General features: G+C 33.5%; 1 protein-coding gene and 1 pseudogene across 2 annotated transcripts; both read left to right on the forward strand.

Moving 5' to 3' along the window:
* Window positions 1-5,266: 5,266 nt before the first annotated feature.
* Window positions 5,267-6,810, forward strand: LOC147390564 (oil body-associated protein 2C-like; annotated as a pseudogene). The gene is made up of 4 exons (XR_015170249.1): window positions 5,267-5,560; window positions 5,669-5,787; window positions 5,864-5,978; window positions 6,365-6,810. The product of XR_015170249.1 is annotated as an oil body-associated protein 2C-like (transcript).
* Window positions 6,811-30,862: 24,052 nt separating this feature from the next.
* Window positions 30,863-45,407, forward strand: LOC147390565 (uncharacterized). The gene is made up of 4 exons (XM_086459731.1): window positions 30,863-31,037; window positions 31,119-31,758; window positions 42,174-44,885; window positions 44,993-45,407. The coding sequence occupies exons 1-4, from the start codon at window positions 31,006-31,008 to the stop codon at window positions 45,005-45,007; spliced, it is 3,399 nt and encodes a 1,132-aa protein (XP_086315857.1). The 5' UTR covers window positions 30,863-31,005; the 3' UTR covers window positions 45,008-45,407.
* Window positions 45,408-58,531: the final 13,124 nt, after the last annotated feature.

Genomic DNA, 58,531 nt, shown 5'->3' on the forward strand with positions numbered 1-58,531 from the left:
TGAAAATTCACAAAAAGAAATGAGTATTTGTATAATTTGTACAGTTATGGTTTAAATTTTCTCGTTCATTTTTACAAATCTAGTACAAATCATCTTACTTGCTTAGCAAAAAAAAAAAAAGAGGGAGATAGATAGAGTGGGGAGTGGGGATAAACAAATGGAAATGAAGGGTGAAACTCGGAGATGGCAATTAGGGTTAAGATTAGTAGGGTTTTTTCCTTTGTTATTTTATTTCATAGAGTATTCTTTTAGGATTTCTTAGAAAAGCCTAGAAGAAAATTATAGCATGCATGGAGAGAGAGAGAGAGAGAGAGTGAGTGAAACTTGGAGAGGGCGATTAGGTCGAGATTAGTGGGGTTTTCCCTCTGCTATCTCATTTCCTAGCTAGAGTTTTCTATAAGGGTTTCTTAGAAAATCAGAGAGAGAGAGAGGTGACGAGAGAGAGTCGGAGACGGGTAAAAAGATGGAGGAGCATGTTATCATTATCATCAGCCACCATCGACATGGTTGTTGACTATCGTAGTTGTGGTGTTATAGCTGTCAAAACCCTTAAATAAGGTGCTTCTTATGCTTTTTAGGAGGGGTAGGGGGAGATGAAGATACATGTTGTTTGGTGTGATAATAAAAAATTGGTGTGGCCATACAATTGTTATCATCAAAAATAGAAAAGTGTTGGTGCAGCCACATAATTAGCATTGTCATAAGTAAGCAAGATCGACCAATACCATTAGCAAGATTAATACAATCCTTACCAACTTAGCTAAGTTGGGACCTGCAAAAGAGATCCATTCTGATTCAATAATTTTGGATCAAAGATTTGGTCCCGATAATGACCCAATTTTATAATTTATCAAATTAGTTTTTGACCAACTATGTCTCGCTTTGTCATAGGAATTGGATCTTAATCTAATAGTTTTCTTATTAAATCAGTTACAATAAAGTGTATTAATCCATGACAGCCATGTCATCCATTGACAACCTTACTAATGTATTAATTGGAAACCAATTTACTGATTTCAAGTTGCCATATTTGGAACTACGAACCAAATCAAAACTATTTCCATGGCAAGATAAACGATGTGATAAATTAAAGTGGGGCTGTGATATTATATTACTTTATTATATTATGAATACACAATATATTTGATTTTACTTTTTATTTTTTATATTAAAAGTAACTGCTATTTCAAGCATCTTAGAGCACCCGACTAATGCCCGGAGCATGTGCAGTCCCCTCCCCCCATGCACCCACCAAGTTATTTTTGGGATAAATTCCCAAGAGTACTGGATCCTAAGGGGATTTGAACTCAAGGCCTCCACTTCTTGAGATGTGGTCTTATTTTTATTTACCATTGATGACTTCTAATGATATCATAGTTTCTTGATTTATTGTTGGTGGAAATGTATAGGAAGTATATTTTGGGGGAAATAATTTGGACACGTTGATAATTGTAAAATGAAGTTTTTAGAATTTTTGTTCATAATATCCTATATATGTAGATTTGAAGGATGTTCTGGTCATTTTAATAAAAAAAAGAGGGGTAAGAATGTGAACAAGGTTCCAAACCCCAATAGTAAGAAATTCTTCTGAGGGGCTTCTAGTTTTTGCCAACTTTTAGCTTCTCGATTCTGCAGAAATTTGAAACCTCAAATTAATAGATAAAGTAGGGGTGCAACTTGGTTTGGCTCAAGTCGAGAACCAAACAAAATTGATAATTTTGGGTTGGGTTGGTTTGGTTCGATTTGAAATAAGTTGCGATTCAGTTTTGAGTTAATAAAATAGATAATCGATCATTTATTTTTTTGTTTTTTTTCCATGAAAGATTAATGATTTATTATATAAATTTTTATGTAAAAATACATTTTTTTTCTAAGAAAATTTATAGAATGGTAGTGCTAATGACACCCACCGTATACACTCTCTGCGCTCACTTAAGTTTAAAATAAAAAGGAAATTACACTAATACCCTCACAAATTACTTTGCACACCCACCATCTTCTCTATTTTTCGATCTACCGAATGAAACTCTCAATCATCTCATGATTTTTCTATCCATTCTCTTCTTCTTCACCATCTACCTCTATCTTTCATTCATCTTTTTAATATTCATCTCCCTTTGAGTTTTGTAAGAGATTGAATCAAATGGGTATTATGTTTTAGGATTTTTTTTTTTTTTGTTGCATTTAATCATCAAAGAAGATGGTAAAACCATAATTAAAATATTCAAAACGACGATTTTGAATTGAAGAAATTAGAGTTTCGAACAGATTTTGTAAGATAGGTTTAAACCGAACATTTTTTTTAACAAATTCGGTAGTTACGTATGGACCGAACATAACTTCCTATCGATCAAACATTACAAAATCGATTCGGCGGGCGCTTATCGAAACATTTGTAGATTTTTTTGATAGATATTATTCAGTGGGTTTAGACTAGACTTGTTTTATAAGATTCGGTAAGTATCCCACCAGATGTAACTTTCTATCGAACATTAGAAAAGTCTTATTTGGTAGGCATCCACCGAATTAATTGTGTAATGTTCAATAGGTACCTACCAAATTTGTTAATACAAATTCGATTTGAACCTATTGAACAAAATTTTCAAATTCTTCGATTCAAAATCATATTTTAAGGTTTTAATAATGATTTTTCTATCTTCCTCGTTGATTAAATGTTAAAAAAAAAAAAAAAAAAACAGAAGTTAACTTAAAAAAAAACAAAAACAAAAACCTAATCTTCATTGACTCAATCTCTCACAAAACTCAAAAGGAGATGAATACGAAGAAGATCGTGAAAGAGAAAATCGAAACAAACCTAGGTGTATTTGGAAGCGGGAGTTAATTTGAGTTGGAGTTGGAATCGATGGAGTTAGTTATAACTTTTCAAATAAACTCTAATGTTTGGTTTATCTAGGAATTCAGCCTAGGAGTTATAAAAAAAACTTCAACCCTTGTATTTTACTAAGATTGGCTATGACCTAGCCAAGTCAAATTGATTTTATGTATCTTTTTACAAATAATTAAATATTAATTGGAGTTGGAGTTGGAATTGATGGAGTTAATTATAACTTTTCAAATAAACTCTAATGTTTGGTTTATCTAGAAATTTAGCCTAGGAGTTATAAAAAAAACCTTCAACCCTTGTGTTTTACTAAGATTGGCTATGACCTAGCCAAGTCAATTTGATTTTATGTATGTTTTTACAAATAATTAAATATTAAGATTAATTTAAATATGTATTATATTAAATAAATGTGATTAACTATTTTTTATCACTTTATTTCATTATAAATTATAATTATTTAAATATAAAATTCATTTAATAAGTAATGAAAGTAAGTTAAATGATTAATATACAGGATGACTGAGCAAGTCAATTCGACTTTTGGGATAAAACAATATGTTAAGATTTAGAGTAAATCTAGCCTTACTAACATATCAAGATTTCCAATCTTACTAAAGATTGTTTAGATCGTTTTATAGAATCCAAAAACATGATCTGATGCCACATGGATGTAGAAGACGAAATTCTATAAATTTTGAAGAAAAAAACTTATAAAAAATTATATTCTACCATTAAATTTTAATTTTAAATTTAGGAGTTCAATAGCCGTCCTTTTTCAAAGCAATATATATCATTCGATTCTAAGCAAATATAGGGATAAATCCAAATATGATCCAGATATGACTCGGATTAAGGGACATCAACCCATATCCGACCCATATTTTTCTTTGGATCTACTACAAAAGTCCAAACCCTCTAAATTCGGATCACTCAAATTTCAAATAAAATTCTACCCATTTTATGACCTATGCTAATCATCTTATTTTATTATATATATATATATATATATATATATATATTTAAATAGGAATCTAGATTAGGAATAATGTAAATTGAGTTGAATGATTTATATTAGAGCAATCAATGGGCCGAGTTTTTGCCTGACCCAGCCCGGCCCGCTATGAACAGGGTTTGAGTTTAATTATTAACTCCATTTAGCTATCGGGTTGAGTTAGTCTAAGCTCGTTTAATAATATGGTCGGATTTGGGTTTTGATTGTAAGCCCAATGGGTAACCCGACTATACTATATTAAATACAATGTATAATAGTCTTATTATAAATTAATAATGATCCCTTACCTTTGAAGTGTCTTTAAAAATGGGTTTGGCCCTGCCCGACCTGTAAATGGGATGAATATTACTGGAAGTGGATCGTAGGACGGTCAATGGATCAGATCGTACCCGCAACCTAATTCGTTCCGATCCAATAACTTCGGGTTTTGATCGATGTTTTGAATTCCAACAAGGATCCTAACTGATATCTTATTGGATTGGATCTGAATCAACCATGTCTCAATCCGATAAGAACCTGATCGATAATATGTTAGAAAGTATATAAATTATGTTATATATTTATTAAGATGTGAGTAGTTGATTTAAATAATGTATATAAAATCGAATTTGGTATCAATCCAATCCTTATTGGATCGAACCAAATCAACCTTGATCCGATCCAAATATGATCCATTGATAGCTCTAGTGGACTGGGCTTGGAGTAAGATTTTATTTTTTAAGTTGGGCCTGGGCCGATATTTATATGTGTTGGATTAGGGCCTGCTTTTTTTAAAAAAAGCCTGATCCATTTAAAACCCAACCCAACCCAATCCATTAACTCGAATTTTTGGGATTAAAGATGACTTATGCAAGTCAACTCAATTTTTGGGATTAAAGATTTTTGTCTAGAGTTGTAAATTTCACCCACATAGTTAAGAAATAATAACTCCTTTAAAAATTGGGAGTTGAGGCCCTTCTTAGAGTTGTAATTCCATAGAATTATTAGATCAAACAATCAATTAGAATTCTAAGATGGGGAGTTGTAACTCCAACTCTCGTTTCCAAACATACCCTTATTTCAGTTCTAAATTCGTGTTGATTTAATTCTATTAGTATTTCGATACGGTTTTACTCCTTATTTGGAGGAACCGACTCATGTTGATTCGATTCGAACTTGGCCCCAAACCCAATCAAACTGAACAAGTCGCAACCCTAGCAAAACGAGCTAAATATTTTTTGCTTAACCCGCCGCCACTTGTCCCAAAGCTTCACAACGTGGCGACCCATTTTAGCCAGCTTAAGAGCCATGTATCTTCAAGAGAGATCGTTTGGCAGCGCCACGTGCAAAGGATGGACACGTGGGACACTTGCCTTGTTTTATATAAGTGCTCCTCCACTTCTCTTTCAGACCAGATTCTAGAGAAGAGAAACGCTACAGTGGTGATGGCTTCTAGAGATGCGCGTCCTGGTGAGATGGGTGGTGGTGATCAACCGACATCAGGAAAGTCAATAACGGTGGGATAACAGATACTGGAGAAAGGGCGAAGTTGCTGCAATCGTTGAAACCAGTGAAGAAGATTCAGCAACACGTGTGCACCTTCGTTTTCTACAGCCAAGACATGACACAGCAAATCGAAACCCACCACTACATCACTCGGATAAATAAGGATTTCCAACAGTGTGCTGTGTACGATTCTGATGATTCCAACGCTCGCGTCATCGGTAAAATCAATTTTCTTACTTCTTAGCCCCACCAATTGGTCGCGCTTAGTGGTGCCACGTGTCGAGTAGTTTAATAATACTACTGTTGTTGGACAGAATCATTTTAAGGTAATTTTGTATTTTTCTAATGTGGGTTTTTATTAGGTGTGGAGTATATTGTATCGGATCGGATCTTTGAAACGTTGCCACCTGAAGAACAGAAGCTGTGGCATTCTCATACATACACTGTGGGGCACACTCTCTTTTTTAAATTTTTAGGGAAATTATATTTGTAACAAATATGATGGACTTTGAATGGTACAGATCAAAGCAGGTCTGTGGGTACATCCACGGGTTCCAGAGATGCTGCAGAAGGCAGAACTTCAAAATCTGACTAAAACGTAAGGCAAATTTTGGTGCACGTGGCAAGCGGATAGAGGTAAGGAATAAGGATGTGCCAAGTCACAATGTATCATTAGAAAATATTTTCTAGAGATTACCATTTTCATTTTATTGAACAATAAATATATCCTAGAGATACAGCTTTGGAATTTCAAGCTAGGTGTATTTTACCATCTAATTGTGTTTGAGAGTTGAGACGAGAAGATAGTCCCTAGGGATTTCCACATGGAAACAGATGCTAGGAAACTATTTACAAATCCCTAGGAAACATGCACCCAATTAATGGGTACTATTACAATGCCCTAGAAATTAAATGGTTATCTACATAAAGTTTAGTGTGTTATTAAGAAAAAAAAATTGGTGTGTTAGTATAAGAAGTTCTCCACCACTTCTTATTGGGGGTTACTTATGATATGATGGTAGGTGACGCACTTCCTTTGGGAGCTCCGTCCCTAATGATGTCAACTCAAGCAGTGGAAATGGGAATGGTGAAGCCAGAGCTGATACGAAAACGTGATGAAAAGTACGGGATATCAAATGATGATCTGATGATATCGAGGGTGGAACTTGAGGAGCCAGAATCTTTAAATCCACATGCGAACTACTGGAAAGAAACTGGCAAGGGATTTGTCGTTTATGTCGAAGAAACTGAGATGAAACTCAGAGCACCCTTTCCATGAAGTAGAAGATAAGACTACTAAAGACTCTCAAGATGCATGTTTTGTGTTTAAGAGTAAAAGCTGTACGTTATCTTGAATAGGTACGTACACGTTGTTGTTATTTTGTGTAGGGAGCTTTTTTTTCTGCATTTATGTATTTATTTTTACAATGTATATAAGCATGAGTACATTACTCTTCTTATCAATCAATTCCAAGGGAGTGGAAAAACAAAACAAGAGAACAAATAGATTGTTTCCTCGAGATACTAACAAAAAGCATCTATGGTATGTACGCATCTCAACGTCAGAAATGTGAGAATCGAAGTGAATCTCTGTCACCCCAGCATCACTCATACTAACTATTAAGGGGTGATGAACACAAATTTTTGATGGATTTTGTTGGCCCACACGTTTAAAAGTGGAATAAGTAAGACTTTGAAAATTGGACTATAAGGGTATTTTGGTAAAAAGAAAAATTATTAAGGGCATTTTCGCTGCAAAATACAAATTTCAAAGTGTATTCGTTGCACTTTAACGTGTGCCCTAAGGGCCCACATTAAAAAGACGCCTAATTTAATTACATATTCACTTACTAATTTAATAAGATTTCAAATTTTTGCCAAGGATTGTCAGACCCACATAATCATGGGGCCAATAGTCATGTAAACATTTCAACACCCTGCACCCCTATGCATGCCAAGGGTTGTTGGGCCCTCAATAGTTATGGCACTTTTCAAGACCTTTAATAGGGGTGGAGAGGTGCCAATGGTTCGATTCCTCTGGTTCTAAGATCAAAAAACATCATATTTGTTTTCAGTTTTGGTTTTCCCATAGAATCGAACCAAACCAAAGCGACGGATTTACTTGGAACTGAATCAAACCAACCTGAATAGGTTCGATTCTATACATGGGTTGCCAATATATTATAAATATATTTGGAAGCAACCTATATTCCAAGGGTTTAGGCCCTTCTTTGGAATAGTCTAAAATAATTAATAATAAATTAATACATATTTATTTATTTTTATAAGGGTTTAGTTAGTTTCTATACAAGCCTTGAATTGATTGAACCCTAACTTGTTCTAAATCAAACCATGCTATCAGTTTGGTTTGATTCTTTGTTTGAAACGGACGAAGTTACACCCCGATATATTTCCGAAGCCTGTGATACTTGGGCAAATCTGTTTTTGTTGAATCTACTAGTATGAAAATGAGATTTTGGTGAAAATGCGATTTTTACCCCTCCATATATTGCATGCATTGTTTTGTGGGGTATTACATTGTATGCATTGTTTTGTGGGGTATTACATGTATTTGGGTGAGATATGGTACTCTAAAAGGCCAGTTGTCTCGTCTTTGCTAGTCGGGCCTATGGGTCTGGAGCACGTTATAAAAAAAAATGAGATTTTGATTTGTAAGATTGCTCATTTTTGTGGAAAAATGATTTTTCTCTCTTGAAGGAAAATGTATTCCCACCCACCACCTGCATCTGGAAAATGATTTTCTCATCTATTGATATTATTTTCACACAATTAAATCCCTTCCTTCAAAACCAAAACCCCAATTATCTTTTTGACACTTTACTATTTCCTATTCATAAGAGCAATGAAGTGCAGAACTTATTTTTTAAAATAATTCATTTTTCCGTTATCAATTCGTTTTGTTGATTTTATTTTCTATAAAAAAGATGTTTTTCGTGAAAATTTTCTGGACCAACTCAATTATACCTGAATGAGAGGCGTATTAGCGTCCAAGAGTTCACTATAAAATGATTTGCCGCCAATCTTCATTCAATTTCTCGATCACTATGTTGGGTGCAGACACACACAGAGAGAGAGAGAGAGAGTTGCAATTTGAAATTTCAATATCTCTGGCGGATTTTTAACAATCTTTGAACCGTACGGTACTCTAATTGCAACATTTTCTAACGTTATTTCTAAAATTCTCACTGGTTTGAATTGTAATTCGAGTTGTTCTTGATCGAAAATTGACAAAGAAAAGCTCGATTTGTACCGAATACAGTGATTTTTGAACATTCGAATGGTTTTTCTTTGAAGTTTTGATGAAATTCAAAGGTTCTGCGAAGGATTACTATCATATGTCCGAGGTAAGATCCTAATTTCATGCATTCTGCTTTGGTTATAGTTTCTTGTGTGCTTCGTATCTGAAATTTGAGCTTTTCTAGTTGTGTTTTGTTCAAATAGAGACAGAGATTTACGATTTTAATCTCAGTAATCCTGCAATTTCCAGTAGATCATGCCTTCTGAAGGTTGTATTATTCAGATTCCTAATCTCAATTTTTTTTGGGTGGTTTTCTGCACTGTACGAGCTGAAAATTCTGGTTTTTAGTGTAGATTTGACATCAGAAGATCCATTTTGAGGTCTTTGACTGTTTTCTCTGTCCTTGATCTTTTACATTTATTAGTTAATTTGACTCCGATTTTATGTTCATTTTTTATTTGCTTGATATCTCGAATCTTGATTACTATTATGTTGATACTCAAATCTTATTAATCTAACCTAAAATTCTTGGATCACCACGATTTTTCACCAAAAATCAAACTTTTTTCAAGTATTTTTCACAAAATGATCCAACTGGCACGGAATTTTTTCGTATTTGAGATTAAGCATTTTGAAATTTGAAGATCTTTTCTCTATCCAAGCCGTTTTCTTTATCTGGCAAAGTAAGACTTATCTTACAAACTTAAGATTTTAAACCTTACTAAGGATCCTTGAGCTCACTTTGTGGCATCCAAACACCTGATCCAATTCTACAGGGTTGTCGAGGGCAAAATTCTATAAACTTAGAAAAAAAAAATTTATTTTTCACTATTAAATTTTAATTTTAAATTTGGGAGTTGGGTGGGAGTTCGATAGGGTGCCCATTCTCAAAACCTTAGATTAAATCCCATTATATATATATATGGGTTGGGATCCTTTTACCCCTAAAAATGACTCTTGAAAAAAACACATGATCCTAACCCTTTAAACACAAAATCCAATAGTTGAATTTTTCATTATGATACTCAAACAAATCATTTTAGATAATTATTTGTTTCGATTATGCTTGAATGTTTCATTATGATACCAATTTCTTAAGTAGTGAGCATTGAATAAAATGTTTATTTTCATGATTTTGATAGTTTAATCTTTAGATAAGTTCAAGTCAAACTATGCTCTGCTAGAGATTCAATGTTTTACCTTTGATTTTGTCTTATTAAATATTTTCATAGAATTTGGAACTGATAGTTGAATTAACAGATTTCATCTTTAGATCTAGTAACATTAGTTTTGTTAATTGGATCGAGATAAAAAGTAAACAAATAAATTGATAAGGTAACTTGTTTAGGTGGATTTGACTGATCTAAAATTTTACATTGTGATTCTCATTCCTGTTTATTTTAGAGTAGTTTTAATTTAATTTCCTTTAATACTTTGAACCTGATTGATTGTTTAAGTCAAAAGAAAAATTGCTAGATCAATGTTGTCTCTGTGCATCGACCCTTGCACGCCAAAGTTTTTATAGATTTTTGTTCTCTTATTTTTATTGATAATTTGCACCGAACATAAGCTCTTAGCATGAATAAAAATAGCAGGTAATAAGGGCCTGTGTGGATACACCTCTCCGTGCAAGAGCAAAAGCTCAATCACTCCCCGCAAGAGCAAAAAACCTCTCCGCGGAAGAGCAGGTCTTTGAAGCTTCTCCACAAAGAGCAAAAAACCTCTCCCCGCAAGAGCAAAAACCTCTCCACGCCAAAGCAAAAATCTATCCAAACGTTTGCTAGCTCCCCGCAAGAGCAGAAGTCGTCAAGAAGCTCTATCCAAACGCAGTGTAAGCTTCCTCAATAGCTTTGCTCAGAGTTATAAACTCCAATTTCATAGTAGATAAGGCAGGAATGTTTGTTTTAATCATTTTTACGATATTGTTACTCCTCCAAGAGTGAAATCATATCTAAAAGTTTGATTTTCGAAAAAATTTAAATCAAATAAATTATATCAAAAGCAAAAAAAATTTAAATGATATATTTTATAATCATGCCATATGTTGATGTGGGGCTATTAAGACCAAAAGAAATATAGCTACCTCTATGGGAAGATTAAACTAAACTACGTCTAAGATCAAATATGTATATAATTTAGTCTCCAAAGAAATACACACGAGATCTTAGTGAGTTCCTCTCCCCAAAATGAATAGAAAATTATTTGTCATCTTTCTCGACCTAATTGAGTACCATAGAGAGAAAAGTAAAAAATGTGACATCCAGGAATGTAGAAAGCTCTTTGGGTTTAAACCTCTGAACTGTAAATTCTAATTCATCTTCTCTTTCTATTTTGATAAAATGGACACTTTTAGAAATACATTAATATAACATTTCTTTTTTCTGAATTTGGTAAAACTCTTTTATCAGACACCATTAGTCAGAGATTTGTGTTGAAATGGGACAGAAAAATAATGAACTAACTCTTTTATAAGATGGGGGATAGCTAGTTTAATATTTTGTCCCACTCAAGTCCATGTCAACCATCTAAAATGTCCATTATTTTTCTTTACAAGTTTGACATCACTTGTTGGTAAATCATACAAATTGACACAAATACATACTCGGACTCAAAACTCCCCAGGACTTGTGGCAACTGACACATAGTAGAACACATCTTTCACATAAACACACACTCTCTCTCTCTCTCTCTCACACACACACACACACACATTTATTTTATATTCATTTGACATTAAACTTTATGAAGCATTTCAGGCCGTTTTTCAGGAACTATTTTAAGTTTGTATAAAGATTTGTAAGGTCTACATTCTTTTTAATGCCACTTATTAAAAACCCCTCAGATTGGTCTATATGGACTTTCTTTGTAGGAATGTCATTCTTGATATTGGCCTTTGAATCTCTAACAGATAAATTGGTAGTTATTAGTATATCAATTGATGCAGTAATCTATGTAGAATTTTATTTTCTTCCCCAAATTTTGTAAGAGGAGTGGGTTTCCTACTTCTATTCAGAATTACAATTTTCTATAATTGATTTTCTACTTCTATGTATGTAGAGGGAGGATAAAAAAAAGGAGAGGTAGAATGAATTTAATTTCAAAAGTCTTACACGAAACCTATACAAATACTAGATTTCATTAAAAAAAATTCCTAACAAAAAAAGTTCCAGAAAGAAACCCTAGTTTTCAAAAATCCTTCATAGATGGAACTGTCAGAAAAAAATTCACCTCTCTCTCTCTCTCTCTCTCTCTCACACACACACACACACACACACACACACACACACACACGAGCATTTGGAGGACAAAGACATGGGTTCTTTCTATTTCTCTCCCCTTAAATAAAGCATTTGGAGGAGAAGAATGGGTTTGGTGGTTTTCTAGGAGAAGAAGAAAAATGGAATTCCATAGTAAAAAAAAATGAACATTGGCCTTCTACGCCTGGTAAATCCTTAATTTGAAAATATGATGCTAATGTGTCCCTACACAAGGAGTGGTAATAGTACCATATAAAGCAATTGCTAATCTCAACATATTTTTACCTTTTTCGGCAAAAAAAAAAAGTCCTTTTTTTGTGATGATGAATGTCTTGAACTTTATTGGAATATGACATCAAAACCAACAGTGATGGACTGAAACCCATCACTATTTGGTTTGAGTTTGACACATTGCAAAACGACATTGAGGTCATGTGTTCAAGTCCAGCTTACCCATCAAAAAATAAAAATAAAAACTAACACCATTATAGGATTCTTAATTATCATATAACTCTAATTAAGCTAATTATGTTAGGCAGGCTAGCCCAACTCAGGGATCTATCTCTTAGTTCAGCCTAATCATGTCAATCGATCACGTAAAGCTTCTTCATGATCAAGCAAGCTCCTCAAGCTTGGTTTGGGGGTTTCAGCATCATCCCCTCTCTTCGGGGTTTTCCATACAATAGAGTAGATACTTCTTTGTTTTCTTTCTTTCTTCCTTACTAGACATTGTTTCTCTTGGTATGTGTCAATTATATTGTTTTGAAAGGAACTTCGTGCATCTTTGTCGTTGACTGATTTCATTGGCTCGCAGACCACGAGTTTGTACGAAGGAAATTGGTTCACTTCTACTTCCTCATAGCTGCAGTTGTTGCCACAACTAATTTTGTTTTTGCATCATGCAAAGATGAGGAATTGCAATTCTATTCACTCATCGTTGTGGCCCTACAAATACAATCTACTGGAGCCTTGTATTGGAGCTGAAGCATAACATAAAACTTGTTCTTATATCATTGTAATGTTTGTGGTTAGGAGAGTAGCCTATAAAATACGTGTGAGGATCAAAAATTGAGTTTGGTCATTATAGTGTAAGAAAACAGTGGGTAATAGGCACAATCCAACATGCAAAGAAAAAATAATTTAGAGTACAACGAAATAATTATTTCCATAGTGAAATGTTAGCGTGGACATAAAGTTTGTGAGGAATAATGTTGCCTTAATCCAACAAGTTGAGGGCATATATGAGTGAGCCATGAAAGTGACGCCTGTCTCATCAATAATATGTCAATGGTTCTTTTCAGCCGTCCCACCTGTCCAGGAGTATGGGGACATGTAGACAAATACATAGTGTCATGGGCCGAAATGCTGAACTAATCAATTCTCTCTCACCATCAATTTGTAACGGTTTGGTTTTGTAACCAAGTAAATATTTTGCATCTACTTTGAACTTCATTAAAAAAATAAAAAAATCAAGCAACTCATCTCAAGTGGCGAAATTTTCCAAAACATGATCACCATTTGGCGAAATTTTGATTCTGGCACACTGTTCATTTTAATTCCCAAAATGTGAACAGGGTCACAGGTTTTTCATCAAGTGACAATCTTGCAGGTCAAAGTGACAATCTCGCATGTTTCAAGTGACTATCTTGCACATTCGCTACTTTTAGCAATACTGACACTATATAAACCAGTAAGATTGTCATTAAATTTGAATATATATATATATATATATGGGTCAGGTTCAAACGACAATCATTTCTACACACATATAGACAACGTGTTTTGTCTTATATGGGAAAAAATATTTGGAATGGGCTGATTTTTTGTGAGGATGATCTCTGTGGTGAGGAGATCATCCTTGCCAAAAATCAGCTCATTATGAAACTTCTAGACCGTCCAATTTTTGTTGAAAAATTATAGACCGTCCAATTTTTGTAAATCAATTTTGATGGGATTACAAGTTTTGGAATGGGATGATTTTTTGCCAGGATGATCCCCTCATCACATAGATCATCCTCACAAAAAATCAGCCCATTCCAAACATTTTTGCCCATATAAGACAAACACGTTATCTATATGTGTGTCGCAATGTGTGTTGCAGGAACCCGACCCTATATATATATATATATATATCAGTGAGATTGTCTCTTTAAACCTGCGAGATCGCCACTTGAAAAATCTGCGATCTTATCATTCATGTTTTGGGAAATAAAATGAACAGTCATGCAGAAATGGAATTTTGCCATATACAGCTCAGGAAATAGTAATTTATCCTTACAAGTATGTAATGGAAACAACCAACAACCAACGTTATTTATAATAATAAAAAAAGAGTATTTTATACAAAGGGGCAAAAAATTTTCAAAAATTACTTAATCAGCCACAATTTTAAAATATTTACATACCTAGATAAATTTGTCGAACTCGTAAAAATTGTTGTATTGAATTATCTTTATATACCCGGTTGATTTTTCAAAAATTGTATAATGTTTAATGTTGGATGCAATGGCCAAGGCATCCCTACAGAAAGGGAGAAGTCTTGAGTTCAAGCCCCCTTATTGGCCATCTACATGAATTTATCCCTACTTACTTGACATGTATGGTTTGTGGGTATTGCATGTACTCGAGGGATTTGGGCGAGATATGGTGTTTTAAGAGGCTAGTTGCTTTTCCCTTACTAGTAGGGCCAACGGATCTTAAGTTTGAACGAAACCGTCCAAAATAATAAGTCGAACAACAGTTACAGGCTTATTGATTTTGGTGTTGAATTACATCATCGTCATTGTTGTCTTTTGAAAGCTTTCTATAGAAAGCTTCTTAAACTTAAGGGACAATGACCATAAAGACCTATTTTTTGAAAATATGTACCAAGAAGTCTCTTCTAAAAAAATATTGGTCTGAAAAAGATTTTTGAAGCAAAAATATTGTAATTAGGTTTAAAGGAACATGTTTATTTGAGAATATTTGAGGTACTCTTATGTTTTAAAATTAGTGATATGCCCCTTGACAATGATTATCTCTTATAGATCAATGAAAAAAGGATCTAAAATGAAAAAAAAAAATCCTTATTTTCTTTTATCTTCTCGAACTTAGTAATATTTAATTCACATAGATGATGATGACTATAACAATGATGATGATGATGATGATGAAGATGGAGAGGAGTATGGTCATCATCTTCATCAAATAAGTTGATTTGGTCTACATACATTGGATTTATTAAAATTTAAAAATAATTTTAAATTGTTAAAATGTAATTTTAAAATTCGACTTAAATGTTCACCGAGAATTGATTCAACTCAAAAATTAGCAAGTTGAGTCAAATACGATTATATTGAATTTATGAATAACTTTTAATAAATAAGATTTTTTATTTTTTATTTTTCACATAAATATTAATAATCAAATAAATTGATCAAGTTTTTTATTTAACTCGGTATATTTTTGGATGAAATCACTTTGAAAAATTGTTAAAAGGGTATTTCAGGCACTTTCCTTGAAAAAATCTTCAAAAAATCCTTAGAGTAATATTTTATTAAGTAGGGACTTAAATGGTTGGTATTATTTACTAGGAGACTATTTGATAAATATTCTCAATAAAGAGTCCTTCACAGTCATTATCCCTAAATTTATCTAGGTATGTATATATTAAAATCGTATCCAATTATGTAATTTCACCATAAGTTTATCAGCTTTTGTACTTTCAATGAATCAGTTAGTCTTTAAAGCTACTAAGGCTGGAAGTGATTAATAATTCTCGCTCCCACATCGAAGAATTTTAACGCTGTTAGAGTTGGGTCCCGTTCGCCACCCTTAGTTTTACCACACACTTTAACAAACGCGTTTTGTCTTACATGGGTTAGAAGTTTCGGAATGAGCTGATTTTTGGTGAGGATGATCTCTATGGTGAGGAGATCATCCTCACCAAAAATCAGCTCATTCCAAAACTTCTAACCCCATCAAAATTGATTTACAAAAAATGGACGGTCCACGATTTTTCAACGTGTAAACATGGGGCTAAACATTTCGGAATGGGCTGATTTTTGGGGAGGATGATCTTCTAATCATAGAGATCATCCTCACCAAAAATCAGCTCATTCCAAAACTTCTAACCCATGTAGGACAAAAAACGTTTGTTAAAGTGTGTGGTAAAACTTAGGGTGCTGAACATTTCCCGTTAGAGTTATTCTACAATATGTGAAGCAAACAAATCATCAGGATTTACATATTTTGAGTTTCATCTTCTCCATTTTTCTGTCTATTCTGATTGGATTCTATCTCTTTTCTCTCAGTCATAATTTCTGTATCCTAGCTATCGAATTTTCTTTCAATCCTGGAGCTATTGCTGGTTCTCCAATTATTTTTCTGACAAGTCACAGTCTTTGATATAAGACATGGCCACCAGCAGTTGTCAAAAGGAGCACCAGAGACTGCCCAAAAGTTGACCATCAAATCAGTCCTAAAGCACATTCCAGTAAGAAAGCATGATGCATATAGAAAAGAAACATTTTTCTTACTAACTTAGTAAGATTTTAAGCCTTACTAAGGGCTGTTTTGCCAAAATGGTTTACCACATCAGCAATCCAACACCGCAGCCCTTTAAGTTTCTTCGAAAAACTCAGGTCCAATATTTTTTTATTTCAAAAGAAAAAACAAAAAACTTTTAAGCTTGATCCACTGTTTTGAAAATAGATGGCTACCAAACTTCCACATAACTCCCAAACTTAAAATTGAAATTCAATGGTGAAAAATAACAATTTTTTTTTTTTTTTTTTTTACTTTTTTTTTTTGCAAAGTTCATAAATCTTTTTTCCTTTACAATCTTGAGGCATCGGATCATGTTTTTGGATGCCACAAGGTGAGTCCAAGGACCCTTAGTGAGGGTGAAATCCTTACCAACTTAGTAAGACTAGCCGGATTCTATAGAAAAAGAGTCCAAGATCTCAGGATTTGTTACTAATCTGGAGGAAACTCAAGGTTTAGTTTGGATGGTGGATGAGCCTCAGTAAGTCCTTTTTTCCTTGCTAACTTTGTAAGATTTCAAACCTTACTAAATGTCGTTGGGCCCACATGGATTGGCAATCCAACAACAAAGACTTCTAGATTTTAGGGAAAAACTCATACTAAAAAAGAAAAAAAAAATTGTTTTGAGCTTCATTCAAGATGTTGAAAATGGACAGAACTCCCAAATTTAAAATTAAAATTCAATAGTGAAAAATAATTAGTTTTTTATTTTTTTTCAAAGTTCTTAAATTTTGACCTCTACATCACCATGGCATCGAATCTTGTATTTGGATGCCACAATATGATCTCACAACCCTTAATAAGATTTGAAATTTTACCAAATTAGCCAAGTTGTTCAAACAAGGAATAATATGTAAGAATATCCCTACTCACTCTCTCTCTCTCTCTCTCTCTCTCTCTCTCTCTATGGGGGGATCTTGGGACATATGTAGAAACAATGCTTTTTTCAAAATATGGGTTAGAAGTTTCGGATTGAACGGGTCTCTATGATGAGAAGATCATCCTCATAAAAAATTAGCCTAATCTGAAACTTTTAAATCCATCAAAAGTGATTTAAATATTATTAGTTAAAATCGACGGTCCAAATTTACATCACTTTTGATGAGGTTAGAAGTTTTAGATTGGGCTGATTTTTTTTAAGATTGTCTTCTCATCATAGAGATCATCCTCACAAACAATCAACTCAATCCAAAACTTCTAATCCATACTTTGAAAAATGATTGTTATTACATTGTTTTTACTTATGCCCCATGATCCACCCCCATACATATATATGATCATGGAACATATGTAAAAAACAATGATTTTTCAAAATATGGGTTTGAAATTTCGGATTGAACTAATTTTTTTGTGAGGATCCTCACAAAAAATCAACTCAATCTGAAACTTCTTAGTGCATCAAAAGTGGTTTACAAATTATTGATAAAAAATCAATGGTCCACATTCTAAATCATTTTTGATGGGGTTAGAAATTTTAGATTGGATTGATTTTTTTAGGATGATCTTCTCATCATATAGAATGTGGAGGGGTAAAATCCTCTCTCATCTGGATCGTTCATCCACACCATCAACACGCATCCCAAGATAGATATATGACATCATTTGAAGATGATTCTATCTTATTAAGGAAGAATCCCAATTTAAGAGGATTCTTCTCTTTTTTTATATAATAATTAATTTAGATAAGGGGTAATATGATCAATTATAACTTAATATGGGTTAAAACTCTTTTTAGAATCTTTTTTATTTAAAGTCCTTGAGACATTGTAAAAAAGGGAAGAAGAAGGTAGAGAAAGACAAAAGAAGGGTGAGGAGGCCATGTAACCATGAGATTTATAGTGAAACGACTCTCCGAATCGGTGGAAGTAGGCATGTTTGCCGAATCACATAAAAATTTTTTATCTTCTCTATCTTTCAATGTTATTTTGATTATTTTGTGGATTGAATGATGAAATTGTGATCGAAGTCGATTTATCACAAAATCAACCTCTACAATTGACGCCGTTTGTGGGAAATAGAATAAGGGACACGACGTACACTTAGTGAGGACAATGGTGGTCGTCTGAGTCTAACTCGCTTTTGTTGCACCATAGGTGACTTGGTTTCTAGTAATGAACTCGGAAACTTTTCTTTTTTTCTCTGAATCCTTTTCAAGGTTTAGGATTTTAGAATTCGTGCAATCTTCTCTGAAACCCATTTTAAGATTTTTTTTATTAAAATAAAATAACCAATCCAATGAGACTTGAGTTTCCCTGGAAAAAGGTGGAGTCTGTTGATGTACAACAAAACTCTTTGGCCATATTAAAAATTTCGTCAAAGAATGTGCTTATCATGATAAAATTTTATACGCTCTTTGTAGTGTTTAGTACAATCATAAGAATCATTTCTGATATCTTATACTTCATCGAGTTGTAATTTGTGATGTTCAAAGACTTTATCGAAATCACTTGATCAAGCTAAGGCACTTGATCGCCCAATATGCTCAATGCTCAAGTTCTAGAAGGAGATGACAAGCCTTGCTAAGAGCTAATCAGTAGGGGAACATTCTTATTGGTGTTTAGAAAGCGGTTCGATAAGCCTATAATGAGTCATTTAATCTCAAAGACTAATCTTTCTGTGAAGGATTGACTGTTTTATCCAGAATGATTTTGATTTCTATGTTAGAAATTTCTATCCGTCCACATGTTTGTGGATGGTATGGTGTTGCAATTTTATGAATTATGAAGTATTTCCTCATCAATGATGTAAAGATTTTATTACAAAAATACGAGCCACCATCACTTATGATAGCTTGTGGAGTACCGAATCTTGATAAGATGGTCTCCTTGAAAAAGTTGATCACCACCTTGTAATCGTTTGTTTTACATGCAACAGCTTTTACCTATTTGGATATGTAATCAAAGGCAACGAGGATATACTAGAAACCTTGGGAGATAGGAAAAGATCCCATGAAATCTATGTCCCAAACGTCAAAAATATCGATGATCAGGATAGGATACTAAGGCATTTCATTTATCTTGAAAATTATCCTAACTTCTAACATTGACTACACAATTTACTAAACTCGTGGGCATCATGAAAAATGGATGACTAGAAGATACTGCACTGCAAGTTTTTTGTAACGGTTTTCTTATCACTAAAGTGTTATTTGCAAGTATAATTATGACAAAACTCTACGATATTGGCTTGCTCATTGGTTGGAACACAACGTCTAATAATCTAATTATGATTGTACTTAAATAAATATGGTTCATCCTAAAAATACCATTTGGCTTTCAAAACGAGACGAAATTTTTCTTTCCTAATCATTGAGATTGACAATTGACCTATAACTAGGTAGTTGACAATGTCAACATACCACGGATTGTTAAAATTGGAGATTTGGTTTCATGAATTTTACTAATGTGCGCCAGAGTAGTTGTGAGCTCTTGTTCTCTTTGAATGCCATTGATGCTCAAAATGGGAGCTCTTCGATTTCTCTTAAGTTCCAGACGATTCAGTTGGGATGGTGGTTAAAAGGGAATTGCAGTTGTTCTGATAATACGAATTGTACTGAAATCAAGTCCCCAATTGACGAAAATTATTGTTTTAAGAATGCAAATTGAACTTTGAGGTATAATTCACGGGTGGTGTAAGGGGCTAGTGTAAAAATTATAGGGTACTGCTATGAAAAGCCTGTGTCAACAAGTTGTTATAGGAAAGGAAGATGATCTACCGTATTTTAATTAAAAAGATTCGGGTTGAGACAGGAACATTACGATATTCCAAACAAAGAGATGTATCACAAATACGGTGATACAACCAAGTATTTATGTTAAATTTAAAGTTCTTAAATTTTATTAATTGTCAAACAAATAATAATGTCGAATGATTATATGGTTTAGGGGCTTAGTTCGAGCTCATAATAAGGGTCCCATATGATCCAATTTGTTACTTGAGGTGATGACTCGATTTAAAAGTAGTATAGGGGCTAATCTCGTGTCCAACTTGATTGAGTTTAGGGACTTTGTTGAGGTAAAATGTGTTCAGCCCATAATTCTAATCTACTAAGATAAAATGTATACACGGGAGCTCGATGCAAGCCCAATCAATAAAATAGAATGGTTAATTCGTACTTAGGGGGCTCGGTCCAACTATAATTAAGGACTTGGACTAGGGATTACATAAAACATATATTTGTAAAAATTGTATCATAAATTATTTTTCTTAAAGTTTTTAATAAGTTTTTCAGGTCGATTCAGCAAATTACAATAAGGCGAGAATGTCAATTCTTCTTGGGCCCGAGCATCACTCTATGAGGTGAGTGAAGTGAAAACCTAATAAAGCAAGAAGGTCGATTCCTCTTGGATCTGAGTATCATTTTATAAGGTGAGTGATGTAAAAACCCAATAAGACCGATTCTTTTTAGACCTGAACATCACTCTATGAGGTGATTTATGCGAAAATCTAATAAGATTGATTCATTTTGGACTCGAGCATCACTCTATAAGGTGAGTGATGCGAAAATCCAATAAGGTCAGTTCCTCTTAAACCCGAGCATAATTCTATGAGGTAAGTAATGCAAAAATAAAAAAAGGCGAGGTCGATTCCCTTTGGACCTAAGCGTCACTTTATGAGGTGAGTGATGCAAAAAATCGAATAAAACAAGAAGGTCAGTTCTATGTGAATCGAACTTTGTTTTGAAGGGAATGAAACAAATTTTTACAAGGCAAGGGTGACTATGGTTATTCAATTATTATCAAAGTCCTGGATCATTTTGGGATCTAAGCTCGATCTAGGACATCAGTTAGTTATTCTATTGTTTATCTAAGTTTTTGATCGTTTTGAGATCCATCGTAGATTTTGTTTATTAACAATAGATAAACAATCAAAAACTTATTAGGGTCACGTCAAACATTCTAGTACAAAGTTTTTGATTTTAAACCTCTTATTAGGGTCTAAACAAACATTCTAGTACAAAGTTGTGCCTGAATGTACTAGAATGTTTGTTTGGACCCTAATAAGAGATTTAAAATTTGTGATCATATTGAGTCTCGTCATTAGTAACTTAAATATTTGGTGATTAGAGCATTTCCAACCGACTCTTTAAAGTTTTTTGGCTCATTATTTTAAAGAGTGAAAGGTGAAAAAAACTGGCTCCAAGAAACTTTTTAGAGGTAAATATTAAAATAAAGAGTGGGGTTCCACTCTTTGCATGTAGAGAGCCTCCAAGATTAGTTATTTTAATGTTAAAAAATGAAAAACACTTTTCTTACTTAGTTAGATTTCAAATCTTATTTAAAGGTTATTGAGCCCACAATCAAAACAACGTCTTTCTTGATTTCATGGAAAAACTCATATCCAAAATTTGTTTTTTAATTTTTTTTAATTTTTTATTTTAGCTTGATCCAAGGTGTTGAAAACGGACGGCTACCGAATTCTCAAAACTTAAATTAAAATATAATGGTGAAAAGCAATGTGTTTTTTTATATTTATTTTTTTTCAAAATTCTTAGAATTTCATTCTTTACAATCCTATGACATCGGATCATGTTTTTAGATGTCAATATGTGAGTTCACGGCCTTTAGTAGGATTTAGAAAATGTAAAATAATATAAAATATTAAGAATAAAGAAAGATTTGTCGAGTCTCTTGGGGTAGTCAACAAATTTTAGGCTAGCTAAAATAATATTTGTCACTTTTTGACAAAAAAAATGCTCTTTACGTTAGAGCATTGTTGGAGATACTCTTTAAGGCTTGATTTATTTAGAAAAGTCCATCGGATTGAGCAGACCGATGGTTCACACAACCTGTTTGCATATTTGTTTTATTCCAATTTATATCTAAACATTCATCCATGATATTTAGAAAAGCCACAAGAATGTGACCGATGAATAGATGACACTTCCATTAGATGGGTTCCACAAACAATGTTTAGTTATACCAAATATTTATGGACAGTGATATGCAAGATGTCAGATATATAAATGATCAAGTTTCCATTCATTTCGGCCTGCTAATTTCTGTCCTTTCCAATAGATGAAAGACATCCACATCGCTTGCTAGCAGTATATATATGATGTGAACTCTTTACCAGTTCGATGTATTATTGCTTGATGAGAATTCAATAATTACCTGAACGATGACAATAAATAAATGTTCATAAACAATGGCACATACAAATCCAGCCCATCAGATCTTTTGGTTGTTAGAACCCTATGATCGTGTGTAATAATATGGCGAGCCCACTTCGATCCTCAAATACATACCTATTGATTGAGATAAACATGATATTTATAGTACATATGCAGTAGCACGTACCAGTCAATAATTTGGGAATATTGCATATGTTTTGCATTTATAAAATTCAATTATTTCAAGATGAGTGTATATACCTTGGTGATGGAATGTGCAGCGACATCAAACCCCATCAAATCGAGACAAAAATGACTTTATACCAAGACTCTCATTGATTTAATTCCCTAAAACCATATGGCCCTGCTCTAGTAAATAACAAATCTAAAACTAAACCCTGAAAGACTAAATATCAACCATTCAAATCATTTGAAACTACACACACACACACACAGATATATATATATATATAGGGTGGCGTTCAAGGGCCAACTTTTTAGCAAACTTTTTGGCAAAACATTTTTCAAAACATGGGTTAGAGGTTTTGGAATGGGCTGATTTTTGGTGAGGATGATCTCTTCACCGTAGAGATCATCCTCACCAAAAATCAGCCAATTCCAAAACTTCTAACCCATGTTTACAAGTTGAAAAATCGTGGACCGTCCATTTTTTATAAACTGTTTTTGATGGGGTTAGAAGTTTGGGAATGGGCTGATTTTTGGTGATGATGATCTCCTCACCGTAGAGATCATTCTCACCAAAAATCAGCCTATTCCAAAATCTCTAACCCATGTTTTGAAAAATGTTTTCCCAAAAAGTTTGCTAAAAAGTTGGCCCTTGAACGCCCCCCATATATATATATATATAAGGGTCAGGATCAAAGGACATGAAAAAACATATGTAAAAACAATGTTCCATTAATAAATTTTCAAAATATAGGTTAGAAGTTTCGGATTGAGCTGATTTTTTGTGAGGATGACCTCTATGATAGGAAGATCATCTGGAAAAAAAAATCAGTCCAATCTAAAACTCCTAACCCCATTAAAAGTGATTTAGAATGTGGACCGTCGATTTTTTGCCAAATTTTTTCAATAATTTGTAAATCACTTTTGATGGATTTAGAAATTTCAGATTGAGTTGATTTTTTGTGAGGATGATCTTCTCATCATAGTGACCAACCTCGCAAAAAATCAGCTCAATCCAAAACCTCTAACCCATGTTTTGAAAAACCATTGTTTTTACATATGTTTTTTCATATGGCCTGGAACCGCCCCCTATATATATGTTCATGATTAGCAATGTAGTGTAAATAGTTCAGAACAGCAAAAACTCAACACGAAACTTTCAATGCTTGTCTCTTTCAATCTCAGTGTCAACGTCAGATTCTTCTCTCTAGTTCATTAAAAAAAAAAAAAAAAATCTTAAATGCATCTTTTATTCTAATTGTTCAAAATACTATACCCTAAACAAATCATGTGCTTGGCATTCATATTGACCGAATCCTCATTGGATACTTAGAATAATGGATGTTGGGTTATCTTTTTAGTATTGATGACTCTAAAATCAAAAGAAGATTAAATCCTAAAAATTTCATAGAGAAACCTATGGTGTGGGTTCAAGTAACTTGCAAACAATTTTGGTATAACTTATACCAAAACTATGATGATCTAATATCAGCAGTCATTGAAACTGAACTTGAACAGACATTTTTGTTTTTAATCTACTAGTCTGCACGCAATTTGTGTTGATTTGCATCATGGAAACCTAACCCTTATTAACATTGTTTTTCAGTCAAATCAAACCAAATTTATTCCCTATCTGCAACAAACAATGGTAAATAACAGAATTTATATCCTCGCACCTATTAATTTGTTCATTTTGGTTGTGTGTGATAAATAAAAATTGGTGTGCCAATAGAAATTATCGGTTAATATAAATTCCCTTGCTTGCTTGGCAATTTTTTTTTTTTTACTTTAGTTGCCGATATTTTAGAAAAGGGGGAAATTACTAACCATCTATGTATTACGCAAAAATGACTGAATTGTCTGATGTATGCATAGACAATTTGATGATTTTATCTTGAAAATTTCTATTGCCATGCCAACTTTTACTAAGAGCACCCCAATACGTGTTAATTCTTTGCTAATATCATATGAATTGGGGTGCTCTTAGTTATATCTGAAGTGGCAATAGAATCTCTCTTTATTTTTTTTATCCTTTGAGTTGAATGTAGATTCATAGGAAGGGTAAATAAGTAAATAGAAAAATTGAACGATGTTACTATAGTTCATGATATATACTTAAAAATTTGTTTTATTTGTTATTTCGGGCATATCTCTTTATCGTAGTCCTACTCCTAACCCTATAATTTTTTTTTATCAAGGAACATATTGCACGAAAGGTACTAGAGATACTGTCCTAAAAAAAGGGTGCTGGAGATATATGGTAGATGTAACGAACTTTATGCTTTGAATCAAAATAAAGTTCCTTTTTTTTCCATCGAATCTTCATCTCCAAAGGTACCCAAGGAATGATGATGATAAAAACACATGCCTTGACTAAAGATAAGCTCAAGATATACTTGAATTGTGAAATTGGAATAATTTTGGTAGCCAAATATTTGGAATAAAATCATAGTTTTAAATTTCGGCAAACGTGACTTGACTCAAGTCAAATGTTTGTGAGTTGAGTCAAGCCAACAGCTCATAGCGACAGCTTCATACCTTTTATTTTCAAACCTACCCTAATTTTGGTCCAATCAAATCTATAGTACTAACATCATGTCACAAGTGCATTTTAGTAACCATTTGGAATTCTTGTTAATGTTAAACAATTTGGAAAAAATAAAAAATTATGAATCTTCAAACAATGTGTTTAATTTACATACATCTTGCTCTCCAATTCGAGTTAAAGGTATTGCTTCCTTCCATTGATTTTGTAAAATAATCAATTTTAGCAAGGTGAGTGAAATTCCTAATCATAGGAACCTATATACCTAGATTGGTTCATTGGATTACTCATTTTTTGGGTTGGATTAAGCTAAATATAAATGGCGCAAGCATCAACAGTTCAAGGATGGATGCATTATTAGAGATGAGAAGGGACAAATGTTAGTTGCAACTAGCATCTTCTTCATAATCAATTCCAACAATGTTATTAACCAACCAACTACTCCAAAAGACCAATCTGATGGAGAAGGAGAGAAGAATGAATATAAGAGGGCCACGAGGCTTGACTAGGGTATGACACACCCGAGAGTGAAGGAAAATATACACTCAACACTCCCCCTCACCCATAAGGGTGGAAAGATTCGAACTCGCAACCTGTACAAACTTAGTGTTCTAATACCATGTTAAATTTGGGGATCCAACTCAAAACCAATTGATTTTGAAGGGGCGTGTTGAGTGTATATTTTCCTCGGGTGTATCATACTCCAGCTAAGCCTCATGACCCTCTTATATTCATTATTCTCTCCTTCTCCATCAGATCAATCTTTTGGAGTAGTTGGTTGGTTAACAAATATTGTAGTTGAATTTATAGCCCTTGAATTAGGTCTTAAACTTGAAGTTAGGGGAAGAGAAATGGGATTATTGAATCCGATTCTCCTTTAATTGTTGTGAGAGCTTTGAATGGAGGTGCTCATCCTTGGGTACATGGTAGATGAGATTCTAAATAGATGCTTTACAATGTTAAATAGTATCTATTGGAGCATCATTCAAATCTATTGGAAAGGTATGAAATGATTTAGAGTAGCGACTCATCCCATGAGGTTTTAGATGTCCTTCCCAATAGGTGAAGGCATGTACAAGATTGATTTGTTTTGATCAGGACTTGCCTCCATTCCTCCTTTTTCCAAATAATCCTTAGAACTTTCTTGTTACATTGAATGTGCATTTTTATGGGTTGATCTTCATCCAATACTCCCTTAACCTCTAAAATGATACTTTTAAATATCCAAGATTATCCTTCTCAATTCTGACATTTTACAAATATATCATTGATATGGACTTCCATTGACTTTCCTCATATGTTGTTGAACATTTTCATCACAAGATGTCGTTAGGTGATTCCTACACCTTTTATGGTGCTATATATTGCGCCAAATCGCACTTCCTCTTATCCTTGGGCTCAATGTTGACTCTATCAACTTCATCATTATATCGTCACATTTAAGGCCGATGTTATGCATTGTTTCATGAGAAATTTCCCAAAATGCGATAAACTTCTGACGAAATTTTGATTTCGGCTCACTATTCATTTTTATTCCCAAAATGTGAACAACAAGATCACAGGTTTGCTACTTTTAGTGAGTTTGTCACTTTAAACTTGTGAGATCTTCACTTGAAAACTTGTGATCCCGTTGTTCACGTTTTGGGAATTAAAATAAACAGTTATCCGAAATCGAGATTCCATCATATTGAACTTATGAAATGGTAATTAGACTATGTGTTCCATAAGTTTTCTTTATTCTTCGTATTGTTCCACCATTTCTTCTCTTATTTCCTCTAGTTGCACCTAGAGTAATAGAATCACTTGGTGTGAGTAGGTCAGCCGAGGACCTTTTCCTTCTTAGAATATACCTAACATCATCGCCATCTAGCTAACTAGTAATAAGCTTGATCTCACCATTGTTGGCTGTGTTATCTTCCCTTGACTCTTACTAATTTGATTTGATTCACGTACGTAGTAGATAAAAGTTGAGAGTAAAAGTAAAAGAAGAGGTAAGAAAGTAAGAAAAAGAGAAAGATAGATACAATCTTGGAGACAATGCTAAGAGTTTTGGGTGCAGATCTTCTATCAACTTAAATCTTTTTTTATGATGAATTTCAATCACTAGTATAAAAAGACTTTAAACAACAGTTTTTAAATGAACTCTATGGATGTGATATCTATTCTTCTAATGAAAAAGAAGGTGTAAAAGGGGATTCTAGACATCGGATTTTTCTATTCTTCTAATGAAAATGTGTAAAAGGGGATACTAGATATCGAAAACTCAATGTCTAAAATTTATACATAAATCAGTGTCTAAAGTTCTGCACATTTTGACATAATCCCTCCGCTCGTGAATATTACACTTTAGAGTCTTTTTTGTAATAGAGTGAATTGTCAAAAACTTTATTGATTATACAATCGCAGTCTGAACATTGCATACTTTATGCCTTCATCATTAAAGTTTATATAATTTTTTTGAAAGTCGTTGATCTACATATATCCTTCTTATTTATAAAAAAAAAAAAAAAAAAAAATTCAAAATATAAATCTTTATAGGCTTCGTGGAAGCTCTTTGCATCTATCAAGTCCATAACATTGCTAAATTGTGGAGTTTTTGATTTACTTAATTTGTCAAATCGTAAATTATTTGATTATATAATAATTGCTTATTACATGGAACGAGCCCCACTACCATTCCACCATTAAGGTATCAAGTATATATCAGGTATCAGGCATCGACATTCGACTTGACAAGACAATCTCTGAAATCATTTCAACTTCGAAACAATGGATTGAGATTTTCTCGAGATAATCAATTACTGAATTCTCGTACTCGAGAACGTTTTCACCTCCATGTATCGGGACTTTTCTAGTCTCTTCAGATAACGTACATGTATCGGGACTTTTCTGGTCTTTTCAGATAACGTACATGTATCGGGACTTTTCTAGTCTTTTCAGATAACGTACTTGGTTTTTGGAAAGCCCAAATTGATTCGAGGTGATTTTATAGGTCGACTCAGATTTTCTATAAGAAAAAGAATTTATAAAAATTTTACAAAAAAAAATAATTTATAAGCTATTTGTCAAACGTCGTTTGAGGCTAGTGGGTATCTCGAATCTTCCCGACCCAACTTGTCTTAAATATTCGATAAGGAGAATCAAAGCAAGATAATCTTCCCCAGACACGTGTGGTGGGCTGTCAGGAGAACGAAAAAAGAAGTTAAAAAACAATTAGTATTTAAGCTGGAAACTGCCCAAAATAGAACGGGCAGATTCAATGAGAAAGATACGTAGAACCAGGATGGTCACGGAGATTCCTGGTCCGTTAGTTCTGAAAAGGTCAAAACCATCCAACAGTTAAAACTTTACGAAGTATGTCATCCTCAGGATGACATCATTGTTTCCTTGCATTTAATACAATTCTGCGTTTTACATTGCAGTGGTACTGGACGTGGGCCCATCTCCACTGTCTTGGAGGGAAAATTTCGATGCTTACTACTCTAAATAGAATTTTATATAATACTGCAACACGTGTCCTGCAAAAAATAAGAAATTTCATAAATTCGCTACTACAAAATGCAAGAGTAGATTTACCTACAAAATGCAAATAATTAATGGAGAAATATGATTTTATTCAAATTTTGATTTAGTAATATGAAATTTTGAATAAAATCAAAATTTCTCCATTAATTCATTAAAAAAGGAATGACTTTTGATCAAGTGGTTAAACTTAATCTTCGATTTTGTAAATTTCCAACTTCGTAAGGGAATATTACTAAAATTCTTTAAAATATTCTAGGAGGACGGGTTTTAAAATATCGACCAAGATTGACACTCATCGACAGGTCATTTGCAAACTGGATATTCAATGTGCTTCGTCATTTGTGATGACTCATCCAAGATTTGCGATGCTTAATTCGTCTGATATTTTAAAAATATTGTATAAGTTAAAATCCTACGAAGGATGTCATCCTGCGGTTGACATCATAGTTTCCTTGAAATTTATAGAATTATGCATTTTTTTGTTACAATGGTGCTAGATGTGGGCCCCACTCCACTGTCATGGACAATATATATTATGGTTGTTTACATGAAGTGGAAATTTGTAAGATTGTGACATGTGTCCTTACATAAAAAATAAGAAATTTTAGTAATATCTCACTACAAAATGCAAGATTGGGTTTACCCACATGATTGAAGCCAATGTCTCTTTTTATTGATGAATTAAAGGAAAAAATTTGATTTAGTAATTTATAATTTAAATTTGAAGGATATTTTGAATAAAATCAAAATTTCTCAATTAATTACTTTAGAAAAAGTGACATTGATTTTTCACTCAAGTGCATGGGTAAACCTAATCTTGTATTTTGAAGAACAATAAATCTATTATTGCCAATTCTGTTGGGCAATTTTAGTAAAGTTTCCTAAAATAATATTTTAAGAAGAAAAGTTTGAAATATCGATTAACGTTAAGAATCTTACAATTCATCTGCAAGCTGGACATTCAACATGAATCATCATTCATAGTGACTCATCCGAGATCTCAAATGATTCATTTGATATTTTGAAATTTTACATTGAATGTCATCCTCTAGACAACATTATAGTTTTATTGAAATTAATAAATTTTTGCATTTTTTTTTATAGTGGTATCGGATGTGGGCCCCATTCTCCTCTGTCATGGTCAGAAAAACTTCGATGCTTGTTGGCATGATGCATATCTTGTTATAGTATAACACGTGTCTTTAGATAGAAAATATTCCACGAGAAAAATTATAAATATTGTCCAAGAATGAGACTCCACCGAGTCAAATATGAGTTGAAAATTCTATGTGAATTTTATTCTCAAAGACTCGTCCGAGGTTATCTAAGATAATTCATCTAACATTTTGAATGATTTTAAACTAGTGAATAAAATTCAATCTAGTCAATCGGGATTTTGTATTTTCTAATAAAATATCTAATTTTTTTAATAATTTAAAATTTTATTATATAAATAAAATTATGATCTTCTAATCTACCTCATTTTATGAGATATTATATATATATGGGAGCGGTTCAGCAGCCTTAAAGTTTGCCAAACATTTTTCAAACACATGGGTTAGAAGTTTTTGAATGAGCTGATTTTTTGTGAGGATGATCTCTATGATGAGGAGATCATCCTCTCCAAAAATCAGTCTATTCTAAAACTTATAACTCTATCAAAAGTGATTTACAAAAATTGGATGGTCCACGATTCTTTAATTTGTAAATTAGGGTTAGAAGTTTCAAAATGAGCTGATTTTTGGAGAGGATGATCTCCTCATCATAGAGATCATCCTCACAAAAAATCAGCTCATTCCAAAACTTCTAACCCATGTTTTGAAAAAAAATTTTAACACAATATTTGGCAAACTTTAGGGCTGTTGAATCGCTCCATATATATATATATATATATATATTTCGAGGTAAATGAATTATCTTGAGAAATGTAATGGCTAAGTTTTTGTATGTAGGTGGGACCCGCATTTTGCATCAAAAATTTGATGATCATATTATAACGTAGTTTTTTTAATTTTTATTTTTTAACCTTCTACGCCCGCCATTAATTTTATTTTATTTTCTTGGACGCTTTTTGGATGTCTTTATCTTTTCTTTCGCTACGCTCCTCATACGTCGCTCTCTGTCATCAAATAAATGAGAGGGAGAGCTCAGTGGGAAAGATGCAAGAACCACCAAAAGCAAAGGAGCGGGAAATGGAAAAAGCAACCTAAAAGTGAGATCTAAAATTTCTCTCTCTCACTCTCTCTGAAGAAACAATGGCGATTGCTTTCGAGGGTTTCTCCATACGGTATGTTTCGATCTCTCTACTTTTATTTCTTGAATCTATTCGAGTTTTTGTTGATTTAAACTCTTTGATTCGGTGTTACAGAGAGTACGCTTTGAAGATGAGAAGCGTAGACGTGGAGAAAAGTTGGCCATTCGATGGAGATCGGAAAGAGGATATAGAAAGATTACTTCCGCCATTAACAAGAAAGAAGGACAGATGGTGGTCTAAGGAGTTAGAAATTATAAAATCAAAGATTGAAGAGGAAATAAAACCTGATTCTGGAAATGAAAGTGGTTTTGAGAAACCAAAAGCGGATTTGGGAGTGGAGAAAGCGGTTTTTGGAATCGAAGAGGAGAGATTGGTGATGGTTTGTCCGGTTTGTAAGAATTTTACAGCGACGACTGTTAATGCTGTTAACGCTCACATCGATAATTGTCTTGCTCAAGCTTCGAGGGAAGAACGAAGGCAGATGAGAATATCGAAGGTGAAATCGAAAGCTCCGAAGAAGAGATCGATTGCGGAGATCTTCGCGACGGCGCCGCAGATCGAAGCTGTGGAGCTTGAATACAATGAAGGTGGAGAAGAAGAAAAGGATTTTCCGGAAAATGGATTTGATTTGGTGGAAATGAAGAAGAGAAAGAAAAACAAAGTGAAAGAAGTTGAGGAAATTGTGAAGAATCTGAAGTCTAAGAAGAAGACGAAGATGAAGAAGACGACAAGACAGACGAAATCTTTCAAAAAGGTATGAGATCTTTATCGAATTATGTTGAATTAATTTCCATAAATATTTGATATTTAGTTTGAATTTGAATTTCATTTCTATCTTTGCGTAGTACGTTTTGGATAGAAAAGGGGTTTTGAAAGTTGGAGAGGTTTTCTTTAGTTTAGAAAAAATATATATTTTTGATGAATGATGCTGCTTTCTTCAGTGTTTCCTTTTTTTTGTCTGAAAAAATTACTATTTTTTGGGTTAATTTCTTGAAATTTACTCAGATGGGTTGTAGTTGTTTATCATGTTATATTGAAGTTTGGAGAACATGAATTGGTTAAGTATGAAACTGGATAGACATTAGAGAGAGGATTTATTGTAGATTTCTTGGTTATTTTATGTTGGAAATGCATATCACATGGATCATCTTTGGTGAACTTGGCATCTATTTTACTTAGATAACTTGGATGACCTATCTGGGTAAGTAGGGAAACAATAAAAACTAATTTACAAAGAATATGAGGACTTTGATGCGGATGTTAATTTATGGGTTAGTGGTTAGAGCATGGAAACAAGAGAAGTTAAACATTGCGCGGATGTTCATCAAATAATAGTTTAAATTTGGGTATTTGGTTTTACATCTTCTTGTTTGAATTTATTTCGTTGCTCATGGTCTTGTTGAATTGGATGATAGTTTTAATGGGCAATTGGTTGCATTATGAAATCTTATCTTGGAATGGAGTTGAGGAGACCTAACAACCATACAAGAAGTCACACCAAAAACAAAAATCAAGATAGATAGAACAACACCAACAACATATCATCCCTACACACAAGCTCCTATCTTTATTAGATAAGCAAGTGTGTTATTAGATGAAGGCAGGTTTTGAACCTAGGTCATCGTATCGACACTCATGACTTTAACCAACTTAGCAAGTTGGCACCTTCACACATATGAGAGAAATGTATTCAAAGAGAAGGCCTCAGACATACTGTTAGTATGTTTCTTCAGTTGTCTTGCGTTAAAACTTAGATTTTTTGCTTTTCTTTCCAGACTTTGGATTCTAATGAACATCTCCACATTTTTACGTAGTGTGGGACTCATACTTTTTGGAAGATATCAATGACAATAGTAGCTCACAAGTTCAAATTTAAGTAACAATTTTCTTATTGATACTTGTACTGTGTTTGGGTGTTCTTAGTTCTAATACAATTGTGCTTTATTACTCTTATGGACAAGAGAAATCCAATTTCAAAATTTCAATTCAGGTTTGATTAGTCTTAGTAATGTTGTGACTCCGCATCCATATTCGTATTCTAGGAGACTGATGAGTGCTTTTAGGAAGAAGGTGCTGAAGTTTTTGTTGGTTCTAACTAATTAGATCAGCAACTGTTATTCTCATTGTTCAAAATCTTTAACCAAAACTCGAAACATTAGCTGGAGAAAAACCACAGCTTTATTTAATTATGCAATTGAAGGTCCAATTATATCATCAACCATTACTAGTCTGCTATACATAGCTGCTTTTTTTCTGCTACAGCCTTGAAAGGTACATGATGATTCATAAGCAATTGTTCTTATTATACCAATAAGCAAAGCCATGGTACTAGCCTACCGATCAAGGTTTGACATGTTTGGAACCGATGTATGCTCTCGTTGTGTCTGTCTGTAATCTGTTGCTTCAGAAAATTATAGGAACCGATTCTTATTTGCGTCCCTTGAATTCTTCACAATCTAGAGTGCTATATTTCTTAATGAACTAATTATATTAACAGCAATTTAGACAAAGAATTTGAAGTAAAGATTTTTACTTTCTTGTTCTCTTCATCTTAGTCTTGATAGTGATATTTGGAGCTTTCCTAAAGTATCTCCAAACATTCTAGTATAATCATAAAGAGTTTGAAATATTTATATGCTTACACAAATATTTCCACCACGACAGACTGTACCACAAGAGGTTAAATTTCAGTTTACCAAACAAAAGAAAACTCTATACTACACATTATTTCTAACTAGAATGTTTTGACTCGTTTCTGCATGCATACTCAATTAAACTCTTGTGACAAATTTATTCCATTATTTCCTATTGCCATCTCTTCCATCATTTTCATATACGACCACCATATGCATATGTGATTGTGTATGCTATTTTTGATCATTGAATTGCATATGCGATCATGTATGCTATTTTTGATCACTAAATCGCATATGTGATTTAGTCTGCATACAAAAGTATTGGATCACATACCAGTCCAATGATCAACAATTTCACTACTATTCTTCAAAATTTTGAGTTTATGCATTCATATATACTTGTTAAACATGCAAGTATAATAATATTTTTTTCCTAGAGTTATTGTAATAATTGCAAATATTTTATACTTTTTAATTTTCCTTTTTTTTTTTTCTTCTTATTTTTCTCGTATTTTAGAAAATAAAAAAATTGTGTTATGCAAACAGCACACACACACACACACACACACACACATATATATATGCTAATCAAGCAAGTATTTGTATTAAATAAGAGAAACTACATTCGCCTAGGGTTTGGGAGATTCAATTCATCACCCACAAACACCTTAGCAGAGAAAGGAAAATCAGAATAAGCGTAGAAGACATTAAAGAGGCGTAATAGGCTAGAGCGTCAGCTGTATTATTAGCTTCCCTGTAAACGTGTCTAATGTCCCATTCTATTTGTTCAAAAATCTCCAAAATCTTGAAGAAAATAAACTCGAGATGCCATATAAAATTCCGCCCTTGACTGCATTAGCTAACAACATCGAATCCAATTCGATAATAATTTTTGTCCCCGGCGAGAGAGATAATTTCAGCCAAAAGAGAAGAGCGTTAAACTCCGCAAAATTATTTGTTCCATCACCGAGAAAAAAATAACCAGCCTTAACTAAATCTCCTTCATGGTCCCTTAGAATACATCCTGCCCCGGCCTTTCTTGGATTCCCAATGCTTGACCCGTCAATGTCAATTTTAACCACCCCAAAAGTTGGTTTAAACCAATTCACTGCTGCAAAGATGATACCTGTGAGGATCGCATAACATAGCATATGCTATTTTTTTAAAATTGGTCTCTTCATTGCTGCCGATAGTCGTCATATCATTATTCATTGGATTCCTTAGTACAACATCGATAAATATAATTTTCCACAACTTCAATTTTTTTATCTTTGTTTTGCTATATATGCACATGCAATGCAGCCAAAAACTTAGAGAAAATTTTACAGTGGTTTTCTCTATGTCAAAGGATTCGTATTTGTAATGAATTTAATAGGTGACTTATTGAGAATTTGAAATTTTTACATGCTCGTGTTTTTCCCTTTTCTAGTTATTTAAGTTTTCTTAACAAGATAAAAGGAAGGCAACTAAAGCGTACATCGAGGGAGTGTACCACCAAAAAGAATTGAAGTTGAGATGGACAAATTAACTTTATCAAGTTAAATATTTTGGAAATTTCATGTTTGTATGTAATGATGTAAGAACACATGAAGACATCCATGCAAACACGTGCATCGGATAACACGTGTTCAGCCATGCACATGGGAACATTCTGAGCACATCACACATGGCCCATGTAGTCGGGACTGGGGACATCCCATACTTTTCACATCTGTGCCATTCATCCATGAACAGATCCTCCAAGATATATTCTACGACTATTCATATTGGTTTGCATTCTAAATTGAAAGATTTCTCTTCTCTCCCTCAAAACAGAAGATGTATATACATACGTACATTTTTATTATGGGTTATAGCAGACCAGTTCAGTCAAATAAGTACATCAGAAAAAAATATATAACTTTCATTGTGTCACTATTTAATTGTAACCTTTCTTATAATCGGAGTTTTAGAGGCATTTTGTATCAAAGAACTTGTGTTACAAGTTCTCTTCTAAGTTAGTGCATACTTCTAGAGTTTAGAGGACACACATTTGTAAAGCTATGCTTTGTTATATCCTGGAGGTAGATTCGCTAGAAATTGATTGCAATTTTGTTATTCAATAGGGTGGGGGCATCTGCTATCTATAAGCCAATATAGTGATCTATGTGCCTCAGAGCCATTCCTAATTCCTTGTTCCTTCTTCTAATTCTTTGCTCTTTTCCATTTTATGCTCAACAATTTATGGATGATACATAATATTGTTTTAATGGAACATGCATCACATTCATAAACCAAGACCTTGTGAAGCTTGATCGTGTAGATTAAGAGTTTGAGAAGGAGAATAAGAGAAGAAATTGGAAAAATGTAGGAGCAGCATTGTCAAATGTGATCGCATATGTGATTTAGTGTTTCTGGTTCATTATGCCATGGCATACAAAAGTATGCGATTTTGCATATTGTAATATGCGATGACATATTTACTCCAATGGGCAAAGATTTGACTATTGGAGCATTAAATTCAAGCTTTTTTAATCTATCTTCTCCCACAACTACCTTATTTCCACCCCTTATTCCTACATTATTTTATGCTATTTCTTTTATTCTTTCACTGGCATATATTCTCCTTAAGCTTATTTTTAACTTTCTTTTTGCAAAATATTGAGTTTATGCATTCTAACGTAAGATCATAGTATCTAATGATTAAACTAGTAAAGTAGAATCCACTTTAATTATCTAGAACTAGAACTTGATAATTAAAGTAGGCTACTTTCATATCATGAATAATTTATATATTATTGACTATTTAGCTTCTTGAGTTCTTTTATATTTGTTACTAAATGACTAAATGTAATCAATTTTATTCAATTTGAAAGATGAGTGCTATCCAAATCTATTGTTATAGGTTTGTTTTTATTCTCTTATATTTTTTAGTTTTTAAAATATTTTTCCCTTTTTTTTTTATTTTTTATTGTTTTTATTTATTTTTTGAAATAAAAAAATATTTTGTGCAATATGCGATTTTGCACATGCTATTTGATAGCATTGCATAGGAGGAGTCAAAATTGACTCCACCCTAGCCACACAACCTATTATATATCATAACCAAATAACAACAGAAAGAAAAAAACGATATGACCCTTGCAAATAATAATTTATTACTCCTAACACTCCCTCTCAAGCTGGAGAATATATATCATATAATCCTAGCTTGTTACAAATATAATCCACCCTACTAAGACCCAATGACTCTGTAAATAAATTAGCAAGTTGATCTTCAAACTACACAAATGGAGTAGCAATGTCACCATTTAAGAATTTGTTTCAAACAACATGGCAATCAATTTCAATATGCTTCATCCTCTCATGAAACTCAGGATTAAAAACTATTTGTATTGTTGTCTGGTTATCACAAAAGGGACTCATGGGCATTTCTATTGTAAAATCTATCTCCAGAAGAAAGTGTCTCAACCAAGTTTGCTCACAAGACGTGTGTGACATAGGTCTGTACTCAGCTTCAACACTAGATTTGGTAATTAATTTTTTGCTTTTCCATGTTACAAGATTACCACCCAAGAATAGACAATACCCTATGGTGGATCTCTTATCTGAAGAAGAACCTACCCAATTTGCATCCATATACCCTTATATGCAAGTATGTCCATTTGACTTGTACACATCCCGATGAGCCTTTCAAGTATCTAAAAATACATCGAAATGCTACTCAATGAGGTATTTTAGGAGCTTCCATAAATTGACTAACAATACTTATTGCAAATAAAATGTTCGGTCTGGTAATGGTGAGGCAATTCAACTTCCCAACAAGTCGCTTATACCTACTAGGATATTAAAAAATATTTTCCTAGTTAATAATCAACTTCTATTTTGGATCCATGGGAGAATCCACAAATTTAGACCCAAGTAAATCAGTCTCATCTAATAAATCTAAGGTATACTTTCTTTGTGAGAGACTAATATCACTAGCTGAATGTGCAACCTCAATACCAAGAAAGTATATCAGCTTACCCAAATCCTTAGTATGAAACTTTTGCTAAAATAATGTTAACTTTTCAAATCCAACAACATCACTGCCTGTCAATACAATATAATACATATGTACAACTAGAAGAATATACCCGCTAATGGATGTAAGACTTAAATCTTGAATTGGTGATGAAACCTGATGAGCAACGGGTTTACCATGTCTATCCTAACAATAGTCTATTGTATGTCCATTAAGACCGCAATGGGTAAACTTACGGTTCCACAGCCTCCTCCTGAATCTCTACTGCCACGACAACCTCTTTGACTATCAAGACCACGGCTTTCGTGATCTCCTAGAATCGCTAAAGTTGATTGAGTACTACCAACATTGCCACTATCTGATAATGTGGTTCTCTTAAGTCAAGAGAAAACATTTGTATGAGTGGAAGATACTGGCTACCCAGTATATGAGATATAACTACCTTATATTCTGGTCTGAGAAAAGAAAGGAGTCGAATGACATCCATATCTTTACTCTATTTTTTTCATCATGTGGATATCACTAGTATAATAGATTGGTACTGATTAAGTTCTTCACGCATTCACATAATAGAAGCAAAAAAACTTGCTTTAGGTCTTATCATCTTGCTGTAGTGAAAAGTACTCCTATTTGTGCTCATAAATCTAAGTGATGTTATTTGATCCAGAATCATGTGTTTCACGAGTTCTCATACATTTTTTGTGGTGTCCATGAATATAAAGTTTGCACTGATCTAAGGTTCCATGATGTTCCACAGTCATATAACAATCTAAGCATCTTCTTGCTCACATCATTCGGATATTTGAAAGTAGACTTATCTGTTAGTAAGTGACTGTGTTTCCCCTTTTCCTTCAAAAACATTTCTACTGCTTTCCATTAAGGCTGATGGAAGTCATTTGAAGCCCCACAAGGTCTTGAGAAATCTCTTCTAGTAAACTCGCACAGGAGAGAAGAGGTTGAAGAAATGATTTTAGGGCTCAAACGAACTCAAGCATTACTATAAATACCTTTCACCACACCAGAGGACCACAAAACTTACCCAAAAATAGTGCCAACCGTTAAAAATTTCTTGGATCCGCTCACGTAAGGATCTATACATAGCCACAACCACAATCGTACCTCCACATAGAAGATAAAATGCAAGCTCTTCATTAACCTTCAATCAGATCAAAGAAGAATATGATTTTCTTATGAATCAATAGAGAAACAGTAAAAATAATAAGGAAAAAAAAAACACTTGTGATGTGTTCTAATGGCATGTAGATAAAGAGTTTGAGAAAGAAAATAGAAGAAGAGATTGAAGAAACGTGGGGGGGTCAAAATTGACTCAAGCCCTAGCCGCACAATCTATTATATATCATAACCAAATAACAAAAGAAAGAAAGAAAGAAAAAAAAAAACGGTACTACCCCTACTAATAATAACTTATTACTCATACAGGTCGCTTTGATGGGTTGAACTTTAAAAGATAAAAGAATGTTCATTTTATGCTCTGTGACGCTCAATTGAAATGGAAAAAAGATGATCTAGATTCCCAAGATTACATACTCAATGCAATTATGTGTGTGTGTGTGTGTGTGTGTGTGTGTGCATGTGTGTATTTTTGTGTGTAAAAGGAATGATAATGATGCATTTGAAGTTTTCAAAACTTATAAAGTAGAAGTAGAAAGCTGGTTATAAAAAATTAATATATTAAGTAGGGATAGTGTTGATGTATGTGGCTCATATTGAGTAGAACACGTATGTAAAGAATACAGGCAGATGCCGGAGTGAAGCCGGAGTGGAGAGAGGAGAGTTTTGTGTTTCAGCTTCTCGCTCTTGTGGATGTTGGCACACTGCCAAATCACGTTAAATCTGTGTGTTTTTTATTTTCTTTCTTGTTTTCCTCTTTTCGTATTATTCATCATAATTGCCGCACATAGCACAATAGATAGAGGAGGAGAATTTGTCGCTTATGAATTTTCATATTATTGTGAAAAACATGAAATAGTAAATAAAAAATATGCCCCTAAAACACCTCAACAAAATGGTGTAGCAAAACGTAAGAATAAGACTTTAATATAAAAGGTTTACTCTATGTTCAGTTTACTTATGAATTTATGGGGTGAGGCTTTGTTTTCAACATGTCATATTTTTAATATAATGTCTTATCATAAAAATAATAAGACACCATATGAGTTATTGAAAAGTAAAAAATAAAAAATAAAAAAACTTAAAATACTTCAGAGTATAGGATTGTTTAGATTATATTAAAAAACCAAATGATAAAATTATAAAGTTGAGTTCAAAACATATAAGTGTGCCTTGTAGGATATGCTCAAAATAGCAAAGCATATTGTTTCGTAAAGCTAGAAGATGTGTAATGATAGAATCTATAGAAACATATTTTGAAACTCTTTAAAAAAATACGACTCCTCAAAGAAAACCTCATAGTATACCAGCTATGACATTCATTCATAATAAAATTGGGTAAGACCCAAATTACATTGAATTGATGTAGAAGGAATATCAAATGCTATAAGCCATGGGACAATGGCTTATAGAATTTGATGTTCCTTCTTCAAAAACTTTCATGGTTCATGACTATGGTTAGGCCATGGTCAACAAAGATCCGGGACTTTCATTATATGATTGAGAAAATACAACTAAGTGACCAATTTCCATTGCCCTATTGAAGCCCAAGCCCAAACAAGAATTCAAGACACTTACCAAACACTCTCCAGGTTCTTGGATGAGACTTCTAGTCCTAGAGAACCCTGTTGAATAAAAATACATGGTCAAACCGTAAAATACCTTCACAAGTAAACTCTGACAAGAAAAATTAACAAGTTTTGATTGCTATTTAGGACATGAAAAGAAAAAAAAAATGATAACTAATTATGATTAGACCAAATTCTTTTCAACAGTTCTTAATCTCTTTTTATCATGATTTGATTGTTTTGTTTTTTTATACTTCAATTCATCATTGACCTCGTTTGGAATACAATTTCTTTTAGTAAGTTTTCTCATTCCATCATTTATGGATTGTTGTTTGGCTCTGCTGTCCTGAATCAATTAGAAAAGTGCAACCCAAACCCTTGGTGTTCTTTTTCCACAGAGACTATTCATAGGAATTCTGTGTTTGTCCCTCTCTAGAACTGAACGTCATATCGATATATGTGATCAGAGAAATTTCAATATCAGCTTCTATGATTTCTATAAATCCTTAGTATTTAGTGTTGTTATTGTTACTTCAGTTATATGTTTTGTATTTCACTTGATGTCTTTAGTGTGATAAGAAGGAATAAACTTTTATTATTCTTCTATGCAATTAGCTCTAGCACAACTGAACATTATGGTGTTGCACACTCCACAACTATGTTTGATATGACATGAACACAATGATGATCTGGCAAGTGGCAACTACACATGAGATGCAAATATTGTAGATTTTTTATGCTAAAATATAATGATAGTTGTAAGAGACTGAGAGCAATGTTCTTTCCATGATTTCCCACTTAGAATATGCATCTATGGTGGGATATGGACAAAGGTTCCTTCCATATTCCCTCTTTTGAAATGAGTTCTTTTTTTTTTTTTTTTGCACGGATTATTAAGGTTTCTATAGAACCCTGTTGTTTGAAAATCATTATCATTAAAGCCTTATCCCAATTTTGGGTGGGCTGAATGAATCTTGTTCCCCCTTTGAATTCTATCTAAATCCATGTCTTCAGTTTTTGCAAGTGTGTTCATATCCGTTCAAAGTAGCTCAGTCCGCATTTTTCTGTTTTTGAGAAAATACTATTTCAAAAGTCTCTCTTGCATTGGATGCTTTCCTTTTAGTCCAACTGCATATCACTTCAGTTGGGTTTTCTTCTAATTGTTAATTTTCTATTAAACACAGAGTATGGGTACTGGTGTACTGTTAAGAGTAACTTAAATGCTAAATTATGAAGTTAAAAATAGCACTATTTGGAGCATCTGCAAAGCGGAGATTACGACACCCTGCTCATTATATAAACTAACATTTTGAGTAAATTGGAGCATGGTATTTGCAATCCCAAATCATAGCCTACTAAAAGTTTGTATTCTTACAGTACTTAAAGTTCCATTACATTTCAGTGTTTTGGTGTACAAAAAAGTGAAATGGAATCGAAACATATTGGCAATTTGGAAACATTCCATTTAAATTTTGAAACTAGTTTTATTTCATACAATTAAATGAAAATTAGAAATAACACTCACAATTTTTCACATTGTTCTGTATTAGAAGTTCTCTGAGAAATTCTGAAATGAACGGTGTACATTGGAACATTACTTTTTATGACATTATAGCCTTCTAGTTCCCAATCCCCCACTACCCACCCGTTCAAATCCACAAACTTGAATGGGGAAAGAGTATCTTACCTTTTTTAAATAGAAGAAGAATAGTTTTTTTTTAAAGCTAATTTTTCATATTGCCAAGAAGTTCATCAGCATATTTTCATCTTGTTACTTGAAACTGTCTAGTTATGGAATGATTTGATATGTATTTTATGGTCTCTGTCTCAGGAGAAAACTCATAAGCTTAATGGATCATCTCCACTTGATTTTTCTGGACAAATAAAAGCTTCAAGTGATAAGAGATCAGCAAAGGATATGTCAGAAACTGTTTCTATCCCGAAAAAGAAATCATCAATCATGAAGAGTTCATCTGTGCAAAATAAGCTGAAAATTAGTAGAACACCCGAATATCCTGTTCACAGCATTCTGAAGAATCAGAGAAGAGTCGTTTCTGGCCAGAAATCCTCTGCAATAAGCAGCATACAGGGTGATTATCAAACAAATCCCCATCATGTTCAACGATCAAACAGGCATGTTCGGTTTTCGGGGAAGGATTACATACTTGGACCAGCAAAGAAAAAAATTTCTTTCATTGGGCTTCCTCAAACAAACAGTGTTTGTGAAGCATTTTCTGATTCAGTGGAGGTTTCATTAGTTAATTGCCTCCCTGAGGAAGGCAATCAAGGTTTACGTCCGGAGGTGAATGGAGTTGTTGCAGTCAATGTTATGAATGGAATGGGAGTCCAATCTGCAAATGAAAAGGAAAGTTTGGAGGATGATCGTAGACACACTGATCTACCAACTTTTGCGAACCCAAATAGTTTGAGTTGCCAAGAGAAAGAAAAGGTTCCGTTAGTTGACTCAGTTGATGAAGCCCAGGATTTTCACCATCATGAAAATTTCCAAATGTTTAATCAAGGTAGCTCAAGGACATCATGTAGTCCTTCATATGCCAGCATTCCAAGACTCCTCGATTGTAATTCAAAGGGAGTGTTGAATCCCAATGTGGAAGCTCAAGCAAATGGAATTGTCGAAGGACCACCCAATACAATCAGAAGCCTCACTGATCCTTTTTCCATTCCAATGCCAAGATCTAGTGCAATGGGTTCACTTTCTAACACAGATACAACTTCAAAAGTGACTGGGGGGCACCCACATCAGTCTCAAACCACCACACAAAACTCAAACAATTGTGCTTTGCAGTACCAGCAATTTTTCCATCTTTCACCCGTCAATCTCATGCCTGGTTTAGGTTCCTCAGTAGAGTGGAATAAGCAGGAAACAGCTGTGTGCAGGGACAAGTGCATTGATGAAGATTTCATCGGTTTGCCACTTAATTCACAAGGAGAACTCATCAAGTTGAATTCAAGTGGTAAAGGAGGGTTTAATCAGCCAAAGAATCAAAACACAAGGATGGGTTCATCAATTAGCTTCCCTGTTCAAAATCTTGTCGAACCTAAGAATATCATGGGTCATCCAAATGTAAAAGAGAGTCCACAAGTGCATGTATCGTCTAGGGTAAACAACCATTCCATCCGTCAGTTGGGTTTAGACCTTAACCTTATGAATATCTCTTCTTGTGGGTGTGGACAATATAAGCAAACTCGGGATCTAACCGAAAAGGAAAAGTTTCAGTTGGGGGAGAATTCAGACCATGGGTTTCTGCCTACTACTCAACCAACAATGCGGCTGATGGGTATAGATGTTGCAGTTGGTAGAAGTAACAAAGAAGTCCAAGGTATTGCAGATGGAAAGAAATGGACTGATAAAGAAATTATAAGAGACAGCAGACATTGTCAGCAGGAATTGATTGTAAATCCAGTATTAGAAAAGTCAAAAGATGCTACAATTGATTCATTAGAACCTCGAAGAAATCCTCTCTCTCCAATCTTCTCACAGATGAAATCTTTAGGTCCTCGATCCTCTCGCACATACCTCAACCAGCAAAGAGTGCCACAAAATGGTCCATCCCCTACACTCCCTTCCCAAGGTTTGATGAATAGGACATTGAAGTTCCCCGATAGCCATGTTTCTGGTACCAAATCTCCAAAATTATGCTCTCAAATACCCGTCCAAGCACCTACTCAAAATCCATGTCAGCATATGGTTTCAAGTTCTACCCAATTTGGGTGTAACCAAAATCTGGCTAATGGGGCAAAATCAGCTTTCCAGTTTCCCTACGCAAGTCATAATTCTGGACAGTACGTCCGACCGTCTTGGCCTCAAAGTTCTTCGCAAAGCTTGCCTCAGTGGATGCTAACTGCAACACAGCAGAACGAAATGCCATTCAGTGCTCCTCCATCAGAAGCTAATGTTTTAGCCATCACTTACCCTTATCATTCATCAACGATTTCTAATCAAAACCATCCCAATTCTTCTATTCACCATACCCAAAGTTCAGCTGTTACAACCTCTTTGCCTCAGCGACCACTCATTCCTGTCCCCCCTGGTTTTAAACCCACCTCTGCCATCCATACAAGTTGTAGAAACAGGACCAAAGTCAAGGGAGGAACAAAGTCCAATTTTTTTCGTATTAAAGCTCCTGATCTGTCCAAGAAAGCCAAAAAGTGGCACTCAGAAATGCCGGTGATTTCAAGTGCTGTGATGGGGTTGAATAAAAGAGCAAAATTTAATGGTTGCACGAAATATAACACCGGATCACCTAAACTTGATACATACAGGGATATTGGAAGGGGTGTGGATTATTCCCAAATGGATATTCGTAAGGATGGACTGAGAATTGCATCTGGGTTTAATTCTTCTAATGTGGATGGTGCGGTTCGATCAGGTCCCATTAAATTAACTGCAGGAGCAAAGCACATCCTTAAACCAAGTCAAAACACAGATCAGGATCATTTAAGGCCAACTCATTCAACCATACCTTACAGACCGGTTACCAATTCTGCTCAAGTTTCAGAAATTCAGAAGAAATCAGCAAAGGTTTACAAGTTCTAATATTAAGTTAGAATCATTCTTGCAAGTTTGTTAATTGTTTCTATGCAAGCCATGTTTGATAACTATTGTTCTTTTTTTCATGAATGTGGTAGAGCACTGAATTCTGATGGTGATTCTAATTTCAAAGAAAGCAATTTTGTGAAGCCGAGATATTTGAGCACTGTCAACAAGCTCTGATCATGTTACACCATGTGACAACTCTTTAATTGATTCATCAGAAACTTGTCACTCCATTTTGCTATCGTATTCAAATGGTATTAATCAGGTAATTGGACTCTGGTTTCGGGAATTTTACATCCTAGAAGAGAGACTTAATATGTTAATCATGTTTGTGTTTTAATATTTTCTTGTTCTTTTGATGTTTTAATTATCATGCCTGAAGTTGTTGTTTCCAATTTGTAGTTCTTATTGTGTATGTATGCATATAAATGTCAAGAAATGGGTAGAACTTTTATATATATTCTTGATTGATCCACATAAAGTAAGAAAGAAAAAATAAAGAGAAGAAAATGCACTTCAATTTGTTCTTTTAAGTAGGATCGGAAGACTCGTGAAAAGTGGATTTTCTTTTATTTTTTATTGTATAACGCTCCAAACACATGTCCATATGTCTACTCTTGAACGCATGTTAATCATAACCAGTTTGTCACTAATCACAAAAAAACTTGTCATCAGGTCTTTGCAAGTAAACCGTTTTATTTGATAGAAAGAATCTGCATCATTCTTTTTTCGGATCTTTTCTTTACAACATGATGCTGGATCTTGATATTAAACTTTCATGGAATATTGAATTCTGTGCATTATAGAATTGAATTTGTTGAACTTTTGGAGAGGTTTGAGAAAGAAAATTAGTTTTCCCTATATTTTTCATGATTAACTAATGAGACAATTTGGTAGATATGAGTACACTTTCAATTAATAGAAGATTTAGTCATGGACAGAATTGAATGGAAGAACATGATTCATTTAGCTGATCCTAATTATTTGGAATAAGATTTGAATTCAGCTGTGTGATATTACCACTTACAGACTTATCCAACTAATCATTTGTCATTATCATCGAAGTTTCATCCCAACTATTTGGGCATTCAACAAATCCTATTTTGTAGTTATTATTTTATCATCCCCGTATATTTACAATTATAATGAGAGAAGGGTGAGTATTGTTGATGTAAATACATATTAGTTGATTTTTAATTTACAAAAAGCCCTTGTCCTTACATTTCCTTGTCGTTTCTCTACTCTTTGTTGTCACATGATACATACAAAATCGTATACTTGAGGCAAAAGTCAATCAAAATAAAAATGCAAATCAGAAATAAAGAGAGAACATGGCACATAATTTACGTGCTTCAGCAAGACTGCACAACGTGAAAAAAGCCCATCTTCAACGGCCCAAGGCCGTAGAATTTTTCATTGTCAATTTTTTTTCTTCGAATGGCCAAAACCGTCACTTATTGAAGGATAGGAGAAATTTGACAGCTCTAAGCACTCAAATCTTGGGAACGTACATCAAAAATTCAGCGGCCCTAGGCCGTTGGCCTGTCGAATTTTCTAGTTTTCGCGTAGTACTGTCTATGTCCACAAGCAATGATCAGATCCTTTCACCATTTTCTTGAAAATCAAGATTGCAATATCTGTCATTTCTTCTTTCAAAAGGATAGGAAATGACTTAGTTTCCTAGGTTAGATCCTTGTTGGCAATCTCCTGTTTAATTCTTGAAAATTTTGTGAGATTTTCATTTTTTTTTTGTTGAAAATAGTATTCTCTGGATTATTAAACTCTTTTGAATAATTCACGGATTTTAAGTATGAAAAGAATAAAATGCGTTTTTTACGAATTTAAGAAATTTTATAAAACTCGGCAGAAAAAAAAATGCTGTTATAATTTATTGTATCTTGTAAAGTGTAAACTTGTAACTTGTGACATGTAACACAAGCCGACTTTGAAGTGGCCATGCTTCAAAAATTTTTAGGAATCCACCTTTTTAGATGATAAATGTCCCTTTTATCTTTAAAAGAATAATGACATGTCCCTTTACATTTATTTGATTTGTCCCTTGACTTTGGTCTTCTTTTAAAAATCAATAGAACAATCACCTCAATGTCCTCTTTATCACCACGATCATTATTATCATCACCATTAACACCACCAATTCCATCAGCACCATCACTATTAACATCATTAACATATGGCCGAATTATTGTTTTCATATTTTATAAATGAAACGGATAATACACGTATGAAGCATATGCCACATATTTTCCATTTATTAGATTTTCGGCCGAATTTTAGATTGGATTTTTGTAATCGAAAATTGAATAGAACTCGAATTTTTTGCTAACCGAATTTTTTCCGTCTTCCAAATTGCTAACAAGGGGTCAGATTAGTCCGCTAATTTTTCAAATTTATCAAGGTTTTTTAGTGGTCGGCCTTAATAAATGGTTTTGCTATGTTCTATTGAGTTACTTGGAGGTATGATTGAAGGTGCCAATTTGCCAAGTTGGTTAAAGTAGGTAATTATCAAAATAAAAGTGAGAACTTATCAATATATTAAACCTAAAACTATTAATTTTTTAACCTTTTGGGCAAAACATATCAATCATCATAATCTTAATTATATCACAAACTATTGAAGTATGGCTCAAAAACAATTAGGCTCGATCTAAGTATGTTTGTATTTTTGGGTTGGTCCAAGGTAATTTAGGTTGGACTTGTAACTTATGTAAGTGATCCACTTATGTGGTACTTTTAAAAGGGGTTTTTTTTTTTTTTTTTTTTTTTTATTGTAAAAAGTCTAAGTGTGCGTTTGGTAACACTTCTGAAGTTTAAATGGAGGTGGTCCACCTTTAAGATTCAGACTTTCGAAGTTTTATTTTTGTGTGTTTAGTTTAGATTTCAGACTCCAGAACTAAAATTTAGAAGTTTTGAACCAGTGATGGAGAGATGTTGGACGAAACTTCTAAAATCTGAATTTTTTTTTATTCTTAAAATACCCTCCTCAAAACCCTAATTTCTATCACTTATCATTTCTTTATACGAGCCTTAAAATCCTTGTTTTTAACTTTTCTACCTCTCATTTCTTTTCTACCTCCATCTGCAACTATGTTGTCAAAGTCTCTCCCCTTTCTCTCGTTTCGTATTTGAAAATCCTATATTTTTATACGAACCCTAAAACCCTATATTTTTCAATTAGAAAATGAATGATTATTTATTATTTGAATATTATCTTGTTGAATATAATTTCTCAAGTATGAATTTAAACTGAAAACAATATTTTTGGGGTGTTTGATGTGTTAGAAATCAAAATTAAATGTGTGAATGATTTCATTATGCATAACATGTTATGTTTTTCAATTAACAATTTATTAGAATTATTAAATGGTATTATTGTCAAAATTGTCATTATGTTTTAAAATTCTATTTATAATCAGAAGCTTTTAAAAATGATAAACGAACAATTTTTCCATAATAAGATATCAGATTTCAGATTTCAAAAAATAGACTTCAGACTTCAAGCTTCAAACTCTAGACTTCAGAAGTATTACTAAATATACCCTAAGTCTTTTCTAGAAAAGAGAGTAGAGAAAGAAAGAAATCCAAGAGAGAAAAGGTCGAGAGGTTGGAGAAGATTGAGATCTAGAAGAAAGTGGATCTAAGTGATAAAATGAGTCCTTGTATCGATTTATCCCGTTTTCTTCATAGTGAAATTGAGCTCCAACACTCATACCTCCGTGGATATAACCTTGTGATGTACTATGTAAAATCTTGTATTGTGTGTATTGTGTTCTTATTCTTTTCTTTGTGTGTTCTTACTATTAATTGGGTTACCCTTCATTACCATTATCAAAGGTCTTAAAAGGTGTAGCATATAAGGTGTTTAGTTAAGTACCTAATAGGTGGTTGATCAAATTACTAAGTGAGCTTCACGATGGTGTTCACATACACAACAAGAATAACATAGGACTTTTGGAAGAGTAGAAGACTATGGATTTTATGATTAAAAAACAAGGATCTTCTTCAAGAGTTTAATGTCATTGATTAAAAACGAGGCTAAATATATCAAAGACTTTGAAGATAATGGACTTTTTTTTAGGAGAAATATAACGTGTCTGAAATTACTGAGACCAATTGGTTGAATTCTTGAGCTGACTTAGTTTAGTTGGTGAGTTGAATTCATGTTTTGATAGATTGATACAATGAGTTGCTTTTATTGAATTTCGGTGCCACTTAACTTGAAATCCAATCTGGCTTAGTTTCAAGTCAAATGTCGGGTTTTAAAATGTTCAAACCATAATTCTAAACTTCAATGAAATATAAAGTTTACATAAGAATATGATTTCTACAATTTGCAGTCACCCATAGGTTGTGAGTTCGATACCCAGTATGAGCATTAACTCCTCAAACCACCTGCGAGGGCGCACCCTCACTTACCTAGTACTTGTGATGTGGGGGCATTGCACGTGCCCCAAGACTAGTCCTTGGACAAGACCATGATTTATGGATTGGGCAAATCCCAGATATGGGTCCGACCGTTGTCTACAAGGATAGCTGCTTATCAAAAAGAAAACAGCATGATCAATTTTCATGCTAACATACACACACACATCTATCTTTATAGAGCGAATGTCCACATGGGACCCAAAAACATGATTGGATGCCACACCAATGTAGAGCATAAATTTTTATGAATTCTGAACAAATAAATTCATTAAATTAAAAAGACACATTTTTTCACCATTTGATTAAAAATTTAAATTTCAGTCAATAGTGATTCTTTTTCAAATTTTTAGATCTGGCCAAAAGGATTATTTCCTTTTTATTTTTTGAACCTGATCGAGATTCTGAATTTTAAAGGACCGAGGTGTCAATTGTTATATTTTTATCTATCCACACTATTTCTTTAATAGTATTTTTATATTTTTGTTTTATATAAATCGTTATAATCATAATTTAATAACCCTAGAGGTACCAATAAGCGGTTAATGCCCATAGATCGTAAGTTAGATACCTAATATCAACATTAATTTATCAGGGGCCACCCATGAGGGCACACCACACCCTCACTTGGTGCGTGTGATGCGCAGGCATTGCACATGCCCCAAATTAGTCTTTGGACAAAACCATAGTCTATGGATTGAATAAAGCCCAGATATGGGTTCGGTCAGTTGTTTACCGCAAAGCATCAACATTTTAGATTTCACTGACATATCAAATTAACATCACTAATGCTGGAATGACATTGGATTTACTGCCATTTTTACATTTCTGATGTGGAGGTGCGCACATAACCATTGATGTGTTTACTCGTATTGCCAAGAAACAGCATCTACTGTGATATGTGTAAACACATCTACCATTTTGTGTGCACCTCCATGTCAGAAATGTAAAAAACTGCAGTAAATCCAACATCACCCCAGCACAACTCAATTAACGTTGCAATCAAAATGCATTAACTTACGAATTAAAGAGGTGGTTAAGTCTGAGTGATTATAAGAACTTAATAAACTTGACAGCTTCTATTGCCGCACTAACTTTTATTAACGTGCAATTCTTTGGTGATTTGAATATGAATTGGTGTGGCATTAGAAAAAGTTGGTGTGGTAATAGAATCTCTCAAAAACACTTGTCAAAGAGCTCTCAGACAGGTGATCAAAAGAGCCAGAATTACATATTTTTAGGTGGGTCTTGTTGGGTTTATTTTCTTCGTGTTATAGAGTTTCTCCTATATATTAACGAGTCGTGTACACTGTCTACGTTGTCCAACTATGATCAATACTGCACTAATATAGTAATGCACAAATAACCATAGATTTATGTTTTCTCGAGATACAAGTTTAAAAATCAACAGTTCTGTATGCATTGCTATGTCAGCACAACACGTAGTGTCCAATACAGGCAGTCTATACTCCATATATAATGTCTGGAGAAATGAAACATATGAAATGTAAAATGAAATTATCATGAAAATTAGATGAAAAGTTAAAAAATTGTGTGCTTCTCTTAAGTAATGAGTTAGAAATGAAATACATATGAATTTTTCAAGCACATAGCCCACATTGCTTAAGACTCATCCCACCTCTCTGATGGGGTCCCACGACTGGCTTGATGACAACTAGGGCTGCAACTCGGGCGGGTTGGGGATCAACCCACACATGACAAACAACCCGCTCCTGAAAAAATATAAAATGTCACGTGCTGGGAAGAGCCTCCAAATTTTTCTTTCATTTGCCCTTCAAAATACTACCGTAAGGAAAATGGACTGCAAGCGTTGGACACTGCTGACATGGCAGTGCACACAGAACTGTTGATTTTTAAACTTGTATCTCGAGAAAATAAAGTTGTGGTTACCTGTGCACTGCCACATCAGCGCAGTGTGGACACATTGTCCAGTGCAGGCTGTGTATCACGATTCATGTTAATTTGCTCACCTTTTGATAAGCTAAACAGGAAAGCTTTTGTTGTTTGAAATGGAAATAATTTTGCACACAAAAAAAAAAAAGGTGTATAAGCAAGAATAAAGAGAGAATTGGAAGAACTACAGCAAGAGAGATTCAAAAAACTCAGGAGAAAGTATAAAAAGAAGTATCATATAGTGATAGTGAATGACAGGGTTTTTTTCAGTTTTTTTTTTTTCAGAAGAGTCTTTTTATAATTTCAATTACAATTGTAACAAAATCCCCTATCAGTCTATAAATAGGAGAGTTATGTAGAAATCAGAGAGGGTTTTTTTTTTGTTGGCTAAAAACTGTTGGTAACTCTGTAAAATTATTGGATCTCTTCTATATTGGAATTTATTTGGATTTATAGCTACATTTAGTAAATGATTTAAGTTTATTTCATTTCTTGTAATTTATTTTCTGTAAATTAATGAATCAAAAGCCATTAAGTTCTTTTGACCATTTCTTTGATGTTTTATAAGATTGAATCAAAGTAAGCTCATCACTTGCGAGGATGGATCTTGGATCCATCATCCTTGTGATGGGAACAACGTGGACTCAAGATGAACTCTCTCTCTCTCTCTCTCTCTTTACCACCCTTTCATTTAGTTGTTTTGATGGAAAGAATCACCCCAAAGTTGGAGTAAGATTTTCAACTAAGAAGAAACACCTCAAACATCCTCTTATCATTGGAGTGCAAAGAGAAGGAGAACACTTGGTTGATTATTTCTATTTGTCCTATTTGATCATTTTTTTCATCTATTTACTAATTTAGTGTATTAATATAGTATCCTAGTTTTAGTTTTATATTATTTCTATTTGTCCTATTTGATCATTTTTTCATCTATTTACTAACTTAATGTATTAATATAGTATTTTACTTTTAGTTTTATTTTATTAGTTTTATATTTATAATTCATAAATTAAATATAGATTTAATTTATAAATATTAAAGAAAAAATGATTCATTAATATTTGCAAAATGCATGACCATTTACGTAAATCATCATATAAAAAATTGGTGTGGCAATACAGACTCTTATGTAACTTTTATAACTTATTACTAGATGTACTATTGCCACACCAATAATTTCTTAGAACATCCCAGCAAATGATACCAATAAGGAAATAACACAACTTGGGATACTCTAAGTAAAATAATTTGGTGTGGGATTGAAACTCTCTGTGATAATTTCTTTTACGTTATTGGGTATTTCCTTTAGCTAACATCTATTAGGAGTCAGGTTACAGTGACTTCGTTGGACATTGCGTTGATGGTAAGAGTACACATACAACTATAGATTTATTTCCTTAGACATACAAGAGAAATATCTACAATTCTCCATGCACTGTTGCGTCAGTGCAGTTTTGAATGCAGTGTCCATCGAAGTCAGTTCAGCATTGAGTTCGGCTAGTCTTACCGAGTTAGTAAGAATTTCACCCTTACTAAGGTTCCTTGGGCTAACCTTGTGGTATCCAAACATGATCCGATGTTTCAGAGATGTAAAGGACAAAATTCTATGTACTTTGAAAAAAAAATTCATCGTTGAGTTTCAATTTTAAGTTTGGGAGTTCAGTGGAAGTTCAGTAGGAATCCATTTTCAAAACCTTGAAGCAAGTTAAAAATTATTGTTTTTTGAAAAAAAAAAAAAAAATATATATATATATATATATATATATATAGGATTTGAGTTTTTGGATGAAATTAGAGGGTTGTGGTGTTGGAATGTTGATGTGGTAATCCATTTGAGCAAAACAACCCTAGTAAGGCTTAAAATCTTATTATCTTAGTAAGAAAGTTGTTTTGTTTAACATTTTCCATCTATTAATGTAAGGGCCATGAGGGTATCTAGTTAGAAGACCTAAGTGTTGTAATTTTATTACAAAAACTACCTTGGAGTTCTGACAATTCCAAGGAATCTTAATTTATGAAGTTTGTTACCCACCAAACCTTAGAATGACGTCAATGCAATAAAAGTCAAATTCAAATTTAAATTCAAATTATGCAATTAATTTTTAACTTAACATTCTTGGAGTGGATCCTAGTCACATCAATCTGTGGCATCCAAAAACATGATCTACTACCACAGGGTTATAAAAGACAAAATACCAAAAACTAATTTTTTTTCCTTTTGAAAAAATTATTAATTTTTACTATAAAATTTTAATTTTAAATTTGAGAGTTCAGTAGCCATCCATTCTTAACACTTGCGATCAAGCTCAAAAGGGATTATTTTTTTTTTATCAAAGTTTTCCTTGAAATCTAGAAGGTTGTGGTGTTGGATTACCAATTTGATCGTTCATGTGGGCCCAACAACCATTAGCAAGACTTGAAATCTTACTAAGTTAGTCATGCTAACATGATTTTTATAAAGTAAGATTTCAAATGGAATACCAAATTGACAAATCCAACAAGGTAGACCTCTAGATTTCATGGAAAACCTCATATTCAAGAAAATAATTCTTCTTGGGCTTGATCCAAAGTTTTGACAATAGACGCGCGGCTATTAACTCCCAAATTTAAAATTAAAAATAAGTTCATAAAATTTTTTCCTCTATATTCCTATGACATCTAATTATGTTTTTGATGCCATAAGGTGAGCTCAACAACCCTTAGTAAGATTTGAAATCTTATCAAGTTAGCAAAGCTAGACTTACTCTTAACAAGGGGTGCAACTTAATTCGGTTCAAACCAAACCGTGAATTTTGAATTGGTTTGATTCGATTTAGACTAGTAATGGTTCGGTTTCGGGTTTAAAAATGAAGAACCAATGGATTCGATTCAGTTCTCGATTCAGACTTTGTAAAAATCAAATCAAACCAAGAATCGAACTAACATGTTTTTTAAAAATCAAATATAAATTTTTTTTAAAAATCAGTGTCTCATATTTTCTTATTTCCCTCCTCTACTCTCTCTCTCTCTCTCTCTCTCTCTCTCTCTCCTCTCTTGCAAACTGAAGTGTTGTGGGTTGCCTCGCAGCTCCGGCGGTTGGTAGATAAACCTCTCTCTCTTTCTCTCTCTCTCTCTCTCTTGCAAGCGGGCTGCCTCTCAACTCCGACGGTTGGCGGATAATCCTCTCTCTCTCGTCTCTTGCAAGCTGAGGTGTGGTTGCGGGCTACCTCTCAACTCCTGTGGCTAGCGGAACATCTGTTTTTTTTTCGAAAAATTAGAAGATCCCACGTTGTCGCAATCTCATCATCCTTGCTCGATTACTCTTTAAAATCTCGATCTAAAGTTATTCCAAATCTCGCTAGGTTTCCAAGAGAACGATCTCTCTTCTACAGTTTTCATGTATGACATCTTCAATGTTCGAATCATCATAAGTCGAAGAACTCGAATCCCTCTTTTCATTTCTATAATTTTTGAAATTGAAGAATTTGGTTAGATTCATGTTTCAATTATTACTGATTATAGTACTCATCCGATGTTTGGACCAGAGAATGGGAAGAATGGATGGATAGGATTGTCGTTTTTGTACAATAAGGTTCGCATCTCTGCTGAACAGGATCTAAAATATGCCCAATTCTTAAGCATCTTTAAGAAAGATGTTAGTATTTCTAACCCATGGAATCGAACCGAATCAAACCGAATTAAAATCGATTTGCGTTGGTTCGGTTCTAGACCAATTTGGTTCGGTTCTAATTCACATATAATGAAAGTGACCTTTGTCGATTCGATTATTATTCTACTCTAAATCGAACCAAATTGCACCCCTACTCTTAAATGTTCTGTTCCCATTAGATACAAGTGGGAGCATGGTTTTAAAATTCAGTTTCGCGTCTCGTCTTATACATGCTAGATGAGACATCTCGTTCTAAAATTTGAAAAATGAATGTGGAGTCTTAAATCTTGTTTGAAAAATTAACTTATCCATGCCTGGTATTGAGACGTCGTCCCGATCTCGAACAAGTTTTGAAATCATGAGTGGGACAGCACAGGCGTCTCTCTCTCTCTATATATATATATATATCACTCTTGAGAGTTCAATGAACATCACGTTGGCTGCTTACCCTAATATAGCCCATTAACTCATCCTGATTTGACTTGTAACACCTAAAAGGTCCATTATCTATCAATCAACATCTATACCATCTTATCCCATGTGGACCTACCATAAGTACAATAATCCATTCCTCACTATTTATTTGAGGTCCCAAGTCCTAGCCCATCTGTACCTTTTACAGCCAATTTTCGTTAGTTGGGGTCCACTCACCCCAAGTGAAAGCTTATGGTCGCTGTGTGGGGTGGCTTGGCCTTTGAAAAAAGTTTTGGTGTCCTTTTTGGGTATTGAAAACTAGGGGAAAGTCTAAGCTTAAAAAAGTGAAGAATATGCAAAATAATGAAGGAGGTGGACCCATGTTCATTCCTTGTCTTTTAACGTAATTGTTTTTCTTTTTTTTTTTTTGGAAGGTATTTTTATATAAATTGAGTCAAATTGGTTAAAAACTCATATCAGGTTTTGCTCATTTGGGTGTGAAATTATGAAAGAATGTATGAAAATTGTTTTTCATTGTATCCTAGAAATAAAATAAAAATAACACAACTTAGGGTTGAAATGACTATTGATTGCATGTGCTAACTTAGAGAAAATTAACTCCAACATACAGAATTAATTAGGAATGTGAGAATGCGACAAATATCGTTGTTAAAGATATTTTTTCTCATCATCATTTATGCCTTATCCCAAATACTGAGGTCAACTAGCTTGGCTCATATTAGGTTGTATTTACGAGTCCATTGGCCAGGATTTTGATTGACGTTAAGCCTATATATAAATATGCCACTTTATACATAGGATAGCTATTCGTAGTAGGTGAAGTTCAGTCCAGAGGACTCTAGCTTTTTTGCTGGACTTTTTTTTCTTAGAAATTATTCACCCAACATTGGTCTGTATTAGGTTTGAATCTCTAATTTTTATGTCCAAGCCTAGCTTAATATTACTGTGATTTTTGGCGACCCCAAGCCTAAGACCATTTCAAAGTTCCCTTTCACCATATGGATCAGATTTTTATTTTATTTTATGTTTTTAACTTAATAACCTTTTTCTTTTATATTTCTCTTTCCCTTGCTAGGTTGTGAAGATCATTTCCATTACTCATAATTGGCTAAATAAAGTTCGGTATTGAGTCATGATGATTTGATGCCCTCTCTCTAACATACGCCCCATCATAGAGTCGTAGATCAGATTTTATCTGAAATTCAAGTGCACAGAATCTGAATTTAGTGGGTTTGGTCCCATCAAGTATATCTGAATTAAAATATTGTTCAGATATTGGTTGATGTCTCTTGGTCCAAGTTAGATACAGATTCATTCTTATATCTGTCAAAATCTGAATGATATATTATTTTGCAAGTTGTATTTTTATATTTTTTAAATTATCTTCCATTAACTAACAATAGTTGGGTGAAGTGATCAAGACTTATCTTTAAAATGGAGAGGTCTTGAGTTCATGTCACTATTTGACCACATTTTAGCAATTTTATTCAAAATAACCTTAAATTATTTGACATTATCCGACTCGAATCAATTAATTCGATCGGATCGGACCGGATATTGATTTGATAAAAGTGAAATGGTTCGGACATGATTTTAGCTTTTAAAATTCGAGACAGATCCAGATCCGAATATGAATCTAAATAAAAAATTCGGATATGGATATGAACATACTCATATCTGAACTGTACCCGACCCGTTTTAAGCCCTATTCCACAATCCATTAGTGGTAATGGGGTTACTCAAGCCTGGATTTTGCACACGTCAAGCCCATTTAAGGAAATATTTCCATGAAATCTGTTTTAAATATTTTTTAAGGAACTGTACTATATACAGACAAGCTTCTTCTTCTTTTCTTTTCTTTCTTTTAAAAAATAAATAAAACTTAGATAATTTAATAGATCACTTCTTATGGATTCATTGAGAATGATTTTGATCTAGCTCATGGCCTATAAGAAGTAGAAGGTGTTGATCCTCACGTACATAAAAAAATTGTAGTCAGTTTGATAATGATCAAGTGACATTGCTTCTTCAGTCCGAACCAAGGAATGCCTTGGATATGATACAAAATGGATTTTGTTCTATCTTTGACCAGAATGCGAATTGGAATTTGAAGAAGGGGAGGAGGAGGCCTCGACCTATTGGGCTCATAGGGCCCGGTGTATTTTTAATGATTTGAGGGACATTTGTGCTCTATATGTTTTGATCCGACCCAACCCATTAAAAACTGGTCCTATCCTATATTAAGACCCAAAATGCAATTTTGCCTATTTATTATACATAAAACCATAAAACCATAGATATTTATTATGCGTAGTAATTTACTAATACATGGCTCGCCATGGCCTGATCCTAAGCGGATCAGAAATAGAGTTCAGTAGGATTTTGTTAGGTCCAATACCATCGGGCTGTTTGAAGCCCAGTCCAAGAAAGCCCACCAACGCCCCCTAATCCAACCCACAGTTAATATCTTTCAAAGAGTGTGTTTGCCGGACGAGTTCTCTCATGCCTTCCTCGGAACCAATATGATTGAATAATTTGCGATAACTCGTAAACTACTGTTTAAGTCATTTCAATCAAAAAAATTTATAATTATTACAAAGTTATGGATATGACAAAGTTATACAATGAAAATATCATTCTTCAAATAAAAAATAAGTAGAAATTAGAGTGTAGATCAAGTAAAAATCTGGAATCTTATTTTTTCTTAATGATAATTACATGACCCTAGCAAGGTTTATATAAAAACTAATAACAAACTCTAATATATTAGATAACCATAGTCAATTCAAATCTTTAACTAATCTACCTTATCTAAATCTCCTTAAATCTTTATAGATATGATTCATTGTATTACTCTACACCTTATTTCAATGCTTCACATCTAATGTTGGGTCGACGAATTTTTTGCATTAATATCGACCTACTGTGATACCTCTTCTATCTAGGCTTGGATCTACAGATTCTGTAAATGTTCAAGTCAATTTTAGTGAAAATTACACACAGCTAGATTAGTCTTCTAATCATTAGAGTTTAGCATTTTTATTCAAGAACTCGAAACCTAATTATTTTACTCGTGGTCTTGTTTCATAATGAAAAATGAGTTAGAAATCATCGATTATGACTATTTTGGTTGCGTGTAGGTCCACAAAGGTGGCCAAAATTCATGGGATCTTACATCACATGGTGGTCTTAA

This window comes from Akebia trifoliata, chromosome 11 (assembly GCF_017979445.1).
Source record: "Akebia trifoliata isolate Shusen 1 chromosome 11, ASM1797944v1, whole genome shotgun sequence".
NCBI classification, from domain to species: Eukaryota; Viridiplantae; Streptophyta; class Magnoliopsida; order Ranunculales; family Lardizabalaceae; genus Akebia; species Akebia trifoliata.

Bases quoted from the DNA above. Each gene is read 5' to 3' on its own strand.
- LOC147390565 (XM_086459731.1), top strand. From the start codon at position 31,006: ATGGCGATTGCTTTCGAGGGTTTCTCCATACG. The intron at 31,038-31,118 runs GTATGTTTCGAT...TCGGTGTTACAG, and splicing joins TTCGAGGGTTTCTCCATACG to AGAGTACGCTTTGAAGATGA. The intron at 31,759-42,173 runs GTATGAGATCTT...TCTCTGTCTCAG, and splicing joins AGACGAAATCTTTCAAAAAG to GAGAAAACTCATAAGCTTAA.